Source organism: Microcebus murinus, chromosome 7 (assembly GCF_040939455.1).
Source record: "Microcebus murinus isolate Inina chromosome 7, M.murinus_Inina_mat1.0, whole genome shotgun sequence".
Taxonomy (NCBI): domain Eukaryota; kingdom Metazoa; phylum Chordata; class Mammalia; order Primates; family Cheirogaleidae; genus Microcebus; species Microcebus murinus.
In genome coordinates this window covers 46,325,747-46,397,835 of record NC_134110.1, presented here as the reverse complement: position 1 = coordinate 46,397,835, position 72,089 = coordinate 46,325,747, and the positions used below count along the sequence as shown (strand labels likewise).

Genomic DNA, 72,089 nt, shown 5'->3' with positions numbered 1-72,089 from the left:
GAACCTATCTAACCATGGCCCCTATATATGTTTGCCTTGGGGCTCATCGAGACCGTTCTCTTGCTGAAGCATGTGGCTATGCCCCTGACTTCTTTTGTGCCTCCTGGGGCTGTGAGACTACGGGCGATACCTAATGGAGCCCCTCCTCCTCCTGGGACTATATAACAGTCAAAAGAAAATCCCCTTCCCCATACCACCTCAACAGCGGTCCGGTCCCCTTTGAGAAAGAGTGTAGCAACCAATGGTGCAACCCCCTGTTAATTTCATTCACCGAAGCTAGAAAAAAGGCTTCTTGGGACCAGTCCAGGGGATTTGAATGGGGGCTCAGACTTTACATATCTGGGAGAGATATTGGTCTCACATTTAAAATCAAGTTAATTAAAAGCCTCCCCAGAGGTCCTACGGTCGCATTAGGCCCTAATAACAACCTACACCCACCACGGCCTCGCGGTCCCTCCAGGGGCCTACCTTCCTCCCCAACTGTGTCCCCTCCTCTGCTCAGCACCTCCCTATACCAACCTACCCTGCCCGAGGGGCCCCCTTCCTCGGCAGAACTAATTCTCTCCTTAGTCAACGCCTCTATCAGGACCATCCGAGAGGCCAATAATTCAGAATATCAGGAGTGTTGGGTATGCTACTCCCCCCGGCCTCCCTTCTATGAAGGCGTCGCTACTTTTGGTGAGCCATTATTTACTAATGACACCAGCAGACTCAGATGGGGTCTAGAGACCCATGATGGCCTGACGCTCAGCCAAGTCACAGGCCTAGGTCTTTGCCTTCTTAGCCCAAGAATGCTCCCTCCCGCACCCTTACAGAAAATATGCAGTCAATTACTGTCAACTCCACTTTTCAGTATATTCAGGCATCTAACACCTCCTATTTTGCTTGTTCTTCTGGCCTTACCCCGTATGTCGTCACTGCAACGTTTCTTGAGCATAGAGAATATTGTGTGTTAGTCATGCTTTTCCCCAGACTCACTGTACATCCTGCTGATGAATTGCTTAAATTTTGGGAGCGTGGCACCACAATGCCCCGAGAAAAGAGAGAGTCCATCACGGCCATAACACTCGCAGTTGTTCTAGGCCTTGGTGCCACAGGGGCTGGAACAGGCATAGCCTCTCTAGTCACCTCCAACCAGCAGTACCTGCAGCTCTCTGCAGCCATCGATAATAATCTCCGAGAGCTACAGCAGGGCCTAAAATATCTCAAAGAATCCCTCGCTTCACTTTCTGAGATAGTGTTGCAAAATAGAAGATGCCTAGACTTAGTGTTCCTCCAAGAGGGAGGCTTGTGCGCAACACTCAAAGAAGAATGTTGCTTTTACGCAGACAAAACAGGCCTGGTAGAAGATAGCATTGAGAGAGTTAGACAAAGCCTTGAAAATAGAAAGAAACAGAGGGAACAAAGTGAGGCATGGTATCAAAATTGGTTTTCCACATCCCCCTGGCTAACCACATTGCTTCCCAGTGTCTTAGGGCCGTTTGTAGGTTTTTTGTTGCTTCTCACTTTTGGGCCTTGGGCATTCAAAAAACTAACCAACTTTGTCAAGTCGCAGGTAGACGCAGCCACACAAAAATCGGTCTCCGTGTTTTACCAACGGCTAGAACTAAGAGGCTCCAGAGAAGACCTCCATGAAAAGTCTCCCAACACACCCACTGAAGGTCTAAATTTCTCAGACCTTGCCGCAGACATGGAACGCAGTTGGTTCCAAAAGCTGTGGAGATGCCCATGATGGGATTATCGCGATGCCGCGTACCAGGTGCACACCCCCACCAGCAGTTAGGGAACTCCATGACGGGAATATTGTAGGTCCATGCCCGGGGGCACACTTCATAATCAGAAGTGCCGGAGCTGGATGCCACCTACATAGCCTAAGACAGAGGCCTCACCGACATTTGGATCGCCCGATCTTATATTTGGGGTGCTGGTCGCGGAAGCCCATCGCATAGCCTAAGACAGGCTCTCCACCAACCTGTGTAAATCTCCCTCATATTAATAAAGATAGGGGGAGATGTTGGAGACTAAGACCCTCCACATTCCAACGACTTGTCCTGACTTGTCCTACGCACACGCACACGGAAAATAGCCTAAGATGAAAATAGCACCCAGCCCTCCAGCTATAGTTCTGAGAAGAATGCATTCCATGACGGGCTTGCTCCAGGGCATGCTACCTGCAATTGTTCCCAACCCCCTGCCAGGTTGGGATTGAGTGATCCATCACAAACAGCTTTCGGTGCCATTGAGATGCTGATTGGGGCTAATTAGCCCACACCCAAGCCTCATCATCCCCCCACTCTATTTTTCTGTTTCTACTTCCTTGTTTTCTGTATATAAAACCTACTAAGAATCCAAGTAAAGTAGACCTTGACAACCCTTTGCTTGGTCTCGTTCCTTTCTCTCGCCCATCTCTTTCAGGCACGGTCCCCCTCGCCCCCCGCGAGTAACAGAAGGTCCCGCGGGCCGGGACAGCCCAAAGACATGGATGGGTTCTAGTGCTGTTGACACCTCCTGCTGGCTTTGTAACACTGGATGATCCTCTCTGAGCATTGCTCCTTCATCTGTAAAATGAACCCAACACCTATCTCCTTTTTCCTGCCCTCATAGAACATCATGAGGACCTAATATGCTAAATGGATGTGCCAGTAGGAGTTAGATTTCAGACACATTTGGGTTTAAATCCTGGCTCTGCCACTTACTAGGTGTGCACACTTGGCTGAGTGGTTGACTTTCTTAACCCCACTCTGTCTCTTCATCTATGAAATGGAAACAATTATACCTATCTCCTAAAGGTTGCTAGGAGGATTAGTTGAGATCGTGTCAATAAAATGCTTGGCACATTACCAAACCCATAAATCATTATGCTCTTTTTATTAACTATTCCTTTTACTAAAGCTTGGGTAGGAATGTATTATGGTAATAAAATGAAGAAGCAATCCTGCCTCTAAAATTTACAACAAAGAGTCACCATAGAAGAGGGAAACCATATGTGTTTGTATTTGTCTCCCTGGCTCAGCCAGATGACTTGAAGAAGTTTTGAAATGTTAGAGTTCAGACCAGCAATATGGAAAGACAAAACACCACCCCAAATCGTGCCTGTGACATATGCAGAAAGCAGATAAGACTTATCACTTGCATTTTAAAAGGGAGGATTTATTAAACTAGATAAGGATCTAGAATTTATGATGAATTCTTTCTGTTTCTTATATTCAACCACTTTTATGCTTTTAATAATTCACACCTCTAAAGTTACATGGGGCATGTAACTCTCTTTTATCACCCAGCCTTTACTTTCAGAAAACACATAAAAGACTGCAAGGACTTGCAGACACCCAGAAACAATAGCAAGAAGCCAGAGAATTTGCCTAAAAATTGAAGCTGAGTCAAATAGGAAAAATCTTTGTAACCAAGAGCAACCAGACAGCGTCTATTGTGACTTTGCCACATAAGAAACCCTGTTATAACACCAAAGCCACCAGTCTCCAAAACTGTAGAGTTTCGCCAAAAACACACATGAAAAATCATTTCCTGTCTGTCACTGAACTGCCAAGTTGCTATAATACTATGTCTCTGGTGTGACTTTCAATATAGATAAACAATTTTGCTTTTTTTTCAAAGATAACACTACCAACAGTACTTTCCAGACTCAAGATCTGTTTACTTTCTTCTTTAATGTTTATTAAAATTTTATGTTCTTTTCATAGTCTATATGTGTGTTTTACACATGCATATGGATATGTATGTATGCATGTACACACACACACGTGTTAAATGGAAAATTGGAGGTCATGGAAATTCTAGACCATTAGAATTAGAAGAAAAGCTTAATGTTGACTTAGTTTAACCCTGTCCTTTAATGGATGCAAATATTAGTCCAAGAGAGGACAACGACTTGTGGAAGACCTCATAGTTACAAACAGGACTTGGATCACCAGATCTTTTTCTTTCTGTTATTTTTCACCTTTTCACTATGTCATGCTGCCTTTTAGCTCAGGGTAAAAACAATTAAAAAGGAAAAAACAAGAAAAAAGAAACTATCCAAAATGAAACCACTACAAAACAAACAGGGGACATATTTACTATATTGTATGTTCAAAACACTAAAGCTAGGTAGGGAGAGCACATGTCTTAGCTTGTCAAGAATACTTCAGGTTTGTACCTGTTGTACTGTTGTAATAATCAATAGCACCTCCATTCACTCTCAAAAATGTGCTGGTTTGGAAGATTATTTATTTAGTCACCTTAATTAAAGCACAGGTTTTATGTTGAATGTCAAAATCCACATTTTACTTGTAAAGAATCTGAAAATATATTCTAAGACTTGGCCTCACATAAGGAAATAGATAAAAACTGTCATGGGATTGGAGGATTTAAAAAGGTGGCAGGTGATACTATGTACTTGATAATGAGCAAGATCACATGGAATGAACAAAAAAGAGCTAGCCCTTGCCCCAAAGACCCAAGGTGTGTGTGTAACTTTGCAAGGTGTCTTCAATGGGGATTGTAGTATTGTAGTTCTGTTTTAATTTTTGTTTGTTTTTAACAAACAAAATGAAAGTACATGAAAGAGTAGTAAGCCCATGACGTAATTTAAAACACACAGTCTGGGAGTTGAGACTCAAGTTCATGTCTTAGCAAAGTGTGTCTTTAGATTAGTTGCTCGATTTCTCTGACCCTTATCATTTCTATTATCTATAAAATAAAGGGAAGGGATTAGACAATCTTTCTTTCCAGCTCCAATTTTAGACTCCCATAGACTTGTTAATGAATTCCCATACTTTTATCCTTTCATGGGAAAATGTATTACCTATTCATCTACAAATGAGACACAAGTTGTCAATGATGAAAGTATTTCCTCAGAAATTTCAGAAGAGAAATAAGTAACTTAACGAAGATTGAAGAAAGAAAATATAGTATATCGCCTCTCAGAGAAACGAAATGGAATTGCAGGGCAGTGTTCAGAACCCCTTTGCCTTTGTGACCATGAATATAAAATGAAACCAGTCAACTTAATTGTGAGGTTTTCCCCCTCGCAGTTGGGTGCATACAGAGAAAAGACAGGTGTTGGGCCCATCCAGGATTGGATTTTTGCCAGGTATGAAAGGTGATCATCCAAATTATGTTATTCTTGTCACACCCAGGTAAATCAGAGTTGAGAGGCCAGGGGGAAAAAGCACTTGGGGCATATGGCATCTGTCCAAGAATTGAATTTCCTACAAGCTCAAGTGCTAAAATGGCCTTCTGTAACCCTAAGACCAGTTTTACCTAGTAGCTGCTGAAATGACCTGTCCTGACTTTGACTAATTTCACCTACTACCATCACTCACCATCAGAACTTGCCAGCTCCCAGAAACTTCTCTAGGAACAATGAGCTTTCTTTCAAAACAATAGGTAACATTTCTCTTTCTAATAAAACCCTCAACCTTTTCTTCAGCTATACCAAAGACCACCCAGTCTGTGTGTATGCCCTGACTTGCACTTCTGTGATTCCCAAATAAAATGTTAAACACTGGGGGGGGAAAGAAGTATGTCTCTTCTTGGAATTTGCCTCTGGCATTAATTCAATATAACAATATAAAGTTGGAACAAAAAGGGTCCATCTCTCTATTCCAGTGTCCTAGTTAGGACAAATGTCACTGGAATATCTCCTGTTGTATTTTATCAGCTCAGTTGCAAACTTAGGCTCTGTCCACAAGTGTGGAATGGATAAAATGTGGCATGGCTAATGGGTTCAACTCTGCTTTCTCCACAGTTCTGACCATGGCGTAGCAACTCATGTTGACAATAAAGAAAGCTGAAACCATGGGATTAGATATGCTATAACTGTATTTGATGGCATGAATAGACCTTGCTTCATTGTTCCAGCCTTTATCACTGAATTTTAATGAGAAGTCCAAAGGTCAATTACTTTTTGATCGCTTTTATGGAGAGAAAACTGATATCTAGGGAAGGTTGATTGTATTATTCTTTCTGCACACACAGCAAATTGGTTTTCTATTTATAGAGAATGTTTTTAATTAGTGCTTGAATTGTGTATTAAAATTGGCATCTATAAATAGTTAACAGATGTGATATTTTATACCTTAAAATTCAAAACTTTTTCCCCCTCATTTGATGAATTCCAACCCATAGCTCTCTGTTTACATGTTTGCTATTTTGGTTCTGTGTAATTCTAGAAATAACTAGTTTCAGACAGTTATGGTTTAGTGAACGCAGGGAATTGCTTTAGCTAAAATTATTGTTGCTTGTTTCTTAAACTCCTACAGAATAAATCTACGGTCTTTGAAAAAGCAGAAGTTATTTCCAATGACACATACTATTTGCTGAAATTTACGGTAGATTGACTCATGCATCTTTGCATTGTACTTAGATTAAAATACTATAGCTTTGGTTGAGAAGTAGATGTGTCAGTGGCTTCGCTGTGGCTTAACAGTTTGTTTTGATAGGACAGAGAAAGTTTACCTAATTATAGGAGGCTCATTATTGGTTCTGAAGGAGGAAAAAAGTCATCTCAACATTGATTTATTCTGGAAATGAATCATGCAGTTGTATAACTTTTAGCACCACTGTCTGTCTCCATCTGTGATCTTTCTTTTTTTCTCTTTTAGTTAATGTGAAGTTTGTCATTTCAAATAATGTCTGATGTCTGGCTCTAGGCTATTTGTAGATTTATCCTACTCAACATGTGTCACTCATCTTTGTTTAGAATCTTCAACCTTCATCCTAGCAACCTCTTTTTATTTTATCCTTGCTTTTGCTTCATTGGTGGCTCTGTTACAGATTATAATGGGCTCTCGCAGTATGACTATGATTAACGGTGGGTATCATAAGTCCATAGATGTACAGTAAATTGAAATTCTTGACATGAATTTATCATCCAGATAAATATTGGCTGCATCTTCTTTCAACAGAGGCTTTGCCCATATTTTATACTGGCCAACTCATCCTTTTAGTAGTGCCTCTTAAAGAAACAACAGAAAGTTCAAATGTTTCACCCCACACATTTACTCTCTGAGTTGAAACTGGAGACATTAGAATTCTTCCAAATATGAAAAAAAAGATTCCTTGGATTTCCAAAGGATAATAATCTTTATCTGAGTCTTTCATGATTTTTATATGATATTTACTTTGTTTACCTACTTGCAAACAAACAAACAATGGATTCAACCATATTGTTGTCTATTTAGGAATCAAGTTCCTTTTCATTTAAACTTGATCCTGAGCTATAGAGTACCTTCCTATGGTCTCATGGGCTAGTCAGTGGGCCCAACATACATTGAACCACAAAATTTTCTATCTCATCATTAGACTTAGTATGTAGTTAACCAGCATGAATTTTCATGTTAAGAACTCAGCTAAGAATGTGATGTGGCCTTGGGAACAGCCTACCCTTGGGAAGCCCCTAAATGCTGACTTAACTCTCCTAAGTAATTCAGCACTCCTACCTTGAACTCTATCTCAAAATGTAATTTTTTTTTTGAATATAAACCAACAGATGTTGATGGGTGCCATCTCAAAAGAAATAATATATCACGATCTCAAAGGAGCAGCCACCTTGAAATAAAAGAGTATTTGTATCAGCGTACAAGGTAAACAATTTGGGTACATCTGGGATTTGGTGAAACTGGTTTACCACTTTGGCTCTCTTGCCACATGGGTAATGGATCAGGCAGCCAGAAAATCATGGATTTATTTCAACTGTGGAAGTTTAGGGCGCGACTCCAAGCCAAAAGTGTGGCCATGGCCAGCTGTCTCAAGCCTCTATGTGTACTCAGTAACCAATAGTATGTTACAGCATATGCTGTGTCAAATCTAGCCATTAGCCTTCCAGACCAAGTTAGCAGAGACTTTATTGCATTGGGCGCACCAGCAAGGAAGCTTCGATTGGGTTATAGAGGTCAGGAAGCAGAAAGGCAGAGAGACTAAAGATCAAAATGCAATTTGGACTTTTCAGTTTCAGGCTCTTAATAGTAGACTATCCATTTTTGTTTCCTTTTAGAGCTAACCTATATGTGTAATATGTCAGTGCAGGTTTCCCAAACCCTTTCCCCATGAGTTGGAATGATGAAGAGTTTCCTCTCTGAAAAATGTTTATGTGCAAGACTAGAATGTATTTATTCTTTTAAGAAAAACCCCAAAAAGAGTACTAGTTCATTTTCTGTACTAATGCTCTCTAGTTTTCTGCATTTTACTGTAAAGAAAAACAAAAAACTGATAAAACAAATGGCTTGGACTGTTTAATTTCAAGGGTGGGGTGTCATGCCAATTACAGTAAAAAACAATTAGGAAAAATACAGCTCTCAGCAATAATGCAAACAAATGGGAAGTCCAAATTGCCTTCTTTTATTAAAAAGGGAGAAAGAACTATCAGGAAAACAAGCTTATCTCATGGCTGTTAGAAAAATCTGATTTTCAAGATAAATTGTAGAGTTTGAACAAACTTATCTATCTTCATACATATACCCTCCTATACTACTATAGAACAAGAGCCATCATTCTATGTGATAACTCCCAATTTTCAGATGCTCCATCATCAAAGAAATAATTTTTTTAACTTAAAACTTATTTACTAAAACAGAAGAATAGCCTTATAGTATTTTTAAAGCTTGTTTTATTTTTTAAATTGGTTTTTAACAAAGAGAAATTCTCAAATTCAAAGACTAAGTATTATTGTACTCCAGGGATTATGTAAATTCCTAACAAACACTAGGTGCTGCTAAATTCCTGATGAATCACAGGGATTTTCTTTTAACGCTAATTATAGGAGGATGAGTTACTGTCCCTGAAGGAGAAACAATAAGTCATCTCACCTGATTTCACTTGGAAATGAACCACACCTTAACTTCTAACATTACTGTCTGTTTCCATTAGAGAATTCAATTATTTAAAAATTCAATTTCCCCTATTTTGGGGGGAAGACACATTGCTATGGCTGAACTAACTGCTGCCGGGACAGCCAGTGTGGCAGAGAGGCTGAAGTTCAGGTTCTGAAGCTGCCTGTGCTCATGGTCCAGGCCATCATTATGAGCCATGGGACCTTGGGCAAGTCACTTAACTTGTAAGTAAATATCTCCTGATAGTAGCAATGCCTACCTACCTGGCTTTTGGGGAGACTTGAGTTCATATATGCGAAGTACTTGCAAAAGTCAATGTTCCCTAGCACTTCATAGGTCTCAGCTATTTTATTTTTGATAAGATTGCCAAAAGTAAAACATTTGACTGCAAAGCTCTTGTAATTTATAACCTCTAAGAAATCCTACAGTAACCAAACAAAAAATAACTGATTTTTTTCTTATTATGTTCCTGAATGTCAAGGAAAAAAATATAATGTTCATTTGGCCTCTAAAACTTTGGTTTAATTATAAACCCACAGTTACTGAAATCACCTTGGGGCAGACTTAAAATGATATGATTTCTTCAGAAGTGGGTCAGTAAAGAGATTTTCTGTCCTAAGAGGACCTTGTAAGTCATCAGATAAAGACGTTGAGAAGCACAGCCACTTTTATAGTCTGTTTAAATGTCTAGATGGATATTTTTTCCTGGGGAAAAAAGTTTTACATTTTTTGGCTTGGTATTTTATTCTACTTTAATAAAGCTATTACCTTGTAAGACAACACAAAACTACATAAAAAGACTATCATTCTAAATATGACCCAAGTGCAAAAATGTATATTTCTGGAGATACAAGGCAGATAAATTAGTTCACATCCTGCTCATGGATACAAAGGAATCTTGCCTCTTGAAAGGATTTGAGTGGTTCTGCACTGAATTTACTGACATGTTTATAGAATGGTCACCAGGGGCAAAGTCATGTGTTCATCGTCTGTGTAGGTCAAGTGGCTATGATCTTCCCATCTCCTCTACACTGCTCCTATTCAGTTAACCAATTGATTTTTAAAATTTTTAATTTTTTATTTCAAATATTAAGGTGATAGAGATTTTTTTGATACATGGCTTGAGTCAGGGTTATAAATGTGCCCATCACCCGATGAGTGTTCATTGTATCCATTAGGTGGCTTTTTGCCCTTCCCTTCCTCCCTTTTCCCCTCTGCTTGATTTCCAATGACTTTTACTTTCTGTACTTGTGTGCTCATCAGTTAGTTCCAATTCATTAGAGAGTACATGTGTGTTTGTTTTTCCGTTCATGACATCTTTCACTTAGGATAATGGTCTCCAGTTCCTTCCAAATTGCTGCAAAAGGCATTAATTCATCCTTTTTATGGCTGAGTAGTACTCCATGGTATACATATACCACATTTTGTTAAGCCACTAATGAATTGATGGGCCCTTGCTTGGGTTGATTCCACATCTTTGCAATTGTGAATTGTGCTGCAATAAACATCCAAGTACAGGTGTCTTTTTGATAAAATGACCTCTTTTCCTTTGAGTAGATACCCAGTAGTGGGATTGCTGTATCGAATTGGTAGGTCTACTTTCAGTGCTTTGAGAAATCTCCATACTGTTTTTCATAGGGGTTGTTTTTCATGCATCTAAAAAATGTCAAGAAGTCTCACCAACGGCTAAAGTGCTAATACTCAGGCTAAGGATGAACTAGAGCAAAAGAGAAAACTAATTGCTTTTTATTATAAAAATTAATTAATCCTTACTTCCATCCTTTTCCTAAAGCTAACCGTTAAATGAAACACATGTCTCTTCCAGAGCAATTGACTGAAACTGGCTTCCGAGTTGAAGGAGCAAGACCCACACAATTAAAAAATGCTTCCATTTATTTTGGATATGAAGGGTCTATAATAAATAACATTTAAGAGCCTAATGAATCAGTTTTGAGAATTGAACTATAAATAAAAGCATGCGTAAGTAATGTACCCATAAGTAATGTGCCCATTTATTATTCTTCTTAGGTTATTGTCTTAGTTGATATTTGGATTAATACAATTTTTTTTTAGTGATAACAGTGAAAAAAAAAGCACTAAAGTTGCAAATTAGAAGATCTGAATTCAAGTTCCTATGATTTTCAAGGAATCTGGCTGAAGGCAATTCTCTTAATCTTTCTGAACCTCAGTTACTGTATTTATAAAGTGAGGTTTTTATGAGGAAGATGGAGATCATGCATCTAATTAAAATGTTATCAATATTTTAAAACAGAAATAAAAATATCCTGTTCAGGAAGCCAAGGTTTAAGCCTGGGGCTTGATCACAAACAAGAGTGCCTGGCACACTGATGGGGCCAAATAATTTTTATTCTATTCTCATTAGCACATGAATGAAACAATGAATGTGTAGTAGATAAAAGAGGGTGAAATTTAGCCCAGCACAAGGGAAAAAAACCAAAAACAACTAAAAGTGCATGCCATATTAATAGAGAATCAATAGAGACAGTGATATCACCCTCATTTGGGTGATGATGACATTATTTAAGTCGTCAATTTCTTAAGTGTAGTATATATACATTGATTAAGATGTTGAAGGTATATGACAAACAATAAAAGTAAAGATTCTGAATCTAGTGGCAGAGGCTGGAGACAGATGATCAGCTCAGCTTAGGTACAGGCTTTGGGGTTTGAATCTTAGTCCTGCACTTTAATTGCTATGTGGATTTTAGGCAAGTCATTCAGATACTCTATGCCTCAGTTTTCTTGCATATAAAATGGGAAACATTACAGTTTTATTATGGTATATAAGCATCAAAAGAGATTGCCAAAGTACTCAGCAAAATAAATGACCTATCTGGGGGAACTTTGTCAGACCCTGAGCACCTAGTGATAGAAAAATGGCAAAATTGCTATAATTATTCCCAGCTACAAAATTATCAAAACTATTGAAATTTCTCATTCTTAAGTAAAATTCATTTGGCTTGGTGATTACAAAACATTCTAGCCAGTATGGTCCTAGCAACATTCCATAGTTTTAACCAGAGCTTGGGAAACACATGTGTTTTTTATAGGAGATCAGATGCTAGCCAAATTATAGAGAATAGTAGCAACACCAAGTCTTTGCACATATCAATTTCTCACAAAGATCACATTAATGTCACTGAGGGAATGTCACTGGGTAAGATTATTACAAGTCCTGTTGTCCAGATAGGTATTTTAAATTAAAAATGATAGCTTCCATTATACAAGACATTAATTATCTCATTTAATTTTTAAAGCTAACACAGCTATGTCTATTAAGCTTAATTTCTAAGATCTGAATTCAATATCTGGTTGTGGCATTTATTAGCTATACAAATGTGTTACATTTCTTAAAGTTTTCAAATCTCAATTTCCTCATGGAGTAGATGAGATTCTCAGATGTAAATAACATTTGCGGAACAAATTGTAAATAGTGAATCAAGCCAGTGCTATCTCCCCAGGTTACTTGGTGATGTTGTTTTTGTGCCATTCTATCTTTAGGAGAGAAAGAAAAATAAGTGTTATTATTAATACATTCTAATTGAAAAATATGTTGCTGTTGGCAATATTTATCCTAAGGGACAAGAGAGTATTTTATTTTAGAAGTTATCAGGCAAATTTAGTGGAAGGCAAATAAGCAAGAAAGCTAAAATCTCTGCAAAATGAAAACAGAACAACAATATTTCGGAACTTCTTTGGCAGCCCAAGAGAAGAAGAGTGAGAATAGCTGGGAACCAAGAAGAGAAAGAAAAAAGATAACATTCTAGGGGCAAATGTTGAGAAGGAAATGCCTGAGAGAAGATGGCAAAGAGAAAATCCTAGTATGATACTAGCTAGAAAACTTTGACAAAGAGGAATGCTTCCCCACTAGGTTTTAAGTGGTTTGATGTGTTCCTAAATAATCAGCCTCTGCTATCCCCAGCACTTTAATAGAAAAGAGCTACATTAAACTGCCTTGTACTGATGCTTCATGGAAACCGATGAAGAGGACTCTGTCCTACCTATGGGTGAAAGCAGGGTGGAGAGTCCAAATGAGCTGCGGGAAGACAGAGACAAGATGCTTACAGAGATGAGTAGCCACACTCAAGTGGGGTGAATAGGGACTGCGAGCATGAGTCTTCAGGAATTCTCAGCAATGTTAGTGAGGGCAATAGGACTGCAAAGTTTGTAAGGGCCATTTTATTTAAGTATGAAAGAGCACTAGGGCCCTTCAAAGCAGGAAAACTTGAGGATCCTTAGGTGGTTGGCATCTGGGTTCCATACTTCCTGACACCCACGGTATGAAGAATTGCGTTTGAGTTATTGAGCAATAGTTCTAAACAAGAGCAATCAGAGTTTAAACCCTGACTTCACTACATTTCTCTGACGCCGGATGTCAGTTACTAAACCGGTTCCCCATTTGTAAAGTGCAGATAACACCTGCCTCTCAGGATTGCAGGCAATAAAAAAGTGACATAAGCCTAGTATGACAGCTTGCACACAGTTGATCTGACAAAATGACCTTTATTCTTTCCTCCAGTCTTGATTTAGTTCATTGTCTTGAAGTAGTTTACAGTAGTCCCTCCTTATCCACGGGGGATCCTTTGCAAGATTCCTAGTGTATACCTGAAACTGCAAATAGTACTGAACCCTATATATACTGGATTTTTTTCCTATATAGACATACCTATGATAAAGTTTACTTATAAATTAGGCATGGTAAGAGATTAACATAAAATAATAAAAAAAATAGAATACTTAAAACAACATGCCAGCATCACTGCTCTTGCACTTCGGGGCCATTATAAAGTAAAATGAGAGTTACTTGAATACGAGCTCTATAATACCATGACAATCTATCTGACCACTGAAATAATTACTTAGTGACTAGTGTAGTGTAAGTAGAGAGTATATTCTGGACAAAGAGGGGGTCCACATCCAGGCAAGACAGAGTGTGATGGTATGAGATTTTATCATGCTGCTCAGACAGCACCCAATTTAAAACTTGTGAATTGTTTATTTCTGGAATTTTCCATGTAATATTTTCAGACCACGGTTGACTGTGGGTAGCTGAAATACTTGAAAGTGAAACCGCAGATAAGGGGGGACTACTGTTTTGTAAGAGCACAACTTGTGAATGTCATTATTCATCAAGGAAATTCTTTCATATCATATTATATATTATAGACTAGTCATAATATATATTTCTATTTAGAAAATATTTCTATTTTAAAAGATATGTGATGCATATGGGAAGCATGTAACAAACAAGGAATCATGCCACAGACCTGGGATTGGTTTGAAAAATAGAGCACAAAACCAATATTGAGTTGAGCTCAGTAATATGATCCTAAAACGTAAACTTACCTGTGTATCCTCATGACTCCCAGAATCACCCACAGCAATCTTGCTGGGAGTCCCTAGATTTTAGTTTCTATTTTCTATGATGTATTCTTGCCTTAACAGGTTTAAAAAAATTTGCAACAAAATGGTCATTTATAAACAAAATTGTTCCTTGGGGTTGTAAAAATTGTGACATGTCCTTAAGAATGGATTAATAAAATGTGGTATATGTATACCATGGAGTACTATTCAGCTCTAAGAAACAATGGTGATATAGCACACCTTATATTTTCCTGGTTAGAGCTGGAACCCATACTACTAAGTGAAGTATCCCAAGAATGGAAAAACAAGCACCAGTTATATTCTCCAGCAAACTGGTATTAACTGAGTATCACCTAAGTGGACACATAGGTGTTACAGTAATAGGGTATTGGGCAGGTGGGAGGGGGGAGGGGGGCGGGTATATACATACATAGTGAGTGAGATGTGCACCATCTGGGGGATGGTCACGATGGAGACTCAGACTTTTGGGGGGAGGGGGGGAAATGGGCATTTATTGAAACCTTAAAATCTGTACCCCCATAATATGCCAAAATAAAAAAAATAATAAAAAAAAAAGTAATTATATGAGCAAAAGACTTCAGTATCTATGCATGTTATGAAGTAGATAGAAATCAAAGTCATTTATGGGAACTTACAAAAAGAAGGATATTTTCCTGATGACTAAGTTTAGACCTTCTCAAAAGCATTTCATGAAAATATGTCTTGAGAATTATATATGATGTAAATGACCAAGATCCATGATATGAAGTCTCTAAAATATAAACAGACCATTAGAAAAAGGAACATATTTATTAGGTTCATGCTTCCCAGCAGAGCTAAAATAAATATTTATCTCCATACAGCAGAAAATATTTTCCCAGGAATTGGTTATAGTCTGTGTTTTATCAGCTCAATGAATGTCTGATAGCCTCTCTTAACTTCTCTGTGTTGCATGTCAAACAAAGACAGTAGGCCAACCGCATACTGTTCAGTCTGTGTGGAAACCCTACTGATTGAGGCTTCTCAGAATCCAGGGGTAAGAAGAATGGGAAGTAGCAATTACCCTGAAGATCACTCATCCCTGACCTCTGTGGACAGCAAGAAGAGAGGCAAGGATGCTTTTTAGTAACTTAACCTCTATCTGCCTTTTTCTTGGGCACCCATGTACGACGAACCTTTATTTGACCTATCTCTGCAAGAAGAGCATGAGCCTCAGTCTCCACATTTGTAAAATATAGAGCTAAGATGTACAACAAGTAAATAATCATCCCAGAAGCAAAATTTGTGATGACATTGAAAGTTGGTCCCAGGCCTTTAAAATGTCAGATCACAACTACTGTTTAACATAGTTTCTATTAAACATATTCAATTTAATCATCTATTTGTGATAGAGAGCATAAAGCAATTTAAAAGGGATCATGTATTAATATTTGAGCTGACTACAAAGAATCAAAAATGCCTTGTCAAAAAGAAAAAGAAGGGCTATTAAGTTTCAATTTCCCTTGTGTACTGCCAAAAGCATCAAAGAATCTCCCAGTTATAAAATCTGAGCATGCATTCTCTTTGCAGAGTTGACAAGTTAGCAAATCCTATTAGCTCTTTCTTTAAAATACCTTGACCATTTTTTCTTCTCACTTTCTAATTTTTGAGATCTCATCCACTCCATTGGCTTTCATTACAATCAATATGTAAATGACTTTCTAGTCTACACCTCTGGCTGGTATTCTTTTTGAGCTTTGAGATATCTCTCCTTGAATATTCCAGAAGAATGTTGAACTCAACATATCCAAAATTCAATTCATCACCTTTTCCTCACAATTTGCATTTTTCATTTCAGTAAATGACACCACATCCAATTGTTCAAGGCAGGAACCTGGGAATCACCCTGATTCTCTCCTCTCCCTTGCTTTCCATTTCCAAAGAATCAATAGGTCTTGTCTCTTCTACTTTTGTTAATATCTCTTGAATCTATTTGCTTCCCTATAACCCCACTGTCACTGATAATGTCCAGGGCACTTTTTTATAAAGTCAGGCAGTGCGAGTTGCTAACTCAATATCCATTCTTCCTTCCAAAATCTTGATTTGCTTAATTAAAATATTTAATATTTTAGTGTCCCTTATGCTATCATAGGACATAATTCTGACCAATGGGACATAAGTAGATTTTACCCCAACAAGTTTCCTGGAAGATTCTTTAAAGTGTTGATTGACTTAGCTGTCTTGTTTTGTCAAGCCCTTGATCCATCACTTTTCCCTTCATCCTTCTTAGAATGTAGGCGCAATGTCTGAAATTGTAGCAGCTCTTTTACGACTGTCAGGAGAAAAGTCACATGCAAAAAATGATGTCACTAGAAAGTAGAATTCTTGGTTGCTGGTGATAGCATAGAGCTACTATGTCAAGATTCTCTGCCTCTGTATTTCTTATTACCTGAAAAAACAAGCACTCACAAACCAAAACAATAAACAAACAAACAGAACACCTCTTATTTAATTCAACCAATAAGCCACTATTGCTGTGTTTCTATTACATGAAGCCAATGAAGTTCTACCTCTGACACATCTCTCATATTCTGCTTTTCCCTTCTAATAGTGACATCTCTCTCTCTTAAAAGCCTTCATGGGCTATCATTTCCCTTATTTTTCAAACTTCTGAGCACTATGAACAAAGCCTTTTAGGATCAAGTCCTTACCTGTAGCTCTAGCCTCAATGAACTACTTTCAGTTCCTCATACATATCATTCTAACTCTTTTTTTTTTTTTTTGGCTTCCTCAATGGCTTTATTTTATTTGTTTCTAGTTCCTTCCCTTATGTACACGTATCAATGGTTAGGTTGGCTCTTTTTAATTTTTTTTTTTTATTTCAGCCTATTATGGGGGTATGAATATATAGGTTGCATATATTTATTGCCTTTGTCCCACCCAGGTCAGAGCATCAAGCATGTCCATGCCCCAGACAATGTGCACCACACCCATTAGGTGTGTATATACCCATTCCCTCCTTCCTCGCCCCATCTGCCTGACACCTGATGAATGTTACTACTATATGTGCGCTTAAGTATTAATCAGTTAATACCAATTTGATGGTGAGTACATGTGGTGCTTGTTTTCTATTCTCGTGACACTTCGTAGAATGGGCTTCAGCTCTATCTAGAATAATCCAAGAGGTTCTAGATCACCATTGTTTTTTGTGGCTGAGTGGAACTCCATAGTATACATATACCACATCTTATTAATCCATTCATGTATTGATGGACACTTGGGTGGTTTCCACATCTTTGCAATTGTGAATTGTGCTGCTATAAACATTCTAGTGCAGATGTCTTTTTTATAGAATGTCTTTTGTTCTTTTGGGTAGATGCCTAGTAATGGGATTGCTGGATCAAATGGTAGTTCTACTTGTAGCTCTTTGAGGTATCTCCATATTGCTTTCCACAGAGGTTGTACTAGTTTGCAGTGTCACCAGCAGTGTATAAGTATTCCTATCTCTCCATATCCACGCCAACATTTATTGTTTTGGGACTTTTTGATAAAGGCCATTCTCACTAGAGATAAGTGATATCTCATTGTGGTTTTGATTTGTATTTCCCTAGTGATTAGAGATATTGAGCATTTTTTCATATGTTTGTTGGCCATTTGTTTATCTTATTTTGAAAAGTTTCTGTTCATGTCCTTTGCCCACTTTTTGATAGGGTTGTTTGATTTTTCCTTGCTTATTTTCCTGAGTTCTGCATGGATTCTAGTTATTCAGCCCTTTATTGAATGTGTAATATGCAAATATTTTCTCCCATTCTATAGGTTGTCTATTTGCTCTCATGATAGTTTCCTTGGCTGTGCAGAAGCTTTTTAATTTGATCAGCCACCAGTGAGTGGTAAGCCTCTTGTGGACAGGGCACCAGGCTCCCAGCTCCCTTAGGGCACCTCCAGCCCCACAGACTGGAGCTGATAGGGAGGTGCCATATTGCTCCATTCTCTCCTTCCCCTCCCTACCTGCTGCTACTGAGAGAGACAATTTTGCCAACACCCAGAGGCATCTGCAGGGAATGGGACCTTTCCTTTTGGGACCCTACAGAGGACTGGGGGTGGTACTCAGACGTGAGCTTCCTACTCACCAGCCCTCCCAGGTGCTGCTTGCCTGGTGATTCCAGCAGAGCAGGGCAAATCCTGAGGCAGAGAGACAGTGATTCAGCTTGGGCACCCCCATGGGTGACTTGAGACCAGCACTCTTCTCCCTGGCAGGGTCAGGGATTGATATGGGGGCCCAGGGGACAGGCCTGCAGACCAGATCCTGTACACCCAGGAATTGATCACATTATAACTCTTAACAATCACTTTACACTATTCTGTCTATGTGAAATACCTTCTTTTCCTTCTTCTCCCATTCTTCTTGGCTAACTCTGATAGGTTTTCCAAAATTCTGCGTGGGAAACATCTGAAGGAAACCTTTCTTGATCCACCAATCCTAGGTCAGGTGCCTCTCCTCTGGGTCCCCATGACAACTACGTGTCTGGCATTTATCCCCACCAGAATATTTTCCACACTAGTGACAACTACTGTTATACTTCTGTGTCCCCTCAACTAGATGAAGATAAATTTCTTAAGGAGAGTACTATGTCTCATCCACTGTTGCAACTCCAGAGCTTGTCCCAATAAATGATAAATAATATTACATAGTTGTTGAATAAGTGGATGAATGAATGAATTTTCATTATACATATCTATTGGTCAAGCTCAAAATCCCATCATTATGTGCCTGTATAATTATTTATTCTAATTCATCCAATATTATTCAAGACATTGCTATATATATATAATTAATCACAGAACAACAATAATGAAAATCAAGAACTTGCCTCTAGCTCTGTTAGGGCTAGAAGAGGGTATCGATTCCTTAGTAAGTTAAAAAAAAAAAAAAAAAGTTTAGAGACCCCTGTGCTGTTTAATATAATTACTTCTTGTAATTAACTTTATAATTAGATATATTTAAATTTAAAAAATTAGTCATATCTACATTAATATTGTTTTATCTGGTTGTTTTCTATTCATCACTTTGGCTGCAAAAAGCCCCACCTAAAGGCCTTAAATGAGGGCACACAGAATTGGAACCAATCTTAAGATTGCTGAATTACTGAATCTACCATGACTTCTCTCTAAAATAGAGGCAAAACACAGTTTGTCTAATTGACTATTTCTAGGTTTATAAACACTACTTGAGAATTATAAACATTCCAAGAGTTTTGGAATGCAATTTTCATGATAGGTTTTCTTACAGTTTTATGGAGGTATAAATTATATATCATGCAATTAACCAATTTTAAGTGAAAAGCTGGAGTTTTTAGTACATGTGTATGTTTTGCAGTCATTACTATACTCCAGTTTTGTAATACAGCCATCACCTCCAAAAGTACCATTGTGTCCTTTTGTAGCCAATCCCTGCTCCTTCTGCCCAAGGCACCCACATATCTGCTATCTATGTGTAGAGTGTTGCCTTTTCTAGAAATTTCCTATAAAGGGAATCATGTATTATATAGGCACTTTTTTTTTTTCACTTCATATAATTTGGAGAGGAGATGTCATCCATGCTGGCATCCATCTATCAGTAGTTTGTTCATTTTATTATTGAACCGTGTTCCATTGTACGGACACACCACGTTATGTTTATCCACTCACTGCTTGATGGATGTTTGCCTTTTGTCCAATTTTTGGCTATTATGAATGATGCTCTTATGAACATCCATGTACAGGTATTTATGTGGACATATGTTTAGATTTTTCTCAGGTAGCTATCTATGAGTTTAATTGTTGAGTTATGCTTTAAATTTATATTTAACTTTTTAAGAAGCTGCCAAACTATTCTCCAAAGTGACTGTACCATTTTATATCCCTACCATAAATGAATGAGGGTTCCAGTTTACCACATCCTAGCCAACACTAAGTATCATCACATTTATTGTTATTATTACAGCTAGTCTTGCTTATACATAGTAGTATCTCATTGGAATTAAATGAGTAAAAGTGTTGAGCATCTTTTCACACACACACACATATATGTTATATTAGCTATTTATCATTTTTATCGAATAGCTATTCAAGTATTCTGTCCATTTCTTATTTGGTCATTTGTATTATTATTTAGTTGGGTACAAGTCCTTTATTGGATATATGGTTTGCAAATATTTTCTTCCAGACTGTGAATATTTTCTTCCTGTCTGTTTACGTTTCTTTTCTTAATGGTGCTTTTTTTTTTTTAAGCACAAATCTTTTAAATTTTAGACTTGTATAATTTATCAGTCTTGTTATAGATTGTGCTTTTGGTGTAATGTCTGAAAAAGCCTAACTCAAAGTCACTATGATCCTCTTTTATGTTTTCTTCTATAAGTTTTATAGTTTTATCTCTTACACACAAGTCTTTGGCCCATTTTGAGTAAATTTTTGTGTATAGTGTGAGACATGGCTGTTCGTGCCCAAAGTCGTGGCATCTTTTCAATAATAAATGCTTCTAACCTTATCTGCTTTAGTCACTTTTGAGAGCCCTAAAATGGTTATTTTTTGATAATTTTGTCTAGCTTTATGGATGCTTTGATCTCTTCACATAGCCATAGCTGAAACTTCCTTCCCATGACTGATTTTTAAGTGGAAGAATATGCATATTCTCAGCACACCTACCCAGAGGAGTTGCTTTAAATTATATTATAAAGTAATTTTTGGAATATCTGAGTCCATACGGCAGATTGAATCTACATGTTTGTCCTTGCGCCATCCAGAATGCCAGTAAAATAGTAGCAAGGGAATAAAGAATAATAATCTACACTGCCAGAAAGAAAAGAAGAGAAAAAGCAACAGCATGGTGTTTTGGAAGCTAATGAAAGTATTAGACAAGTGGTTTCTATCTTAACAGAACAGAGAAATGTGAAAACTATCACTGAAAATAACAGAAAAGTGTAAGTTCATAATCAGAAATTCAGGAGTCTCAGGAAATGAAGGCATTAGATGCCATGTAGTTAGAATGGTGGCAAAATGAGGCTGAAAAGGAGTATTGGGAAAGTCTTTAAAATGAGGAATTATGGTTCAAGATTTCCAAACACATTGTCTGCTACTAGAAGACTACACCTAATATACCTGGGTACAAGACTGAGATCTTAGCCCAGGAGAAGGTTAAATGAGAAAGATTTTAGACTTGTGGATATCAGCCCTAGCTGAGATGTTGATAAACCACAGAAGATTAAGAGAAAGCAAAAACAAACAAACAGTATGACCCTTAAATCCCTTTCTTAATCAGAATGCTAGTGTGAGATGTATATATGCCCCTAGACAAAGTATTGGAGTATGCTGAATAAATCTGTCTTAAGGAAAGACATACAGATAATGAGAATTAGGGGCTCTCCACAAATCAGGCAAGTCATTTACCTATTTTCCCTACAATACAGTAGTTACTGTCATTAGTCGAATAACTGCACTTGTACATACAGAGTTTCCAAAGAACATTTTAGCAGCTCCTAACTATGAATGGACTAGTATAGGATATCCAGACATTTTATTAAAGATAGTAACAAGAAATATGTAAATTAAATCAAACAGATATAAAAGGAATGTAGACTAAATATTGATAGCAATAATCTAAGAAATAAGAGATTTTTGAAACTTTAATTGATACATTTAGAGAGCTAAGATCATAAATCACTGAAGCAAAGGCAAATGCTATAAAGAAGGACATATATATTTATATAATAAGTACTCAATGAATATTTATTGAATGATTTGAGTCTTTATAATTATAAAGGATGTGTACGTAAAAATAATTTACAATATTTCAGTATAAAACATAATCAACCAGAGTTGAAAGGAATGGGTGGAGAAATATTCCAGAAATTAGATTAGTTTAAAAGATCAACATTCTCATGATAGATGGTCCTAAGAAGAAGATAGAAAGAAAGAGAGAGACAGAGATGGGGACAGAAAGGTGAATGTGAGGAAATTATCAAGAACTAACACAATAAAATTTATAGTACTGATGGACAGTTATTTCCAGACTTAAAGGACCTACAGATAATCCAACATAGTAAATGAAAAAAGGCCGGCATTAAGGCTACATTACGGAAATTTCAGAACATGCGGTATGAAGAGAAACTTTTAAAAGCTTCCAGAATGACATAAAAATTCTCAAAAGCAACACTGGAATATAGAAGAAAATAAAACAACATCTTTCACACCCCAGTGTGAAAATTACTTTCATCCTGGGATTTTATACCCAACCAAAACGGCACATAATTTGAAGGCAGAATTGCTTTATTTTCAGGCATGCAATGTCTCAAAAATTTATCTGCAGTTCACTCTCTTTTAGAAAACTACTAGAAGACATATTACACCAAAGTGATAGATGAAACCAAGAAAAAAAAAAAGATGTAGATGTCAGAAAAGTGGTTGTAATACAGATTCCTAGACAATGGTAAACAGAAGTCTTGGCATAACAGCTTGACAACAAGTCTTCCAATCTAAATGGGGCAATGAACTTAGGGGTTCCAGAAAAGATATTTCTAAGAAAAGCAATGGAAGTTAATTGAGCATATTACATTTCCACAGAACTGAAAAACCTCAAAGAATTGGTATTTATTATCATATTAATACAAAGAAAGTTATGCAAAAGAAAGCAACACAATTATTAAGACTAGGGATAGCACAATTAGTACAAGAAACAAAATGTATTTATAATGCATCATGTGACTGTTGTGACTTATGGTTACAGATTCATTGTAATATAATTATTAAATATTGTATTAAAATTATAATATTATTAAGTTACTAGAATAGAAAGAAGAGAAAATGTGTATGGAGTTGGATGTAGGACTAGAGATGAGAGAGAAATCTCCATCTTCCATACTAAAAAATCAATGAGTATCTACATTGATAAAAATAAAATCTAGAATACCAATGTAGGTTTGTTATTTAAAAATATGGAGGAGATAAATGAAGAAGCACTAAAATGATTTAAATAGTTTTCTTATAGGAATAAGAATCAAGAGAGGAGAGTGAATAGCAATAGGCTTCTGTTTTTGTCTCATTAGCTTGTTAAAACCATTTTGTTTTCTAAAACTATGCTTTTATAAATGAGAAATTTGAATGTAAAAAAATAATTGTGTGTGTTTGCATGTCGCTTTCTAAATATGTGTTATTTTAAAAGCCATTCTACTAATTTCCATTACTTAAAAACTGTATTAAATTAAAATAAATCACAAGAGAGAACTTTAATCCAATAAAGTACTTATGTGAATGGACAAAGACAAAACCAAGTCTAAAGTTGAGTTATATAAATTTGTGAAAAAATCCCTTCTGGAGATGGAGTTGTCCTTGTTTTGCTAGTCTGTTTTAACTAGTAAAACACTTCTGCTTTGGATATGCTTGTTTCATATTCTGGATTTTATTTTCCTTCCAGAAATCATGAAGCTGGATGCATCATAATTAAAATGCACAAGAACAGATGTTACTGGGTCTCTGTCAGGCACTGAGCAAATGTTTTGACGTGCCATTTTTTCCAGTAACTGGATGAATATCGTAAGAATGGTGTATTAGTATCTTAGGGCTGCCATGACAAATTACCATAAACTTGGTGGCTTAAAACAAGAGAAATTTATTACCTCACAGTTCTGAAGGCCAAAAGTACAAAATCAAGGTATATGTAGTACTGAACTCACTCTGAAGGCTCTGGGGGAGAATTCTTCCTTGCCTTTTATAGTTTCTGGTGGCTGCAAGGCCATTCCATAGCGCGTGGCTACATAACTCTAATTTCTGCCTCAGTCTTCGCATAGTCTTCCCCTCTTGTCTCTGTCTCTCCTTTGGGTGTTTCTTAAAAAGACATTTGCCATTGGATTTAGGGCCCACCCAGACAATCTTGGAGATTTCACCTTGAGGCCCTTTAACTTAATTACATTAGCAAAGACCCTTTTACTCAATAAGGTCACATTCACAGTTTTGAGGAACTAGGATGTAGACTTGTATTTTGGGAGCCACCATTCAATCCACTAAAATGGGTAGAAGAATAGAATACCAAGGGGCAAATATCACTTGTTATTCACTTCACAATGCAGATCTTGAGCACGGGTGAACGTCTAGAACTTGAGATTTCCTTTGGGGAGCCAAAGGTATGGAGATTATAGATGAAAGTAGAATGTTGAATGATAAGTTCAAAAATATAAATGCTGATAGAGCCTACATTTTGGACCAGAAGGAAAAAGGGGAGGGGCTTGCAAAAAAAATCAGAGTGGTAGCAAAGTTTAATGGAAGCCAAAGAATGAGAAAGTTTAGACATATCACTGATGCCAACTAATTCACAGAAGCATAAGATGAAGGCTGAGACTAAGCTTGGGGGGTTAATAGGCAATAATTTATAATTAGAAGCTATGAATGAAATAGACCATCTAATGGAGAGATTCATGATTCACAATTGCAAAGTTGTGGAAACAACCCAAGTGCCCATCAAAACGTGAGTGGATTAATAAAATGTGGTATATGTATGCCAGGGAGTTCTACTCAGGCACAAAAAACAGTGGTGCCCTAGTACCTCTTGTGTTATCCTGGATGGAGCTGGAGCCCATTCTGCTAAGTGAAGTATCATAAGAATGGAAAAACAAGCACCACATGTACTCACCATCAAATTGTTATTAACTGATCAACACTAAGTGCACATATAATAGTAACATTCATTGGGTGTCGGACACATGGGAAGTGGGGAGGAGGGCATGGGTATACATATGCCTAATGGGTGTAGCGCATACTCTCTGGGAAATGGACATGCTTGAAGCTCTGACTCGGGGCGGGGGGTGGGTGGCAAAGGCAATATATATAACCTAAACATTTGTACCCCCATAATATGCTGAAATAGATAAATAAAATATGTGATGAATACTCTGTAGCAACTTAAGTTTTGATGTAATATTTTACACAAATGATATAGGAAGATATTTATATGAATTATTGAGTAAAAACAAAAAGAGGTTGGAAAGAAGAGAAATAGAATGTGCCAAGGAAAAATACTAAGGACTATCATTTGCTTCAAATTGTACTCAGTGAATTTCTATGTATAAATGTACTGATTCTATTTTCATTGTGTGCCAGGGAACCCTTGAAAGGAAGGCAAAGAAGTGAAATAGATTTAGAATAGTCTAAACAATTTAAAGAGCACCAATTTTCAAAGAACTATAGAATTCAGAAAGAACATTGAATATCTAGTCCAAACTTACTTTATCTGCTTTGTGGCAATTGAAGTTGAGTGATTTGCTCTATGTCACATATCTGGCTATGACAGATGTAAAATTTGAGACTTCTAACATCATTCGATTAATTCTCACTATTTCTCTATCACTGGTAACCTGACAAATGCATCTGCTTTGGACATTTTAAGCATGTGTGAAAATTAATGCATCCCCGAAGCTTGAAAATATTCACCTCAATTGAAACCAAATAGTATTTTTAAAGCAGGAATTTTTGGAAATAATTTGTATGTGATATTTTTGTTGGTCACTTTTTCAATGAATGACCTTATGCAGACTGCTTAATTTTTGAGCCTCGGCTACGTTGTTTGCAAAATGAAAAGGATTGCTATATAATCCACATGGCTATTTTGAGGCTTAAAGGAGATAAATTTGAGACTATCCCTCAGCCTATACATAATGACTATTCAATCCATGTCAGTTTCTTTCCCTCCCTCTGCCTGTATTGCTTATGCTTTTTTTTTTGCCAGTTAAATTATGTTTATTATATAAAGAGTTCTATAACTTGATATGAAAAACAAAGCAACTTCAACAAGTATCACAAGGGCAAAGGACATGAACAGTTGATCAAAGATCAGTTTAGTCATACTTTACACCCATTGCTATGGGTATGATTGTGCTCTTCCCACCTCAAAATTCATAGTCCTGACCCCCAGTATCTTACAGAAGATTTCTGTTGTTTAAACCACTCAGTTTGTGGTACTTTTTAATGGCAGCCTCAGGGAACTAATATATCTATATTTCTTGGATTATTACTTATAATGGCATCTTTTAGGGATAATTCTTTAGCGATCAGTTCTTATCAATATTTGTAAGATCCTTCTTTTCCAGTTTCAAGGAAAGTAGATCCAAAATCCCTTTCACTCAAGTCTTGACATGCCTTTTCAAGAATTGAGAAGATTAAGGAGCCTCTCCAATGTACGGGATTCTGGTTCTAGTCTCCCAATATCTTACTAAGCCTAGGCTATTCATACAAATTATGGGTTGGTAGAATAGATAGATGATAGATATAGATAGATAGATAGATCTCACTGTCTATATCAGATATATACAATCTATATCTAAATCTATGCTGCTTTTGAAGGATCGTAATACCACAAGCTTGTTCCTACCATTTATCAAAACCTTGCTAGAAATACCATTTTAATAAAATTGTCATGACATACTCACTCATGCAATTCTATTTACCATAATTTGACCATCATTCATGTATTGTTAGGCAATTGATGCCTCTCCCCTTTTCGACACATCTCGTCAAATAAAGCCTTGCCCACATTTTAAAATAGTCCCCTGAGATAGTGTACCAGACAGGCAATTACTAGGCCAAAGGTTATGAACATTTTAACATTCTTCATACCTATCGCCAAATTGTTCTGCAGAAAAGCTTGTTATTCTTTCCTTTCAGGTGTAATCACAAGGTCCATTCATGGTCGCAAGATAAGGAAATAAGGTCATGGAGAGCATTGGAAGCATTAGTGTTCACCTGGCACAAGCAGATAACGAATATCACCTTACCAAAAGCTCAAAGCCATGCATGGTGTTTGCATAACAGTGGCTAACTGAAGGCCTCTCTGGTTCACAACCTTTCTGGAACCCAGCGTTTAAATGCAATATAGCCTATTAAATTGTCAGGTCAAGTACTGAGCAGAAGGCCTCTCTCTCCTCTTTGCTCTCGGGGATGTTTCTACTGACCTGGACACTTGAGTGCTTAGGTCAGAGATAATTTTCAATAAACTGTTGTCACTTGAAAATAAACAGACTGAACAGTGTATGGCCTGTGTGGAATACTGAGAAAATAAACAATCTAGGATATGCTTCATTCTTGTCTTCATAGCGCTTTTTGGAATGTGTACTCCAGCTACTTCCCTTTCTTCCCCAAAGCAGGAGGTTTTATTTAAAATAAAGCTGTTTATTTGCTTCGGGGAGGCCCTTTTTCTGAGGAACCACTGCAATGAAGGGCTTTGGAGCCCTGCTTCGGAGATACCAATTTAGCCTCCTGGTACTATTTCTTTTGCAAATTCAGAGTCTAGGTTTGGACATCGATAGTCGTTCTACCACTGAAGTCTGTGCCACACACACCATTTCACCAGGACCCAAAGGTGAGGAAAGAAACTAAAATTTTCATGTATAATAAATATGATCTCTTTCCACAGCTCTAAAGTTCACCCTAGCTTTCAATGGCTTTCTTCTCTCTCCTCCCTAGCTTCCTCCCACCTCCCTTCTATTTTGGAAACTCAAAAGGATTTTCCAAATCTAGTCTGTTACTTATTTAAAGCTTTCCCTTGATGTTAGGTAAGAGAACGTTGGGAGTGGGAGATGCAGGGTGGGAATCTGGCGGAATGCCAGGGCAGGGGGAAACTCCCTCGACCATTCTGCCCCAGGGGAGACACACAATCTAGGCATTGGTCTTCAGGAATCCTTTCTTTAAAAGCATCTATATTCTTGGGCTGTTTTTATTCCACTCCTGTCTCATGCTGAGCCTGGTAAAATTATTTAAACAAAAGATTAAAGTAAAAATTATGTATTAATTGATAATATAGAAATTATATATATAATTAAAATTGTACATTTCGTAAATTAACGAGATCCTCGGTCCCAGTGTAGAGGATGGGAAAAATTTTTTTCAAGGATTGGAGGTAGTATATAATGAACATTGCTTTATTTAAGAGTGGAATCTTTGGGGCCAAGTGCCTTTGGCTGAAGAAGGATGGAATATTCCAAAATATTTTCAAGTAGAGCCAAGGTCCGAATATGCTTTAAACAGCTAGTTGATAAAAAAGTCTGTTTTCCTTGTTTCAGTTCTCACCCTTTTGTTCTGAAAGTGGTCACTGCACTATAGATTGGTGCTATCTTATTAGTAATTCATGTTGTTTCCCCAGGCTATGGGGTGGGAGAATTGCAGCTGCTTAAAATTTTAAGTAGAAAAAGAGAGTCTTTCCCCCCAGCAAAAAAAAAAAAAAAAAAATCAGGAATGCATTGCCCTATGCTTGTCAGTGATTTAAATGTGTATTGCTTAAAGTGCATTTTTCTTAATCAGTGAATTAATTTTCCTCTAAGGTTGCAATCCAAGGTTTAACCTTTGATACAGTAAAATAAATGCTGGGAGGAGCAATGAGACCTTAGAGCTTCCAAATAATTTCTTGGGTGAATAAATGAATAATGTGAGGGCAAATGTTCAGAAAAGAAAGTTTCAATTAGAAATAAAGTATTTACTTAAAACCATTACTGGACTTTCCATAGAGTGTAGGAAACTTTGTAATATTCCTGGGGTGTCATGGGAGGTGCTGAAAATTAAAGCAATGGGAGAATCCATTTGAGAATAGCACTGTTAAAACAATTTTCCTTGTAGAGAAACTACAACTTTAAAACTGGAAAAATGGACAGAGTGATGTTAAAATAATTTCTAAAATATAACACATTCCAACTCAACAATTTCATTTATTCCAATTCAGCCAACATACATTGAATACCCGTTAAGTGACAAGCACTATTGTAGGCACAACAGTTACATTAAATAATAAACATTAGTGTTAGAAGTAACAGAGAGATAAATGATTTAGGAGGGGAAACCAAGGGCCAAGGAGATCTTCTGAGATGGGAATTACTGAATTGAGTGTTAGGTATGATTCTTTTAGGCAGCTGAGGAAGGAGCACATTTCAGGGAGTGGGTAGAGCTTGTCAGAAAAAAGAAGAGAAAATGTGTAGAATGTGCTTGGTAAAGAATCCCATTAATTCTTGCTTTTGAGAGTTTACAAAGAATAGATAAAAATCTTAAATCCTTCCAAGAAAAAGGCAAGGAGTATACTTGTAAACATTTTTTAAACCACTTCATTTTATCACTTCAATCCATACACAATTAAGATTTGTTGAAAAACAGGTTATTACCACAAGTCTCCCTACCCTTCTTTTTTTTTTTTTTTTTTTTTTTTACCTAATGCAGACTTCTCTCTTCCTATTAGAAACCCTAAGATTTCAAACAATGGAAACCTCTTTAACTTTCTTCCTGAGCATGTTTAGACATTATGGGCTGATTACAAGCCAGAGTGTGGCAGAATGAAGAAGTACAAGTTCCTTGGGAGAGGGACTTGGGAAGAAGTGCTCTAGAACCATGAGTTCTAGAACTCAGTCTGTTATGGACTCAGGTGCGATGTCCTCTTTCCTCAGGGCCTGGAAACTATGTATCAAATGGATTCTAAGTTTTCTTCTTAGCAAAAAGATTCTATGTTTGTGGAAGGTACTGAACACCTGCTAAGTTCCAAGCATCATGTTAGATGCTAAGGGTTTGAAGCTAATATGAGAAACCTGTCCTAGGACTTGTATCTACATATCAAGTTTGGTATTAGACGGTGCCTAGTTCACTTGTTTGTTTCTTTGCAAATTGCCTACACATGCAAATGAACATACTCTTCACTGCCTTTCCTCTGCTCTAAGCACTATGTTACATGTTGTAAATACAAGACATGGCACCGTCTCTCAAGATACGAAGTGCCATCTACTTTACCTCATTCCTTCATGAACACTGTGACAGCCCCACCCCACCCCCAAATAAAGTAGATTTGTATATTTAGCTCTACAAAATGAAAAACAAGTCTAAGTAAACATTTAAAATGTCTGGGTTATTGCTTTTGTTCAATTATATTTTTTTCCTAAAATCAAGCTGGTCTGTATTTTTCTCTGTGGCTGTTCATCTCATTACCATGTTTACTAGCACTGTAGCTAGTGCTCAGAAATTTCTAGATACTCTGGGAAACACAGACAATAAAAGGACTTTGCCCTAAGTTCATTTGGGAGAATGGGAACTAAATAAATTATTTTGAATTGCAGGTGAAAAAGCAATAATGCTAACTAATCATAGAATGTATTGACCAATATGCAGACATTACTTCCCAAGCATGACTTAGTGGAAAGACAGCAGAGCCAATCTATTTATCTTCAGCATGTTATTGTGTCTATTCTGCTTCAGCTTCTTGATTTGCAAAATGTGCCTTCATCACAGACCTGTTTTAAGAATAATATGAGAGGCTGGGTGCAGTGGCTCATACCTGTAATCCCAGCTCTCTGGGAGGTCGAGGTGGGCAGATTGTTTGAGCTCAGGAGTTTGAGACCAGCCTGAGCAAGAGTGAGACCCCATCTCTACTAAAAAAATAGAAATAAATTAGCTGGACAACTAAAATATATAGAAAAAATTAGCCAAGCATGGTGGTGCATGCCTGTAATCCCAGCTATTCAGGAGGCTGAGGCAGGAGAATTGCTTGAGCCTAGGAGTTTGAGGTTGCTGTGAGCTAGGCTGACTCCATGGCACTCTAGCTCGGGCAATAGAGTGAGACTCTGTCTCAAAAAAATAAATAAATAAATAAATAATATGAGATAATCAACGTCAGCTTTAAGCTGTGTAGACATCACAGATATTTAATAAATTCTATTTTATCTTTCTCTTTTTATCTACCTAAGTCTGTTGAGTAACAATTTTGGGAATAAGTTATGGAAACTTCGTGGATGCAAGCCATCATTATTTTTCTCTTTATGTCTTAAATTTATAGTTTTATGATGCTTAAAGGTAAGAAAATGTCCTCTCTCTCTCCTCCTCCTCCCAACTCCCCTCACCAATCTTAGTTTTTCTTTAAACAATTTATGTGAAATTCTGACCTCTAGTGGTTTTACTTGAAAACAACAATGACAAAATATGTACAACTATTATGCTACCTGTAAAAATTAAAAAGAAAAATAAAGAAATGAGCACAGAGAAAGCCCGCAAAAAGAAATTTTAATAAGAAATGTTAAAAATAATTTAAAAACCAATAAGAAATACCTGGCTGATGTTTTACAATTTTCAAGAAACTTTAACATGCATTGTCTCATTTAATTCCCATTACTTCTCTGTGTGGTAGCAATTTCTTTAAACTTAGACCCAAGAAAACAATCCCAGTGAGGCCAAGGAGAGTGCCTGAGGTCTTTCAGTAGGTGGTGACATGCAACTTGAACTTTATCCTGGGCCTTCTGGCTCCAAGTCCAGTGTCATTTCATGACATCCACTAGCTCACACTACTTATATGTCAGGTTTGAAAACACAGTCCATCAGCCACTTTTTGATGATAAAAATGCATAGGAAAATGCCTAAGAACATGACATTGTGCAATATCACAGCTTAACATTGTGTTAGGTACTAAAATATGCTGAAATTGATAGCACATCTCCTCTTTGATAAGTAGCTCCATTAATTCATTAATTTGTTTGGAAATTAATGCTATTTCATCCTATTGCTTACTTTGGCTTTCATTAGCTTTTTGGTAGGGGCTCCTTTCTTTCAGTGACATTTTTTTTGTGTGTGGCCTACAAGGCCCTTTTCAATCTGGCCTCCCTATCTTCTCCCACACCGTTTCAAGGAGCTTTTCAACTAGTAGTTTTCTCTGAACTCGCTAGTCTTGTCTTGCCTTCCTGACTCAGGATCTTGGCTCTTTCTGTACCTTCTGCCTGGTTCAACCTTACTCTAGATGTCCCTGAGGACAGTTCCATCTCCTTATTAAGGTCTTAGCTCGAATACCATTTGTGTGTCGAGGTCCCGCCTAATTACCCTGTACTTCCTGCCATAGTTCCCAAGACATTTTACTATTTTCACAGAACTCACTACTAAATGAAAATCTCACGTATATTTATACATTTACGGTCAATCCTAACATGCAGACTTCATGAACAGACAGCGATACATGTCCACCTTGCTGGGTGTGTTTTTCTAAGCCTAGAAGAGTCCCTGACACATAGTGGGTGCTCAATAAATATCTTTGACTAAATAAATTAACCCAAACTTTCCAAGAACTACCCCACCCCAATATGTTAGTTTGTGACTTTGATCTGTTAATATAACTCCTTTAAAATATCCTCTAAGTATGTCTTGCAGTTCCTAAAGAGTGTCGTATATGTTCCCCAAAAAAAAAGAACTGCTCCTAGGGGCTGTTGTCATTGTGCCCCTTCTCCAATGGCCAAAGAACCTCCCCGCCTGTGGCCACTCTTTTCTCCTAATTACGACAGGGCCACTGCTTCCCAGGTGCCCTGTCTCACCCAGCCTGGCCTCTAACTCACTGGCACCTCATTCAGTAAGGAAGGCTTCCCACTGCTTTTGAGAACAGTGCGACTCCCACAGGTAACCACCGTGACTCCTCCACACATGTGGTCTGTGATGAAATCACAAGGCAGAGAAAGGCTCTCTCCCTTTCAGCATGACTCTAACGACAGCATCCATCAGACACCAGAAGCAGGGTTACTAACACCCATTGAATAGTTGCCATTCCCCAGACACCGTGTGAGCACTTTATAACTGAATGTGAATTAAATTATATCAATGGACTTTGAGAAAGAAAACATTATAATTCCCCTTACACAGATGAAGAAACTGAGGTATGACTTATTAAGTCACTAGCCCAAGGCCATAGAGTTGAGTGGGCAGGTTGGAACTCAATTCAGTTCTAGCTGGACTCTGTATTCCAATCAACCTGCTAAACTCTCTAACCAGCTGGAGGGGCCGCTAAGCAGTGTTGGCTGTACCAAAGTATTTTATGGGGCCAGATGAAATAGATACTTCAGCCTTTGCCTAAAGCTCCCCATGGTCCCCATGGAACTTTACATGGATAGACAAGGGCACACATCTTAGTGTCAGACAATATGAGCTGTGCACAGTGGCCTCTCCTCTTTGGTGAGACAGGCCATGCCATGAGGGAAGCCTTGGAGAGCTCACTCCTATCCTCTGGGATAATTTCTTTTTCAGCAAACCTCTTACCCACTGGAAAATGGTCTTCTATTTGGGCATCTTCTATTTTACTGGACATAGATCTGAATCTCAGCAATTAACACAACTTGAGTTAGTTCCCAAGATACTTCTCAGCCACCAACATAAATAAGCTTTTTGATGACTTCTCCAAACAGATGGCCACTTATGCCCAAGAATATCTGGATCTTTTTCACATTGAAATCAGAAGTCTTATTACCTGTCAGGTCACTCTCAGAGATAATTTTGTTTGACCCCAGTCATTTTTACTTTTGTGAAAACTGAGGCCCAGGGAGGTAAAAATAACTTGTCTTAGGTCACACAGCTGCCACTTGGTAGCAGAGTTAGAACTAGAACTCAGACTCCAGATTTCTGGACTGGTCATCATTCCATTCCACCATGTTACATCATTGTCCCTCACCTTGTACCATTCCCATTAGGCACAGAATGATCCTTCCATTTTATAAATTAACATTAGAAAAGGAATTCTGTGTGGTCATTTGGTTATATATTAATCACTAGTGGGGACCATTGTAATAGCCACTTGCAGGCTGATATTTTATGGGCTTTGGAGATCACATGTATCATTTCAAACTTGAGCTCTGCCACTTACCTAGCTATGTGACCTTAAGCCTCAAGGTTCTTATCTTTAAAATGGAGTTCATATTGTGCATCTCAAACTCTTATTTTGAAAATTAAAACACATTTAGCATTTAGCTTAGGTATCATTATTTCTTTCGTCAGCTTCCATTGTTGTTTACTAGTCACCATACGCTTTCTCTCTGTCCACCTCCCTAAAGAAAGGCTCATAGATTGTAAAGTGGGATCCCCAAATAGAAATCTGCCAGGGAAGGGCCACTCCTGCTAGTTCCTACAATTCCTTGCCTGTTTTCAGTCCCACTCCAAAGTCAACTTTTATTCATTAAGATCTCACAAACTTCATTCATATCGCCTCCCTTCTGCAGTTCTCCAAAGGAACCCGGTGTTCCTTACTAGTAAAATAGAAATAATAACAAAATGAATACCTCCAGGGTTATTAATAGGGGTGAAATGAGTTAAGACCACAAAGCTAAGCCTTAGCTTTCTCAGGGTAACATGGGGATGATAATAGTGTGACTGCTTCATAGGGTTGTCTTGAGAAAAATTAGTTAAGCCACATAATGCACTTAGGACGACTCTTGATACAGTCTCAGGGATTCTACAAACACAAGGAAACCATAGGTCGGCACACCCAACAGAGGGTGAGACTGTTCTCTGGTTTTTCTTTTTTTCCATTTTCTTCCTTTCAAAGAACCATTTCCCTTTTGCTACTTGTCTGTGCCCTAGGCAGGCTGCTCTGTGGCCTTAGTTAATTGGTGATACAGGCCAGGCACAAATGATCTGTGTCTTACTTTTCTTGTTTATGTTTATGAAATTCTACTTGTAGAAATTTGGTAACTCTGTTAGAATGGTTTGATTAGGCTTCCCCATATATTTTCATGATATTCTACACATAACCAGTTTGTCTTCTTTTACATCACATTCGATTTGCAATAGCCTATAATTTTAGAAAATTCTGTAAATTAAATTTTATAGCTTTCTCTGCTCTTTTATAAAAGATTGCAAATATGCACAATAAAAATCTGACACTCAGAGACTCAAGTAAAGTAGCATCTAAATAATTCAATTTTTTTCAAATTATTTATTGTGATTATTCTTGATTTGAAAACTCTGGAAGCATCGTTTTAGGTCTCTTGTGACCACTTGGCAATACTTGTATCTGTTAAACAAATTATATGAACATAAGTCTTTAGCATTTATAAAAAGTTCACCCATTATTTCATTTTCACTCCGCTGACATATAAGGATCATTATGTCTATTTCAATAAGAAGGAATTTAAGGCACCACACAGGTCTTGTATATGATTTGTCTGCACAGCTGTAAGTAAGTATTCTGAAGAGGAAGCCTGTGCCCATTCTCACTCCCTAACTATGAAGAAGGAAACCCTAATCAACTCACTTGATAAGAGGAGCTGGGATCCATTAAATGAGATAACATCATCTCAGGAACAATCAGCCATATCTTCATAAGGTAGGCTGGAGTACTGAAGATACAAAACTCTTTGAAGAGATGACTCTTTTTGTTCCCTGCATTCAAGAACTTCTAGATTTTTTTTTTTTTTTTCCTACCTTTTATTTTTTATTTATTTATTTTTTTTTATTTTGGCATATTATGGGGGTACAGATTTTAAGGTTTCAATAAATGCCCATTTCCCCCCCTCCCCCCAAAAGTCTGAGTCTCCATCATGACCATCCCCCAGATGGTGCACATCTCACTCATTATGTATGTATATACCCGCCCCCCTCCCCCCTCCCACCTCCCCAATACCCTATTACTGTAGCACCTATGTGTCCACTTAGGTGCTACTCAGTTAATACCAGTTTTCTGGAGAATATATCTGGTGCTTGTTTTTCCATTCTTGGGATACTTCACTTAGTAGTATGGGTTCCAGCTCTAACCAGGAAAATATAAGATGTGCTATATCACCATTGTTTCTTAGAGCTGAATAGTACTCCATGGTATACATATACCACATTTTATTAATCCATTCTTTGATTGATGGGCACTTGGGCTGTTTCCACAGCCTTGCAATTATGAATTGTGCTGCTATAAACATTCGAGTGCAGGTGTCTTTTTTGTAGAGTGTCACTGGATCATTTGGGTAGATGCCCAGCAATGGGATTGCTGGATCAAATGGTAGATTCAGTTGTATCGCTTTAAGGTATCTCCATATTGCTTTCCACAGAGGTTGAACTAGTTTGCAGTCCCACCAGCAGTGTAGGAGTGTTCCTCTCTCTCCGCAACCACGCCAGCATTTATTGTTTGGAGACTTTTTGATAAAGGCCATTCTCACTGGGGTTAAGTGATATCTCATTGTGGTTTTGATTTGCATTTCCCTGATGATTAGAGATGTTGAGCATTTCTTCATATGTTTGTTGGCCATTCTTCTGTCTTCTTTAGAAAAATTTCTGTTCAAGTCTTTTGCCCACTTTTTAATGGGGTTATTTGATTTTTTCTTCCTAATTTTCGTGAGTTCTAAGTATATTCTAGTTATCAGTCCCTTCAATACACAGAAATCAGAGGCATTCATATACGCCAACAACAATCTAATTGAGAACCAAATCAAAGACTCAATTCCCTTCACAATAGCAACAAAGAAATTAAAGTACCTAGGAATATATTTAACCAAAGAGGTAAAAGATCTCTACAGGGAGAACTATGAAACACTGAGGAAGGAAATAGCAGAGGATGTAAACAGATGGAAATCCATACCATGCTCGTGGATCGGCAGACTCAATATCATCAAAATGTCTATACTACCCAAACTGATCTACAGATTCAATGCAATACCTATTAAAATCCCATCAGCATTCTTCACAGATATAGAAGAACTTCTAGATTTTGAGGGTCATTTATTTGATGCTACCCAGGAATGACATTCCAGTATTGGGTACAGGCAAAAATAGATTCAGTTGTGTTGTTCTGCCTGGCCTGAGATGAACCAGTATTTAGAAAAAGATTTTGCCATTCAGATCCAAAATCTGCAACAAAGTTCTCTCTCTCTCATCAGACCACATACTGGGTGACCAAATGACAGGACAACCAAAAGGATGGGGCCCATATGTCCCAGGGAAGCTGGGAGATGCAGCTCCAGACCAAAGGGGAAGTCCCCAGAGAAACAGGGAGACTTTGATACACCAAAAATGAGGGTCTCTGGAACCAATTTATTAGAGTCACCCTAGCACTATTCTTATCGCTTGAAGAGGAAGGCTGAACAATGCCACCAATGATTTTGCATCAGACAATGCTGGACCATAAACACAGACCAAATCACTGAAATAAAGCTCACTTAGAGTGCACGCAGGCGGGGGATACGACCTGCTTTCCCTGATTATAGTACACTTAAGATGAAATTTTATTTTTTAAATTAAAATATGCTCAAAATTTTGTTTGACCTGTGTACAGAATGTGTTTTCCTTATCTCCTCATGATCAGGGGGACTATTTTATTCTAATGGGACCAATGTGAGATTTTCTTCTTCTCCCTCTTCCTGATTCTCTAATGTTTTAACCCTGAATAGATTATTGTCTGCAAAACTAAAATGTCCAGCACTCGAAGCTGCCAAGATGTCCTTGCATCTGCCTACAAGCCTTTATTAATGGGAACATAATTTCCCAAAATGCATCATATCCCTGCCTGTTTTCCTATATCCTTTCTTGTCTTACTTTTAGGAATATATACATATGAGTAGAGAGTGAGGGGTTAAAGGCACAGTGTTCTGTTATATCAAAAAACATCCCCAAAGCAACAAATTGACTCAATATTCAGAATATTGACTCAATATTCTGCTTAGTAGAGATCCTGAGTCCTGGAGAAGAGAACTAAGTGTTATCCTACCTCCTTTTAGGTGCATGGTATTGATCTTTTAATAAGGTGGAGCATAGAATTATTTTTGCTATTTTAGCTTCAACATAAGGAAAAACTGATTATACTTGTCCGATAACCTAATTTTTAATGTGCGTTAGTTTTTCTTCTTTTTTCCTCTTCAGTTTTCATAGTCATTTTGCAGAAGTTCTGGGACAGTTTGTATGTGATCCAACCAACTAAACGATAGTTTAAGTCAAGAAACAAGTGGAAGTCTTTGAGTAGAATGACATTATTAGATTTGATTTGTTTTTAAGCAGATAAATCTTTTGGCAGGCTTGAAGATAGACTGAAGGATGTGAGAATATCTTGGTGGGACATAAATTAAAATCTAGGGATGCTGGTATAAAAGATGGGGGTGCATTAAAGAGGTACTTCAAAAGCAAAATTGATATATTATTATATATAATATAATGAGTTCTAGACTGTATTTGAGTTGCCTACAGACATCCAAATGGCAAAGTCTAATAAGCAGTTGGAAATAGGTATCATAAATACTAATTAGACATTATTTTTCTAGAAAAGCAAATCCCATGCCCTATAGCCTTGACTTACAGCTTTTATATTTTATCTCATTTAGTGATAGCCATCAGAAAAGATACTACCATTCTTCCAGATATGTGAGATGTTCATAGATTGGGATGTTAGCATATATACTAGCGCAGTCATTACTTACATTTAATAACAATACTACCCTTAATTTAAATTCATTTCTTCCTCACTTTGTATTGAAAGAAATTTTATATAGAATAAAGTATGTTATATCTGTAGAGTGCTGTAAACCTTTCAATGTCAGAAGCACAAATCTTCTCTGGAAGTAAAAACACTTGTCAATCAGTATGTGCAAATCTACATGCCAAGGCATGAACTAAAAGAGGCTTCCTTTCCCTTTGTTCTCTTCTTTGTACGCCTCTAATTCCTAATGACTAGAAGTTCTGCCTGGCCTCTGGGATAATACTGGCACAATGTGATATTTTCGGAGTCCTCAATACATTCCAGGCACCTTTCTGAGTTCCACCTGTGCACAATCACACTTACTCCTCACAACAGCTCTGTGAGGGAGGCATTTCACTATTCTGACTTACTGATGAGCAAAACTGAGGCTTAAGGAATTTTTGTGAGTTGCTAAAGCCCCACAAACCATAGTGATGGAGCCAGGACCTGAACTAAGCACTTTGATCCCAGATTCCATGCTCTGAACAACTGCACTGCATTGCAGAAGCATGCCACTTAGTCCAGGATTGATGGGATTTCTTTGTTTTTGTTTCTATGGACTTGGCTGAGAATGAATTTTAATAATGAATGTTATGTGAAGGCAGAAGAAAACCCACCTAACAAATCTTAATGTTGCATTTTTCATTAAGTATAATTTTAGTCCCCCCACTGCCAACCCTTACTCAGACATGCGGTGACTGTAAAAGATTGTAGCCTCCTAGTAGTAATTCTTTTTAAGCCATGTAATTCTGAAAACAAAGAATAGGTGCTTTGTAATTCAAATAGGAGAGATGGTAGGATTTTTGAAATCCTCAGTTTTCTTCTTTGCTAGGTTGTACAGTAACTGGCTGAAGGGAAAATGAAGTTCATGGGTCCCTGGAATTGATGGGGCACAGTTCACAGGTGGATTGGAATCCTGGTCACATACATCAATGACCTGACTAGTAGGCACCCAGTCAATAGTAGCTATTATCGTTATTAACATTGACATTATTGTTTGATAAATTAATTTCCTTACATAATATATTTCCTTGCATTTGTTTAGCATGTTAATACTGAAAAAGAACTTTCATTCTATTTCCTTATTTGATTTTTTTATCTTGTCATTTGAGGACAGAGCAATATAGATGAGTAAAAGCCAAGTTTCCTGACTCCTATGTCACTGATCTTTCCAAAGTCTCAGTGTGTTGGATGCCAACAAAACACACTGCAATTTCCCTTTAGTAACTTACTCATTTTGTAAGACTGTGTTCAGTGTCTTCCCCCACCCCATCAAACTGTTAGGCATAGATTATGTCTTATCCAAGATGGTGCTATATCCCTAAGACCCAACACAGCTTTGCAGCTAGTAGAAATGCAATAAATATTTGCTCAATGAGTGAATAAGTGAGCAAATTATGAGTCTTTGAACAACACTTGAGAGCAAAATGTAGAATATCTGCTCTTATCACAAGGAAATTAAACTCTAATTAAATAGTTGACATTAATACAAACAGTTAAATAACAATGTATTATTTAAATAATACTTCAAGGTAGCAATAAGAAAGTAGTAACAAGGAACCAGATGGTGAATTACCAAGGAATAATTTTATCAATAAATTCAGAGAAATTAGAATTTAACTTAAGACAAGATCATGGGCAGGATTTATAAAGGAAAAAAGAGCCACAGTTCTTTTTAGAGTATGTATTATTTATGTTTTAAATTGCAAGAGTATTTCATGCTTGTTATAACATGTAACAGTGTAAAGATGTACAACATGGAAAGATGTACAACAAGAAAAAGCAAATGGTCTCTTTTTTCCCTGTCATCCTCCTCTTTCTGGTCCCATTTATCCCATGTAACCATCATTAACAGCTTGGTATTAACACCTTTCTCTACATTTATTTTTATTTATTTCTTCTTCTAAATGGTATTATACATATACAGATATATTACTCATAGCATGGTTAGAGACATCCTATACATATGTAGTATGGAACTCACTCTATATCCAGAAAGCCTTTGCTACTCACTATTTTTAGTATCAGCATAATATTGTATTCTAATATAACTTTAATCATAATGTAATGTATTGTATTTTTAATCAGTCCCATGATGATACATTTTCATGTTGCTTATAGTTTTTGTTTTTGTCACTACAAACATTGTTGTATATATATTTGTTCTTATTATCATTCCTCTAACATAAATTCCTTAAGGTAAGTTAGGGTATACGTGCTTTTTATTTAATCATTATTGACAAATTATTTTCAAGAAATAATTTACATTGCCAAGAGCAATGAATGATAATATTTAGTTCTCTCCATTTATAGCACCTTCAGATGCAAATATGATGGTGAAATATAATGTAGACATTTACATGTATATATTTTTCTAATAGTTCTGAGCATTTTCATCTATTATTTATTATTTAAATTTTTAGGCCATCTTTATTTTGTTTATTTTCTTTTGTTTGCAAAGCAATTTGCAAAAGCACTTTACATATTAAAAGGATTAATCAATTTTTATATCTTATTTCCCATCTGTCATTTATTTGTTTATAAACTTTGTATATTTATATAGTATCTTTTACCATATAAAAACTTTCCGTTTCTCATATGGTCATATATGTCTATCTTTTCTTTTATGACTTTTGGATTCTTCTCTAAGCAGACAAAGTTCAAATGGAAAGAACATGTATGTGCCTTTCAATGGAGGCAGGAACCGAAAGACATTTTGATGAATGATGAATAAACAGGTTGGACATGAATAGAAGGTTATATAAGTCAACGTCAGAAAATAACATGGGAAAGTTCCATTGATGTCAGTCTGTAAAAGTTCACCTACTAATTAGTTTGGGCTTGGCCTATAAACACAGAAGAATTGTTGAAACATTTTTAATGGTGCAGTGGCTTGATCAAAATGTGATTTTATAAAGATTAATTTGCAAGATGGTTTAGAAAAGTGGTTCAGATGCAATAAAACCAATAATCCAAAAACTATTTGTTGAACAGACACTAGTCTAGGCACTTCAGATACATCAATGAATAAAACACAATGAAGACCATTTAGGACTCACCTATGAGGAAAGGGTTACAGCATAAGGACAGGAAGAGGCAGACTATGTAAGGATGGGAAGAAATATAAAAAATTAATGTGAGAAAAATTAAGAATCAAGATGAAAGAAAGGGGCCGAGCGTGGTGGCTCATGCCTGTAATCCTAGCACTCTGGGAGGCCAAGGCGGGAGGATTGCTCGAGGTCAGGAGTTTGAAACCAGCCTGAGCAAGAGTGAGACCCGTCTCTACTATAAATAGAAAGAAATTAATTGGACAACTAATATATATAGAAGAAATTAGCCAGGCATGGTGGTGCATGCCTGTAGTCCCAGCTACTCAGGAGGTTAAGGCAGGAGGATTGCTTGAGCCCAGGAGTTTGAGGTTGCTGTGAGCTAAGCTGACACCACGGCACTCACTCTAGCCTGGGCAACAAAGCGAGACTCTGTCTCAAAAATAAAAAAAAAAAAAACAACAACAAAAAAAAACTGATGAAAGTAAGGAAGGGAGAACAATCAAAGCAGATTTGGGTATTGAGTCTGAGAAATTAGAGCACACAGTAATACTGTGAGACAAAGGTAAATTAGAAGAGGAAACAAAAACACGGGAGTTTGTGTAGCAGCAGAGGCAGTGGTGTGTGTTTGCCTAGGCTGCCTTGCTAGAGTCTAGGGCACCACCACAGACCTCCCAGCAGGCTGGAGTCAATTCATTAATCAGCCATTACTGAGAAAGACATTTCAATCAATTACAAATTCATTTGACTGCATTGTCATTAAGCTCACATTTATCTATTTTGTCTTTAAGGATGTTACTCCTTTTATTTTGAAAACATTTATTGAGCAAGCACCTACCTACTGCATGTCAGATTCTGTGCCAGGTGCTAGGAACACAAAAGAAACAATATGTCATCCCAGCCCTGTCTCATCATCTAAGACACAATGTGGTAGGGTGCTGTAAGACTGAGGGGATTACCCTTTGGGGAGGGAGTTTAATTCTGCATGTTGAAGAGGGAGATGGAGGCAGGAAAGTCTGTACCGAGACGACTCCCTGGTAGAGAAGGTAACACATGAGCTGGACCTGCAAGGTACATGGAGTTCAACAGAAGACAAAATCCATATGAACTTTCAGTGGTGAGGACATTTTAGCACAAGCCTGCCCTAATATAGTGACAAATTTGTATTGAAGCTGATTTTCTTTGCACTTACCTTGAGAGGTAAGTTTATTCTGGTGGAGTTCAGTCTAAGAGATCCCATCTACTTTTTCCTGACAAAGAATAGGAGAGAGTTTGGGATGTGGACAAGTAGTGTTAGGTGTTTCTTCCATTGTGCTCCTATAACAGTGACCCTTTGAGCATTTATCACAGTAATTTTCTTCTTTCCTGTCCATCTTTCCCTGAGACTTTGACTTCCTCCTGAGAAGGAACTTTATTCTCTCAATCAGCGTGATCACTGTTTAGTAGTCTTATTAGTAAAGAAACTTGTGTGTGAAAGTGAAAGAAACCATCACAAAGCAAACTTTCACTGGTTAATGAAGCAAACAGTGGAGAGAAGGGGAATTAATAGACTCAAGTAACAGGAAGGGATTCAAGCTGAGTTAGATCCAGGTGCTCCAGAGATGTGTTCTGGACTCAGTCTGCACACCTCCATTCTGCTTTCCTCTATAATGACTTCATTGTAAAGCAAGTTCTCTCTTCATGGTATCAAAACAGACTCTCTGAGACTCCTGCAGAAAGAACAAGCCTCCTATTTTTGAAAGTTCTAACTAAAAATCCTCAAATTGAGACTTATGGGCTCTTGTTGGGTCACATGTCAACTGCTGAATCAATTACTGTGGATAAGTTTTAAACCATATGGATTGAGAATGAATGAGTGTGATTTCCTATTTTAAAAAATTATGGAGCTATTAACAAAGGCACAGAGAGTGGATACCCCCCCAAAAAAATGAAAGAAAAAAAGATGTTCACTATACATGGAATATTTATAGATCAGTGAGAACACACTCAATGCAAAGGGCTCTTTGATAAATTTTCCCATCCATAATCTCATTTAATCTTCAAGTAGCTTCATGAGAAAAGGGTCATTATCCCTATTTTCAGGATAGGAAATTAAAGCAGGGAGGTTAATTATTTAGTATAAGATTTAATTTAAGTTTAAATAATTTATTAAATAGTTTGACAAATTATTTAATATAATTATTAAAATCCAATTATTTATTAAATTCAATTATCTAATATATTAAACTATAAGTATAAATTATTTAGTATAAAATTAAAGACCTGTTATGTGGCAAATTTGGAATTTGAGCCTAAGTCCATGTGATTATAAAATTCTTGTTCTGCCCATTGTCTCAAGTTTTCAGAGGGAACTTGAATGAGTGTCCTGTCCGATAATAGACATGTGGTTCCCGAAGGTAGAGTCCCTTGGTAAATTGTGTCTTTGTAAAGAGTTGTTATCTTTCATAGAGGATTCTCCCTGAGACAGCTTTTCGTCTAACAGGCAGGCAGGCAGTTTCCTATGGACTAAGATGCAATTGGTTCTTTTGAAACCATATCTCTACTTTAAGCCCAGAATAAACAATAATTTTTAATTCTCTAAATCTTAAACTCTTTAAATATTTTCTCCCTAGGAAAAGTGTTAATTGTTTTACATGAATGATCTTATTTCATGCACATTTATCATAGCTGCAAGATAATTTTATGATATAATCTCAGAAAGATCTCTTAAAAAATTTTGGCCTCACTGCCATGTAAATATTTTTTTTATTCTGTTCCTGAGAAGCATACTGCTGTTTATTGTTCTTGAGGAAGGCTGGCCAAAATCTCGGCCTCCCTTTTCTACACATAAGCTGCCTCACAACAATGAAGATAGCAAACCTGTAATGTCTACAAATCATTCTTCATTTAGAATTCGTGCTTACTTGCTCTTTTTGCTTTTATTAAAAGAAATACAAAAAAATCTTTCCTTCTGTGCCTCAGGTGAGAGAAAAGAGTGTGAAGAAATGTCACCATGGGCCCATCATCTCTCTAAATAGTCTGCCAACACTACTTTTGGGAATGGCATACTCTGCTTATGAAGGCCTGTTTTAAATTACACATCACTTGCTCTTGCTGGCTTCCATTAACCAAGTGACCATCGCCAGTTCTAGGGCATAGGATCACTTAGACAGTTGAAGAGTAGCACCTTCAGGCAATGGCAGAAGTAGTGTAGTGAATACTGGACATTATGTGGCACTTCATTTGATAAGGAATAAAGGGAACAATTTGATTGGTTTCTTCCTCTTGCATTTTCCATTGCAAAGTTATTAAAGTGAATCAAGGTAGCATGCGTCTCAGAGTGAGCTAACAACCCACAGTATGGGAGACTCTTGAACAGGTAGTTGTTTACAATACAGGTGAGAAAGAAACTTTGAGAATGTTGATGTCACACCTAAGTTCACAAAGCCAGTAAGCGATTTAATAAGGACTTGAATTCAGAAGACATAAAATTGGAACCCATGGGGTTTATTAATATATCATCCTACCTTTCCAGAAACTACTGCCTTCTATGAATGACCAGTGGAAATTTATGTTCTTCTAACCATTCTTTGCAAGGCAGCTTCTTGATCTGTTGGTAGTTCTTTCAGAAGAGAAAATGGAATTACTTGTCATGATTTGTTTTCAAAGAATTTAGGCTTACTCCTGTGAATTTCTGCTTCTAAGTATTCACTCTCTGTTTTATTAGCTCATATATAGCAAAACAATATGGGCTCAAGATAAACAAGACAGCAGAACTCTATGAAAGTGATTTTAGCAAATACTTGTATCCCATTAAAAAGTGAGATTAATTTAATGACAACGTTTACATAGGAGACTGTTCTTGCCTTTTAGAGTCACTTGCTGAATTATTTAAGGAAGATATGTCATGTCAGTAATTTACTTTTTTAAAAAAGAATAGCAAAAATAAATAGATAAAGCAACTACAGCATGCTAATTGGTAAATCCCAGTAATGGATGTATGTGTGTATCTGTCTTTAACTGTGTAAAAAGTTTTCATAATAAAGAGTAAGAAGACACATTGTCAAGTAAAAAAGTAAGTAATGATTATAGGATAGAGACTGAGGTAGTGAATACAAACAAATAATCACTTTTGCACTCCCCTTCCATTCTCATTAAAGTAAGAACAGAGGAGGCACCAAACTAAACACTCTCCCCCCATTGTCTCCTTTAATCTGCAACAATCCTATGAGGTAGGGGTTATTTTCTCCTTTTTGTGGATGAGGAAACTGAGACTCAGAGAAAGAAAATGACTTGTTCCGGGGTACTTTTAACCAAGGCAGTGCAGTCTTTTGCCGTAGGAAGAGCTGCGCAGAAGTGACTAAATTGAAAGAATTCGAGACAAGTGGGGTGGGGTGAGGAGGTAGGTGAAGGCACAAGGGAATGATGAAACGAGGAAATGGGGAGAAGGCAAACAATAGCAGGTCCCATGGAGCCCGGACATTCCAGTAAAGTGATGAGGTTGTGACTGGGGAAGGAAAAGTCCTCAGGAGCGGTGCATTGTATGATTGAACTAGTATATCTGGGGTATATGAGATGTCTGGGGATTAGTCAGTATGACTATTGAAATTTCCAAGAATGAGGATGCAATTGGCATATATGGAAAGAAGATGTAGGTGGAGGTGGGAAGGATAGATTTTAGGCAGTAGCTCTTGCCTGCTTAACAAAGCACACTGTACGCCCTGCCCCATTCAATTCTAAGACTGATCAGGAGAAAGATTACTAACAACTTCCTCCCAGTCTATACAATTACTTCCACAATGGAAAAAGAGAGCTTCCAAGAATTTGTTGTTGTTGTTGTTAGCATTTCCAAAACCAATTGTCTAATATTTAATAGTCACTTCCTTTGAGTACAGGGTACCAAACTGGATTCAAACTAGAATTCCATTTTAAAAGACTTTTTGCTTGTTAGGGAAAAAAATGTCCTATCTAAGAAAATGTGGTCAACTGTGTGCTCTGCTGGAATTCTGATGGTGGCTTGCGGGGGCAGGCAAAGCAAATCATTTTTGTAAAATTGAAATTGGTTGGTTTCAATTTATAGATTTTCATTTAATTTCAAATGCAAGTGGTTATTTTTAAATGAAGTAAAGAAGTCTAAATTGTCCTACTAATCCAATAAAATATTGCCAAGAGGATAAAAGCAGACAACTGTGAGCCACGTGGGGGATCCTATCCAAAGCTTGCTTTTATATCTCCCTTCTGTTCTCGTTAAAACATGTCCCAAAGATCAAATGAACCCAGAACCGAAGCTGAAGGCAAAAGCATAAGTTGTTTATTTCCTTTCTGCCAGCAGCCCACTTGCCACCAGGCTGGGATGCAGTCGCACGGGTCACAAGAATAATAATCCTGTTTTCACCCTCCCAGATCTCCATCAGGAGCCACCAGGGAGCAGCAGATGACTAAGTCACTGGCCTGGTTGCCTCCAGTTAGACACTTGCTTGCAAATGAATGGAGAAGCTCACAAGAAGGGAAAGAAGGAAGGGAAACAGTGATGGCACCGATAATTCACGTCTGTGTGGCTTTTTGATTCACAAAGTGCTTCTCGTGCATGCTTGTTTTTGATCTTGCCTTTTAGTGAGCAGGACATGCATCATTAGTTCCATATAAGCAATGCAAATGCCAGAAATGTTAAGACAGGAATTTGTTCCAAATCACACAACTTGTTCAAAACGTGGGCTTTGAAGACAAATGCTCTGGTTTGAATCCTGGCTTTATCTCTTACAAGCTGTGTGACGCTGGATGAGTTACTTAACCTCTCTGTGACCCCACTTCCTCATCTGTAAAATGGAGCTAAGAATAGTAGTATCCATCTGAAAGGTTGTTGTGGAAATCAAATGATAGATTGCATGTCAAGTACTAAGAACACTTTTGGCACGGAGTACTCAATAAACACTATTCTTACATTTGTAAGATGTTTTATGGTTCGCACAAAGTATATCCAGTGCAACTACATTTATTAAGGCCCAGGGCCAGCACTGTGCTAAATTCTAGGGATGCTATAATAAATCTTATGTTCCCAGCCATCCCTCAGCTGAGAAAGGGATGTAAGTAAGGGATAAGCAGAGATATACCGACATATTCAGTATAAAAGTAGAGCTTTAAACAACAAAGGTAACTAGAAGGAGAAATTAGCCAAGCATAGGAGTGTTAGAAAGGGAAGAAAAATATCTTTATAACTTTGCCTTTCTTAAAAACCTCTGGGGGAAAAAAAGGTGTTATTAATATTTTGTCTATTCTACGAATGAATATAAAAGGGCTCAGAAAAGTTAAATGGCTTCCCAAGGTCCCTCAGCTAGTGAGTGGCAAAGCCAGGTCTCAATTATGTTAAACTACCCCTAGGATACATTTCCTGTGAATTAAGTCATTGAGATTATAAGAAAGTTGTCCTGTTTTCCTCACTATCTTTCCTGTTTAAAAGGAAACAAAAACTGTCATTCTTTCAGCATCCACCCTTCTCAACCTGAAAAATTTGGCAAACTACAAATTCTCTAAAATCCACCATTTGCTAAGAGTGCTAGGCCAAAAGAAACTACTGCATACTTCTAGAGATCCGAAGGAACAGAAGCATGCGAGTTGTTGTTAGGTTAGTCTGTGTGGATGGTCACTGGTTCCCCGGTTCCTAGTGGCAAGAATGAATACTGGTACCCAGTCAAGCCGAAGACAGAGTGATCACAAACATTGAGTAATTGTATACAGTTTATCACTTAAAAGAAAGAAAGAAGCTACACAAAATGAAAATACATTCCAGGGAGAGTGAAACGGGTCAGTCTCCACTAGTGGAGAAAGATGCCAAAGCCTGATCCCACGCTGCCTTTTGTAAGCCCACTAGCTTGCCCCACCTTTTCCCTGGTAGGATTGGTTGCCGTTTCCCGCCTTTGGGGGTGATTGACAGGTTGTGGTTATATATCAGATCACATGACAGGTAACATAACAGGGTAGGTTATGTAACAGTTTTCCTTTCTGTGCATGCGTCTTCCCCAAAATCCTTCAGGAAGCTCCACTCATGTTATGTTAATTAGATGGTAATGAGCTCTAGGTCAGGTAAAGGTTACTAGGACCACTTTATTATGTATAATCCCACCAGGAGACAGTGCCTAGCCACAATTTGGTTCCCTTTCTCCACCTTTAGCCACTTCCTTGCCACCTGTTTACCTCCACCAGACCTAACATTGTTGAATCCTTGTTCTGTCACTAGCAAGCTCTGTGACAGTTGGTGAGCAACTTAACCACGTAGTCTCACTTTTTTTCCCCATTCATAGAGAAATAATAGTGTTTATCCCCTACAATTGCTATGATAACTACATGTCAAGTCCTTTGCCCCTGCTTGGTACACATTATAATTGCTCAATACACATTCACTGTAAACATTAGCTAGAAAAATGCCATCTAGTCCACCTACTTTCCCCCTCTGGTCTGACAACAAAAATCATCTGTGCATTCTTTTTTGAAAGTTTTTCCTGGGAGGAGTCTATAGCTTCCCTTGTGAAGCATCCCTGTGTTTGACCAATCTCACAACCTGGAAATCTAACTCTTCATACCTTGCTTGTGCTTTCATTCAAAATTGCAACATACTGCTCTCAGGGAAGAAAGAGAGAAAGAAGAGAGAGAGGGAGAGATAGAAAGAAGTCTCTGATCATATTTTTTTATGGATAAATCAATGAACATCACAACGTTCTCTCACCCAAAGTGACCAATCCCAAAAACTTCCTTTTTGTATTTAGAAGTTTTTGTTTCTTGTTGTCTCCTCTAGTGATGGGCATGTCTCTTTTGTCCTGAGATTGCTGTGGTGATAATGTAGGTATCTGGTCATAATATTGTGTGTATTATATTGTTTGTTTTCAAAGCACATTCACATGCTTACCTTGTTGATCCTAAAACATTTGAGTGAAGTAGGGAGAGCAGATACTATCCCCACATTAAAGATGAGGAAACTGAAGTATAAAGGAAAGAATAGTAGTAGCCATCATTGCTAAACACTGATTGTGTCCCAGGTCTTCTTTGCAAGTTATCTTATTGGAACTTCCTAAAAGCCCACTCTAATAGGTGTTGCAAGTTCAACTTGCAGGAGAGGAAAGTGAGACTCAGAGAAGGAAGTTGTGCATTCAAGTTTCTCCAGTTAGCAAGGTGTGGAACTGAGAATCATGCCTAGATCTGTCTTGGTCCAAAGTCAATAAGCTCAATCACTGGCCTATCAGAGATTTGTTCAATCCATCAGTAATTAACATGATTTTAAAATGCAGGACTCCTGATTCACAGTCCAGGGCATCATTCATGAAACCATTCATTCAGTCCTTCTGGATTGTTCAAAGTGCTGGAGCAATACCCACCCATGACTAAGACAATTGCTGCTCACACAGAACTGCTATGCAGCTGTTCCTCCTCCCTAGTCTCCTGTTCTTGACTTCCTAGTCCATGCCTACAGTTTTGGGGTTCCCAAGCATGCAGTCAGAGAGTAATAAATATATATATATAATATAACATTTATAAGTGTTATATATATCATGCCTCCAGAATTAATCAGATTCTACAAGAAGAATAAAGATTTGTCAGGCCAGACAAAATTCTTAGGGGTTCAACAGCAAGGATATTTCTTCAAACATAGAGTTGGATGTGGAGAAAAATAAAAAAATATCATGGAAGATTCTTCTTTTTACCTAAGTGTCCAGTCCATGTGGATTTACATACATACACATAGCTGAACTGTGAGTAAGCACTGAGCTGAGGGACAGATTCTGCCCATGTTCACCTTACCCGGAGGAGAATGTGCTTATATTCCTATCTGAGCTGCTCCACTCTCTCTCTCATTTTCTGTTTTAAAAGGAGATGATGGTGAAAAAGGAGATCCAGGAGAGGAAGGAAAGCATGGAAAAGTGGGGCGCATGGGGCCAAAAGGTAAGTAAAATGATGTGAAACTGACACTATAATGCCAGAATTGCTCTTCTCTCTCTTTTGGCTTTTGCCCTAGAAATGAGCAGCTTTCTTAACGCCCTCTTCCCCAAAGATGCATGAGATGTATTTCAGACATGAATTAACTCATCATATGAGAGCACCTATGAGATCACCTGTCAACAGGACTTGGACACGTTTCTCACACTGCATCCTTAGGGCTGGCTGGGGTGGGGCACTCTGGGAGCCCCAGGGAAAAGCAGTCCGGAATATCTGCGCAAACTGAGTTTTAGAAACACAGCTGTGTTCATAGCTGTGTCTCCCCTCTGAAACCACTGCTAAGCAACATTTTCTTTTGGCTGGCCTAGTGCTTAAGGAGGAAGATAAAAAGAAACAAAAAGAGCTGCCTGATTCCTTGATATATTCACCTTTCCCCAAATGCTCTCTATTTTTTTAACTCCTATACGAAGGAATAACAGAGTGGGGCGAATGGTGGCCATATGGGAGAAGTGGGATCAAACATTATGAGAATAACACAAAGGCTCATAGGGAACGTTTTCATTCACAAGGCCTAAAGTAAGCCTCACCAAACCATCACTTCTGAGTTGTGATGTGTGAGTGTGTGCCTTCTGAACACTCAAAATATTCCCTGCCAACTGGTGCAAGATGGTTTCCCTAGGCCACTTAATTTAAAATCTTGAATATTTCAAAGGGAAGAGAGAGTCACAGACTCACAATTTGAGAAGTGTTGACTTATTCTATAAATATATTTGTCAATTACAAAATGACTCTCAAAAGAATAAACATTTAAAATTGGAAAATATTGTTTAGATCATGGTATTTTTTACAAAAAAAATTTTTTTAAAGAATTCAGTGATTCCTGATCATAGTTTTTTGGATGAAAACTCAGAGAAACCATCTCTCATATCTCTTTGATCACTGAGTTTTATGATTGCACATTTCCTCCCCTGTTTAAAGTGGATATGAATGTCAAATCCTGCTTTTAAAAAGAGAGGAAATAGAATCCCTAAACAATACCAAAATGGATCTAGAGAAGAACAAAATCAGAACTGAGTGTAAGGATGCTTCCACTCAACCCTTATCTAACCTCTATTTTAAATATCCTCTGCCATGGTCATTCTAGAAATACTGTATTAGTAATTATTTTAATATCATCATATCCAGGATTGCCATACATGCCCAAATTTTAATGTTAGCACATATATTATAACTCTTCTAAAATAGATAATATAGCATGGGATATATATTAGATATCACAGGTAGAAGACTACACTTTTTGGTATTTCCTTTAAGTGAATATCACACGTTTTCCACATTTTTCAAGGGAATATAAAACTTTATGATATAAAGATGACATGTTTTGCTTTTCAGGAATTAAAGGAGAGCTGGGAGATATAGGAGACCAGGGCAATATTGGCAAGACTGGGCCCATTGGCAAGAAGGGTGAGTTGCATTTTACTACTTTCCAGTAGTAATTTAAAGCAAATTAATCATACTCTTAAAATATTTTTAAGGTATTGTATCATTAAAGTTATTCCATTTCTTTCTTTAAAAATAGGAGTTCTTTCTGTCTTCATAGCTTGGCTCTTTCTTTCATATATGAGAAATACATCTTATGGCTCAAAGAAAGAAATGCCTTGAGAAAAATTAAACAAGATATCAGGAATAGAATCAAGCATTAACTTCTGGTAGTCTCTATATTGAATTATGCCCTGGGATCACCTGATTGGCTACAGATCCTTGATACAGTCAAAATGATACATGATCATTCATAAAACACAAAGTAGGCAGAGGGCAATATAATTTTCTTTCTTAATCTGAGCAGAATAAGTGAAAGCTCTGTCCTGTGATATATTAACAGGACAGGAACTTGAAACTTATATGGGTATACTTATTTGTTTTCAGTCATGTCTACTGTTGTACATAATTGCAGCCTCAATTTGTAAAATAGAGGGAGTCCCCTCTATACTGTTTACACACTCCTTCCCTGCCTCTTCTCATAGAGCCCCACAATAGTAGCAGGTTCTAATTGCTCCTACTATCTAGTAATTCATACAAGCATTGTTTCGCCTGGTTTAAAGATACAAAGCTGAATGATAATCAAAATTTTACTGTAAGGGACTCATAGACTATTCAGGAAGGTAGAACTTTCTCAAAAATAATTATAGTAATGAATAATATGACTACTCCAGGAATCATATGGGAGAGTAAGACAAGATTGATATGAGGAGGAACAGATGTAGGTCTTGAGGAATAATAATATTATGTTACAGGGGAAAGGCATTAGAGGAAGATACAAGGGATGCTTATGCAATGATACAGATTGGGGGAGGCTCAGTAGCATGGGTAATATAATTTTTGTAGCCTTGATGTGTCCTCTATATTTTCATAAATGTTTGTTTGAGCAGCTTCATAATTAAACATGCGCCTCACCCGGTCAGCAGTATGTTCTTGCAGGCAGGTTGGTAGACTGTGGCCCTGCTATTCTCATCCTCCGGCTTAGTACTCCCTCTCTCCCCACTCTTCCAACTCATTCCTTTGAGGTGTTTCCTCCAGCCTGCATTTGAAGACAGGAATGAAGGGCAGTGCCACTGAAAAGAAATTGCTACAGGTATTTTGATCTGATGGCTTATATTGTATATTCACCTGTAGTTAAAATCCTCATAGCTGGGGAAGAGCTATATAACCTTAGAGTTCATGAGTCCTGCTGCAGTATACGTCTGTGGTGGTTTTACTGTGAAGCTAATGAAGTTTCAGCTTTAGAGTCCCAAGCCCCTGATACAAGCCTTAGCAATGGCTTCACATGGCCATATATATCTTGGTAACATTTGTAAAGTAAGACAGTTAACCTCCTTTGGTTAGGATAGTGTTCCTCAAAATTTTTTAAAATTACTGCCTCCTCAACAAGACTTTTTAGACATACTTTTCCTAATTGCCCTTCCCCATGAAAATTTACCACTACCCATGGATTATATGTTTATGTACTGTCTGTATATTTGTGCTTCCTATATTTAAGAGAAGAGTACAATTTTTCACTCCCTAAGAACATGACTTTTGCATCCTTGAGTGATATCAACGATGATATCAACCCATTGAGAAAGCATGGGTTAGGACTACTCTCTCCTATTGTACTCTCTTGAGTACAATATTGATACAAGAGAGAGACAGACTACTCTCTCTCTCTCTCGTATCAAGTGGTTTGGGAGTGAATACAAGAATCTTGGAAACTAGCTAAGAGGATCTTGAGGATGTTGAGATCCTAGCTAAGAGGATCTTTTATTAACTAAATAAAAATATTTAGTTTGGAATTATTGAGATATAGTTATATAACTTGAAGTTATTTCCATGTACAGTTGTTGCTAGCAATTCCAATGTGGGAATAGCTTCCAAGACTACTCCTACCACTTACTGTGCACATCTATTCAAAGTCATGATGCAAAAGTGCTGGGCCAGAAGTCAGATAATGATATGAATGTATCCTGGGACATTTAGCACAAGAAATGTGTGGATTGTGGGGGGAAAATAAAAAAACAACAATGATTGAAATATATAAGACCAGAACTAGTCTGTGAAACTTTCCCAAATCTAACAGCTTACCTATGAAAAAGACTTTACAAAGGTAAATTCTCAAATTTTATACTATTTTTTTTTTTTTTTTTTTGAGGCAGAGACTCACTTTGTTGCCTGGGCTAGAGTGCTGTGGCATCAGCTCAGCTCACAGCAACCTCAAACTCCTGGGCTCAAGAGATCCAGATGCTCCTGCCTCAGCCTCCCAAGTAGCTGGGACTACAGGCATGTGTCACCATGTCCGGCTAATTTTTTATATTTTTTAGTAGAGACAGGGTCTTGCTTTTGATCAAGTTGGTCTTGAACTCCTGAGCTCAAATGGTCCAACCGCCTTAGCCTCCCAGAGTGCTAGGTTTACAGACGTGAACCACTGCGCCCTGCCAAATTTTATACTATTCTTAATTAGTTATGCATCTCCAATAACAAGTTGTAAAGGTGAAAGAAACTTCTGACACTATTTATATAAAAATAAAATTCATATTTCTGCTACAGGCCATGAGGGATTTATTTGCACACAAATCAATAAGAAAAATAGGCCAAAAGAGACAAAAAAGTTCAAAAGACTTGAACAGATACTTCACAAAAGAAGATATTCAAATGATCAATAAATATATGAAAAAGTGCCAACCTTATCAACGTAATACCAATTTGACTAAATTATGACAGCACTGCTTGCTCGCCAAAATGGCTAACGTCAAGATAACTGACAATACCTAGTGTTGACAAGGATGCAGAACAGCTGAAACTCTTGTACACTGCTTCACTATAGCAATGGAAATAAATATACTCTTAATAGTTCTACATGCAAAAAAGATTAATTTCATGGACATAGTATTGGGCAAAAAAAATCCATATAGAAAAAAACCCTACATGGCAAATGGTTCCATTTATGGAAAGTTCAACATGAAAAATTTATAGCATGAAAACTTAGAACATGGTTATATGTCAGGATGGTGACCTTTTGTAAGGAGGACTGTAAATAGGGAGATGGCAAAAAGGGGGCTTTTGAGGACTTAATCTTGATGGTAATTACATGGGAATTTCATTCTGTAAAAAGTCATCAAGCAGGACCTTTACATTGGCATACTTTTGTGTTTTACTTCACTAAGTTTTTAATAAAATCATTTCTGATTACACATGTTCGAGGAAACACTGTTATCTGACCATATTATCCCTCTGTCATCTCTTAAAAATGATATTATAAATTTGTGATCAAATAAAGAAGCAACAAATGCAGCCAAACATATGCAACCAATAATTATGAAAAAGGAATTACATAGGCACAATTCATTCATTCATTAAAATGCCATGATTTTTTAGTGAATTTTGTAATGTGGTTTTTGACTACTTTTAAAATTTAGTGATTTTTTTATGATAAATATTCACTTTTGCAATCACTTTTCCATGTGTAATTTTGTATTATTTTTCTTAAAGAGGTCCCCTGGAATTGCATAAGCTTCAACTAGAATGCATCATGGATCTGCCCCAACTGTATCAACTCCATTTAACCACTGGATAAAAGGGATGTAAAGTGGGATGTTGGACTTTGATATTTCTGAGATACAGCCATGTTAAATGAGGTTAAGATTGTATGTATTGCCCTGGAGATAGCAGAAGTGGAGGGGGAGGGTAAGTCACTAGCATGGTCAAGTCCAGAATTGCAGAACTTCATTTTTCAATGAATCATTCTAGTTTTAGCACTTTCCTAGATTTAGATCTGTCAAATCTAGATGACATTCCAACTAGAAGAGTTAGAATTAGTGATTTTGAACCAAGTCTTAATCCTTTCAGAAAATAAGACTAAGTGATGTGGGAGAGTGGTAAATGGCAAAGACAAGAAAGGCTCAAGGGTTTCTTAGTATGATTGGCTGAGCCTCAAGGTAGATGAACTTCCAGCAATGTTGAAAAAGCAGCAGTCTGGAAATGAAAGGGTTAACTAGCCTAATTTCCTTCATGCCAATTCCTACTTTAAGATTCAGGTACATAGCACCTGAATTCAGGTATATAGCATACCTCTATCATGGTACTCGTTGTCATGGCTAATTAGCTTGTCTGTTTCCCCTGTGGACTATGAACTTCTTGGGGGAACAAATGAACAGAAGGTTTACTGGGTCTGTTTGTTTAAATAAATACAAACTTAATGGAGGATGTTAATTTTTAAGCATTTTATTCTTATGCCCTTTATGTAGTAGATACTTTCTAAATGTTTGTTGCATTAAGAATGGAAAAATGAATGGTAAAAACATATTATTTCCTACAGTGTTCCTAAAAGTCCCACTCTCCCTTAATATCTGTTTCTACCATTGGCTACTAAGATTTTCTTCTCCAGAGATATGCCATCAAAATTTATGAGAATATCCTAGAATGTATTTTTTAAAAAGGAGATGCATTGTTCCAGCTCACTTAGATTAATTTTGTTTTTAATCTGTGCTCTGAAATTTATTGTCCTCATTTTGATGAGGGCCCTTCTAAATTTTTTACAGACTCTGATGACTCTCAACATTCTAGGTTAACCTTAATATTGTCACTTGCATGGATAGGGTAGCTTTCTGGATGTCAGTATTTCACTTTAGGATTAAGAAATAAGAATGATTTAGTATAGATAAATTCCATCTCATAGCAAAATAAATGTTTTTAGTTAAGGTCAATAATCCTTTTACACTGAAAGAGTTATGAATTTTTTGTTTGTTTGTTTGAATGCGACCTCTAATTCTTCAACCTTAAGACAGTTATTATAGACATGTTCCTACTCATGGGCCAAAATCGGTTCTTGTGGATGGCTTTAAATCATAACTTATTTGAGGAAAACAGATATTCTAAGCCAGAACCTTCTGTGAACTGGCTAAGTACTTGGCATGCATTCCTTTACCATAACTCAGATTTAGGAAGCAGAAGCTTATATTGGTTGAGCATCCTCTGTGAGTCAAGCCCAGTGCAAATCCCATTATAAGATAACATTACTGTACCTAATTTATTCTCCTTAGTGACCTTATAATTTGAGGTGCTATTATTTCCACTTTAAAAGTGAAGAAGTGGAAGCTTAAAGAAATTAAATAACCTGTCCACATGCAGCTAGTAAGTGACAGAGCCAGGATTCAAGCCCCATTATTTTGGGGCTTCTATAGTGTTTCACTCTACTACACTGCTTTGGTGTTCCCATCTGTCACAAAAGGAAAGGAATTCATGTCAAAATACTGGAAAGTAGTCACAGTGTTTGCATCTCCTCAGGGAAAAAGCCACATACGAATTCAAGAAGCTGTTTCCTGCGTAAGGGATACTGCTCAATGAAGCCTTCCCTACTCTGCTCCACAACCGTCTTTTCCTTTGCAAAATTCCTACCAGGCTTTCTGTTTATTTCACTCTGCTAGTACATTCTCTTTACTCTCTTATGTGTGCTTTGCTTTTCTTAAAAGCCCATCGTTTTCCAAAAGCACTCGATTTATGCTTCTTTTATGTCCATTATGGGGTTCAGCTCAAAACTAGGATCATAGCAGAACTGGAATCAACATCTAATCCATATTGAATTGAAAAGGATTCACATACAAAGAAAATATATTTTTAAAAAATTAAAATATTTACTCCATATTCATATGATCTTTTAAGTCCATAAGTTTTGGTGGTGGTAAGAATTGCTATTCTCTTCCACTTTTGATAATATTTTTCAAACACTATGCTTTCCTTCATTAAATTATTGGTTAACTCATTTGGGAAGCACCAAGAACTGGAAACTCAGAAAAGATTGAGTTTCAATGCCAACATTGCCATTTAATTGCTGGGTATCCTTGAGCAAGTTGTTTTGCCTCTCGGAGCCTCAATTTCTTTGGTTGTGGAATAACGATAATAACTCACTCATAGGGTTTAATATGTTAATATGTGTGAAGTATCCAGAACAGTACTTGGCAACTAATTGGCACTTAGTAAATATATGTTCTCTCCCCTTTTGTTAATATTATATATTCTGTGTATCTGTTCTTACCTTCCCCACTTACATATAAGGGAAATAAGGAATCTGCAGGATACAACTAAAGTGAGAGCAGATCACTCTTCCTCAGCAGGGTGCTTGATGTACGCTCATGCTTTTATCCCAACCCTACCCTCAGCTGTATGTGCCCCTCTTCTTGCTCCCCACTTCAGCTGCTGGGGCTTTTCATCGCCAAGCTCAAATGCTAAGGCTTCCTTTATTCTTCCAGCTGAAGCACTACCTCTTCTGGCTTCCTCTCAGAGTATGTTATTTCTATTTAATGTGACCTTCACAACATTCATCACATCCTATTGCCATAGATTTCACCATTGTCTCATTTTATTCAAGTACAAGTTCTGAGGCTTTTCCCTGCACTCTGCATTCTAGAGTTCAAGGACCCCCTCCATCTGTGTAAGGAGCACTGTAAAGAAAAGTGTTGGCATGGGTCAGTATAGAAAGTCTCAGCAAGTCCTTGGGCCCCCAGCAGGCATGCCTTCATCTGGACAATCAACAGTCACTATGAAAGGGACTCTTAAACAAAAGCACTCATGAGACAGTGACGAGAAGGGAACAGCTGGATGTCCTCAGCGCATGCAATATAAGGCACCCTACAGGTTTTAGAGTGGCTTCCACTTTTTTCCTGTTGCTGGTGAAACATGAGGTTAGGCAGAATGTCAATGCTGACTCCACTCCCCTTCACATTGTCCCCTTGGATCATATCACCAATTTCCTGGCAACATCAAACGCATATGAGGATAAGCCCCATACTCCTAGCCTGGGTGACCATCCTGTATCCATCATTCATGAGTTCGTTCTTCGTCTTTTTCCAGATCACCATTGCAGCATAAACTCAATTTTACTTCTATCAGAGTCTTCTCTTTTGATTCTCAAAAAACTAGGCCAGGCATTTCTTTTTGCAAATCAAAAGCTTTTGCTTTCAATTATGGTATCTGGTATAAGCTTCGAGAGCTGATTTTGAAGTAAAAAAAAAGATTATCATTTTTTTCTTTCTCTCTGCTTTAAAAGTCCTACTTCTCCGAGAATTATTTTGTAGATTCCTCTAAATGAGAAAGTGGTCACATACAAAGACGAGCGGAAAGGAAAATTACCAAGGTTGATATTTCAGTATAATATATTTGACATGTCTTTATATTATAGATATTTGCATACATGACTTCTTTTCTAAAAATTGTAAACTCCTTGAAGTCAAAGTTTTCATCGTGTCTGTCTGTATATCCTCTCAAAGTACCTAGCCTTTTGTCTTTCATAGAGTAAGTAAATAGTAAATATTTTTTAAATTCAATTGTAAAGGCACAATACATATTTTTTGAAAACCCAAGGGCAAAAAGCCACATGAAAATAACTTGGGGCATAATAAATACACAGACACTACAATGTGCTAATTGATCTTGGCTTACAAAACAATGGTATTTTTTTTTTAAATTAAAAACATGTTGGGAATTATTTAGCCTTGTGCAAAAGGCCACATTATAAAAAACATTTTAGTGAGTTAGGTAACACAATTTCAAAATGTTCCTTACACACCCTGCTGGAATTCCACATTCAATCTAAATCAATTATGACTCATTTAATTAATTGTGCCTGTGCAGCCAACTCAAAATCAAATTATTTGTAAAAACCAAGTGATATTAGTTGAAGATATTACAAATGAAATTTAAAATCTTCTCTGCTTTCAGGTGTGAAATAATTCACCCTTTATTTCTTTTTTTTTTCCTGTTGCTATTGTTTTTATTCAGGCGACAAAGGGGAAAAGGGTTTGCTTGGAATACCAGGAGGAAAAGGCAAAGCAGGTATGATATGCTCATTTTTCTCTTTGATTGCTAGCATCATTCCAAATGTATTCATCTCAAAAATTAGTGTGTTTTAGATAAAAACAAGATTCCTTTCAGTGTGTTTAACCTTATTTTGGGTGGCTCTATAGAGGAAAGGAAAGAACTTTCCTCTCTACCCACTGGTGACTTTCCAAGCCCTGGGGAAGGGGATGACGGCACATTCCAGCCCTGCCATGCTTGCTGTTAGAAGCAAACCCAGCACATCAGGAAGCAGCCACCATTCCCCTGGGCCAAGAGGAAAATCCAGCAATAGGACCTGCATCAGAGTGCCATGCCTCACATTCCTCTAGCATCTCAACCAAATACTGGCCAGTGAAGTGCCAATAGCAACCTGGGCTGATCCAGATAGACCCCCTGGTTATAGGACATGCTTTCTATGGCCAGGGAGATTCTTCCAGAACATTATAAAAGGGTTTTATTTCCAGCACTTTCTGCAGGGAGAGGAGATAGATTGTTCTTGAGTAATTTCAGTTGTTTGTATCCACAGGGGTGTAGTGAAGACAAATTCTGAGAACTGCTTTACATTCCTTATATTTAACTGTGAATATGGATAAATAAAGCCATATTTTTTCCCTCTGGCTAATAAAGTTATTTTTAGTTTTCACACTATTAAAGAAAAAAATCAAATGAAAATGTTGACATGAGTAGCCATTAAATAGAAAAAGGGAAGCATTTGAATTTAACATCATTTTCTTTATAATTCCTTCTTTATCACAGTGATATATGTAGATAGTTGAAAAAGTAGGTGATCAAAAAAGAATGAATGACAAAATCATAGTTAATCCACAAACTGAACAACTGGCTCTTAAAATTGTAAATTGGATCTATTTCCAGAATTTAATCGTAGTCCTTGAAACACACAACCTATACTTTAAATGAATAATCAGAATTAGCATTTGATTTAATCATTAAAGTTTTCTTCTGTCTTGGGAGAGTTGTATGAACTAGTGGATAATGCAGAAACAGCAGAGAGGAATGGCTGGAAATATGTTTTAAGAAAGCTGTAAAAATGTTATTCTGAGATTAGGCAGACGTATTCTGTATTCCAATAAAAATGCCAAGTGGTCCACAATGTGTGTGCAGTGGTTTGTCATATTTATTCTTCTTTTAAAAGAATCTAGCTAAGAATTGTTTTTTAACCCATTCAAAATACTTAAACATATATTTTCTGTATTTCTAAAAATAATTTAAATTGGAAGCCTTGTTTTAAGTAAAAGGTTTAACATATACTCATTGACAGAGAAACAGAGCCAGACTAGAAAATGATAGTAAATATTGGAAAGAGAGCAAATGTTCCTTTCAATTGGTCCGCATGTACTTCAACATGACTTCACAGTTTTTGTCATTTAAAAGGTACCGTCTGTGATTGTGGAAGATACCGGAAAGTTGTTGGGCAACTGGATATTAGCGTTGCTCGTCTGAAGACATCTATGAAGTTCGTCAAGAATGGTGAGCATATTCTCTTTTGCTTTGTGCTGTATATCTATGGATTAGTTTCTTTCAACACTGTAATTTCAATACTCCTAGCAGGAAATACGTTGTGTTGGGCAAAGGTCCGTTAAGGTAGTGTCTCCAGTTTAAAAGCCTCTCAAAAATGCCTATTATCCACGCAGACTACAGAACACTTCAAGTCCACTACACATAGATATTCCTACATATGTGCATTGCTTATGGGTAGAAAAAGGTATTTTCCTAAGAAAGAGGAATGAGAAAAAGAGCAGAGTTTGGCAATGTGTGCCTTAAGAATAAAAAGAGACAGCAAGAGTCAAACAGAACTAGCATCTCAGAAAATAGAATTAATAGTACCAACAATTGCTACTTTCTTGTGTATGTGGAATAGTGCATAACTACTAGTATTATCTCCCTGAGTTTTCATAATAATTGGTATGATGTGCATACAATGATTAAACTGAAGCTTAGAATACCTTGCCTATAGATACAAACCTAATGAGCAGTGGAGCAGGGATTTGAATACAGGTTTCTCTGACTCCTCTACTCACAGGACAAACCAGTATGAATGTTATGTGTTTCTGTAAGTTTTGCAGTTTCCTATATTAGTCATTTTTGTTCATTTCCCCATAATAGTTATCAGTAAAAGCCCTTAAAATGGGAAGAGTTTATGTATTATCTGAGACAGTATTAATAAGGGAACTATTGCAGTTACTGTTTCAATTGGTTTCATTTTGTTATATTTTCATTTATTGCAGTCCAGACATATTTGTTGTACATTGTTGGAAGCCCATAGATACCATCTTGTATTCTTCCTCATCTTGCAATACTAAAGGCAAAGGAAATATTTGATATTAACTAACCACCCTAATCATTATGTAACTCTGATTATAACCCATACTATACTGAAAATTCTGTCCCTGATATGACTTAGACTGTCATGAATAAACCAGACCATAAATGTAGAACATAGAGCAATAGTTCTTAACATTTTAGTAGTCATAGACTTCTTTGTGAATTAAAGTTTTGGGCCCCAAAATGTGTATGTATTTATTCCCCAGAAGCCCAAAACATACATGCCATGTTATGAGTGCAGGGTGATTTTTAGTCCCCAGTTCTGTCCTAAAATTTGCTCAGTAGCTCATTCTCCCTCTTGTACCTGGCATGAGGTATGGACAATCTCAATCCATGTACATGTTCAAAGCCCAGGAATTTGTCCCCAAATAGGGAAACTTCTGTATTATTCCTATGCCATTTCAATAAGCATTTACCATCCCCTGAAATATTTCAAGCACTGAGGCTGAAGAGTGTCAAAGACATGATCATTGTCCTCAAGACATTCACAGTTGAGTTGGAGAGACACACAAGCAAATAATTAGACTAGAAAGTGTTGAATGCTATTAAGGAAAAAGTGGAAGGGGCAACAGAAACACAGGAAACAGCACACAAGAACTGCCATGACTGTCCAGGGATGCTTGAAAGACTTCTTGTAGGAGAAAGTGTTTCCCCTGAGATCTAAACGATGAGTAGGGTTTTGCCAGGCAGAGAAGCAGTGATAAGACTTCCCTGGCATGAAAGGTGTGGAAGTAATAGAGAGAAGAGCATGCTCATGGGACTACAAGTGTGCCTAAAACACAAACTATGTTGGGAAAAATAGCATAAGATGGGCTATATGGCCATTCATGTAGCAAGTCTTTGTCAACATGCTCTTTGCTAGACAGCTGTGGGACGTTGAGGAAGAAGAAAGCAGAGGACAAATAGTAGAAGTTATCATTTGATAACTAGAAAGAGGAAGAAAAAATTAAACGAGTGACTACCTCATAATAGGGCCTTGCAAAATAATTCTTGAACATCAAGTAAATGAATTTGAATCCGGCGATATTATATATTTGCCTTTCTCTTGTTGAAATACATAATGATACTCTTCCTTTCTCCCCTGCGAAGTCATAGCAGGGATTAGGGAAACTGAGGAGAAGTTCTACTACATCGTGCAGGAGGAGAAGAACTACCGGGAATCCCTGACCCACTGCAGGATTCGGGGTGGAATGTTGGCCATGCCCAAGGATGAAGCTGCCAACACACTCATTGCCGACTATGTGGCCAAGAGTGGCTTCTTCCGGGTGTTCATTGGGGTGAACGACCTCGAAAGGGAGGGACAGTATGTGTTCACAGACAACACTCCACTGCAGAACTACAGCAACTGGAGCGAGGGGGAACCCAGCGACCCCTACGGTCATGAGGACTGTGTAGAAATGCTGAGCTCCGGAAGATGGAATGACACAGAGTGCCATCTTACCATGTACTTTGTCTGTGAGTTTGTTAAGAAGAAAAAGTAACTTCCCTCATGCTACACATTTGTTATTTCCCTGTGACTACTGTTATAGCTGTTTGTATCCATCCCTTTCTTCTTAATTACACTAAATTTGTTCTGACTCAAGACAGGTGGGAAATGCCAGGCTGAGGTTTGGAATCTCTATCACCTTGCTGTTTTGTGATGATTTTGACATTTTATACATGATATGTTACTGACCCAGTAGCTCACCAGGTTACATGGATCCCCAAAGAGTTCGAATCACTCATTATGCAGGAGGTGGTTGTCTATGTCTCAAATGAAATGTTCCCTTGGTGTTTGCTCCGCCACTTCTCCCTAGAGGCCTAAACCACTATCTAGCCCAGTGGATAATTGCACATTTGGTTGGTGATGATTAGGTTGGTTGGTGATGTTTAGGCCAACCTGCCTCTTCCCAAAGCCAAGCATATATATGAGGGCCTTCTGTGGGTAATGTCAAGATCTTTGAACCCAACATGCCCAGTTCTTTAACCAGTCACCCACCATGGCCACAGCCATACTTGCAAGTTCTCCTTGTTTGCACAGACATAGAAATGCTTTAACCCCACACCTCTCTTTCAGGAACTTCTAGCTTTGTGTCTGTTTCAAACCATGTGGAATCATAGGGACTCCTTTTGTGCTTCTCATCAACAGCTTCACTAAAGTATAATAAGCAGGTGTCTTATACCCCTTTCTGTAGCCTCAAACCTTAATGTTAGGCCCCTAAATATTAATACTCTGATTTAAGGAAAGGGAATTCTAGAAATCAAAAGAAAAAAAAAAGAGGGAATTTGTTCCCAAACAATATTATAATATTTATAGTCCTCCTGCTAAATTACCCCCTGCTATTAACATGACTCCATTTTTCTTTGATTTAGGTTTACCTATATCAACTTTCTTCCCCTTAGGCATTGGGAATGAGGGAAGATCTTTATGAAGCCTTCAGAAAACCCTAGAAGCTTCAAGGTGTTACCAGCACCAAATCTGCAGGCCCTTTCCTCCTTGCCTTTAATATATCACTCCTGGTGAAACTTCATGGGAAGACTTTTACTCACTGTAAATTTATGTGGTAAAAAAAAAAACAACAAACAAAACCATACCAGAGATGTCCTTTCTAATACTCTGACACCACAGAAATGAATCAGGCATGGAATTTGGAACATGCTTACAACTCACATTTACTGAGCTGGCAAAATTCTACCTTGAACTGCAAATCAAACCTCAGAGCAGCTTTCACTTGGAACTTTAAAAATAAGCAATTGAAAGAAACTCTAGATTGTCACCTTATAAACTGCTGCTCCAGATATGGTTTGTGACATATGATTAGACGGTTTAAAATGCTGGCAAATGGTTAGTGAAATAAGAGAAACAGATCAACAACATATGTTCACCTTAAACCATCTGTCCATGATTTCACCCATGACTAACTGATTATGAGGTAGGATTTAATTAGGTTGTTTCTGTGTGTTCAACAAGGGTCACAAATTCAGATCTTACAGGGACCAGACAAATTATATAAATAAATGAAGTGGAACAGGCGGGGACCCTTACTACACTGAACACAGCTTGCCCTGCTAAAGGAGCCAGCTGCTCCCCAGTGGCTGCTGCTGTTGCCATGGAGGACCCAATCTTGCCACAGGTTCTGATATTTCAACAGAAGTCAGAAATCTGGAACTTTATAAAATATCTTCATATTTTTATATGTTGGCAACTAATTAATTTTTAACCCAGATTTTAAGTCATACAAAAGACTTCCAGCCAAAATTATGATCATTCCATTTCTCACCTCTGGAGAAAAGTTATGAAACGTTATATAAACATATAGAATGTCATTAGGATATGATGACATTCATGTCAACGTGTCCCATTAATACCTTATTCAATTCAGCTCAATAATAGGAATTTGTCAAATGTTTAACATTTATCAGTTATTAAACCAGTTATTTAGACTCTTTTGAAAAAGTAGTATAGGATGTTTTGAAGGCAGGGAATCTTGTAATAAAAATTACAAAGCAGAACATCATATCAAAGCCAGTATCTTTTAGTAAAATGCCAGCCAAGATAATGAAAAACAAGAATTTAGAAACACCTGCAGGAAAAGAAAGTGATAAGAAGAGAGGAAGGAAGAAAAGCACAGCAAACATTGCTTAGGGACAGTTCCTCTTGGGATCCATGTTCTGAGTCCTTCTAAACCTCCAAAGTATGAGTATGTATTGTGTGTACTTTAAGTGCCATTATTATTTTCTATTAATGTTATAATAAAAACAACAGTTCTCTCAATAACTCATCTTTGCTATTATACTTTCAAGAGAAGATAACAGAGCTTTAAAGAATAGGATGTATCCTGCAACCTTGCCTGGAAGAAATTTTGAAGGCATCATACACTTAGAATTACTGTGAAAACTCTTATTTGTGATGTACTTATGTTTTGTAAAACACCTTTGAGAATCATTTCTAATGTGATAAACTGTGGAGTACAAAGAGCAGACATTTTTTCTGCCATTTTCCCAGTGATAATACTGAGGCCCAATTAAGTTAAGCAGTTTACCAAACTCAGCTCATTGGAAAGAAAAGTAGGCTCCCAGCCTGCTGAATCGCACTGCCAATCCACTGTCCTCTCCAGCCTCTGCCCATTGCTCTGACATTGAATAGAAGTTCATCCAAAATGGCCTTGTGATAGCAGGGGCTCAAACAATTTCTCCCTATTACATTCCAAAGTCAAAGATGAGGTTAATTTACAGAGATGCTAAGGATTCAGAAACTGGCCTTTCAGATTTTGGGTTCAGTGGTTTATTTTTTAATTCATGAATGTCTACATATGGCCTTAGTTTTGTGGAGGTGACATAGCACACCCTCAGTACAATTTTGCTGGTAACTACAGACTTAGGGAAATCAAATCAGATATATGAAAATAAAGATTTGCTCAAAATATTATAGAAATGAGCAGATAATTATTTCCCCCATAAAAGAATTCACTAGAAAAGTGAGTCATTGCACAACACAGTGGAAAGTTATATACCTTTGTTATAGAGAGATATGACAGACATGGATTGCACTTTGTAAGACTTATCCATAAAAACAACGGGCATTAAAAAATGCATCTTGTCCTGTTTATATCTGGGTTACCCAAATATGGGTTGCTCTAAATGTCATTAATCAAGTAATTTCTAGCTCTCTGGATTGCATACTTTGAGGCAAAAAGATATCTATGGCAGAGGAAAAATAAACCAAATAGCATCACTCACAGCATCATCAACACATTGAGACTACATTTTTGTAGGTATTAATCAATGATAGGAAAATGCCGGTGTGATTCCATGTGGGGGTGACGCCAGTTTGACTACATCACTTAGAAATTAAAAATATGATACAGTGTCATGACTGCCTGAATGACATGCCAATTGTGCCCTTACTAGATATTAGGGGAATATTATAAGTGCTCTAAACCTTGTTTTACTAATCTGTATGTGCCTCCCCACATAGTGTTGTGACAAATAAAGGAGGTAATGTTATGAGTTATTTAGCAGAGTACTGGTTAGACACATTGTATGTGTGTAATAAAACTTAGCTATCACTACCAGCTATGTGTAAACCAGCTACATGTTGAAAAGAAACAAACTATATTTTAAAATATATAAAAATCATTTTATTAACTTATCAACACCTAAGTGGACATACAGGAATAAGATTTATCGGGCGTTGGGCAGGTGGGAGGGGGCAGGAGGGCATGGGTATATACATACATAATGAGTGCAATGTGCACCATCTGGGCCATGGACAGGCTTGAAGCTCTGACTCCAGGGGGCAACACATGTAACCTAAAAATTTGTACCTTCATAATAAACTGAAATAAAAATAAATAAATAAAGCCACTCTCATAAAAGTGAGAAATTGAAAAAAAATCAATTATGGAACTATATATCACATATATACTATATAGACAGCATATCTACTATACATACAGCACATATACGTATATACTGAATGTATGTGTGTATGTATACACAGCAAGGTAAATCGTCTTATCCTTATTTATGGATACAATTTTTATTTTCAGGGAGGTAAATAAGTTTGCAAAAGTTACACTGCTTGTTAGAATTAGAGCTGAGGTTCATCACTAGATATGATTAATTATAAAACCACCTATACTTTTTTTTTAGGATACAGTTCATCTGAACCTATGGTTATGACATTCAAATCAACTATTTTTTAAACTTAAAAATGAAATCATTAATTTGTATTGCCTCAAGGTTGTAAGACTTTCATAATATAGCTAAGTCCTTTAAAATTTGAGGGGAAAAATCTGCCATGTTCTTTCAAATAGGATTGAAGGAAAGGAATTATTTGCCACAGATATTGTACACATGAATCTTTTTATAAATATAGGACTTCATTTTAATGTCCCCCTAACACATGGTCATGCAGTCTGCATTTGAACATTTTTGGTAATTTGATAAGTAGAAAGTTTTTCCTTATACTGATCTAAAATACACTTTTCTCTAATTTCCACACATTGTCCTTGCCCTGCCTTCTGCTTTTTATAACTTGAGAGATCTGACCCTGGGACAAGCTGGAGCAGCAATAAGCAGGCTTTTAAAGAAAGGGAAAAAAAGGAATAAAAAGAACTGTCCTCACTATGGATGCCAAAGTGGATTACCTAGTGCTATACATTTCTTAAAACCAAGATGGTATGCTCCATATCCAATGAATTCAAATTTTGTTGGTCAGACATGAGGCAGAGGTGTACAGTATAAAAGATATCCAAAGTCAAATGAGACATCTCAAACATAAATAATCTATTTATTAGGAAGAGGTATATGGTATACATGGTTCAACCCCCACAGGAGGCTGTTAAGTGGTAGATGGTTGAAAAGGCCCCACGGAGAGTGTTCAGCACTTGTGTCCAAAGCCACTGGGAGAATGGAGCAAAAATCGGAGTCCACATGCATGAAGTCTGCAGGGTGAATGATTAGGAAGGATATAGCTTAGGTGAACAGTAGAGGTCATTAACTCATTAATTCATCAAAAATGTGTATGAAGTATCTAACATGTTTTAGGGGGTGCCATGCTAAGCTTAGGCTGGAGACACAATGGAAAAGAAGACAGATCAGATGTCCAGCCTTATACGTAGGATTCCCTTCATGCTCATTGGATATCAAGTGTACAATGTTGAGGCTCAAGATTAATTCCATTGTCAGGATTATATAAACCTATGCTATTTTTACACCTATCGTGTATCTTCAAAGATACATGGGAATAAATTGGCCAAAAGAATTTTTGTAGAACTGCATCACCCTTTCTTGAAGAATGACAGTGACACATGTGTTCAAATACATTAACATGCCCTTTTTGGCTTACTCATTTGGATGCGGACAAGAAGTCCCCATGTCAATATAAATACTCACCCATACCATTTCCTCACAAGTCAGAATGGGTTCTTGTGGTTGTGCATGAATAAGCATTGACAAATGGCAAATGTGCCTTTGTCTTATTTTTTTCCAGGTGACCTATACCTGACATTCAGTGAAACTCAGATTCATCATAGATTGTCACTTTCATCATGAAATAAGGAGGGAGAGGGAGGCAGGGAGAAAAGAGTCAGACATTTTACAATGTATTAAAATGTGAGTACAGAAATCCCAAATTAATTATTGTGTTGGAGATTGCAGTTTGGAGATAATGCAGATTGATTCAAATAATTTTAAAGCTACACAAACCTTTGACATATGTGTTTTTCAGTTTGGAACCCTTAAACCAATTCATTTGTCAATAGTTGATCCTTGCTTTTGGGGTAAACCTGGTTGGCAAGCCTTTGGGAGAGGCATTGGAGATGCAGACTGTCTACAAGCCACCTCTTGAGATGTTAATAGAATGCTAGTCTCTGGAAGGGCACTCACGAGCTCTGTTATAATCTGTAGAAAAGCAAAGGTACACAAGCATTTTCCAAGCCTTGAGGAAATGAACTAGGGAAAAATGTAATTACAAAGCACATTCAATTTCAATCCAATAAGATGTAGGTGAATATTTTTACTAGGAAGTCTATGTACTGTAAACTTGTGTGTGACTCTTCCCTAGTAGATCACAACTTCCCATGGTTATTTCCTGAATCAACTCAGAGAACGTGATTCTAGAGAAAGCTTACCAGGAGAAGCAGATGCATTTTAGAAGTGGATACTTTCTGGAAATGGTTATGTTTAAAAATATTTTCCCTAAATCTAGTTTCCTTCTTTTCAAAAGGCCTTGTCAGAAACAACTTATGCTACTATGTAAGATAAAACACCTGTCCCTCAATAAGCCATATTCTATATGCCTAAAGACCAAATTCTGGGACTTGACATTCTTCAGTGCCTGCAACTTTGCAATCTCACTTTATCTGAGACTGTGTTCTAAGATCTACGCATTTCTAATTTATGCTCTTTTAGGCACTTTCCATGTGCCCTCCTGGCCATAGAGCACCATAGCAATTATGAGCAGAAAGAGGGATTTGACAGAATAGAAATGCGTGAGGTTGCTTAGGGTAAGGATGTTAAGCCAGGAAAGCAGATAGCCCAGGACTGAGATCTGAATTATCCTAATGTTTAAAGCTTAGGGAGAAGAAATAGGGAGGTCATCTTTAGGAAGACTAGTAAGAGTGCTCATAGAAGTAGTAATAGAATCAGAAACATTTGAGGAAGAGGGAAACAGCTGTATTGAATGTCTCTGAGAATTCAAATAAAAACAGTGATTAAAAAGTATCTTATTGGGTTTGTTAGTAGCATTATGAGAAAAGAAGACAGTGTAGAGTTGAGTTGAAGGAGAAATGAGCTGCAGAGAAGTAGGGATAGTGTATATTGAAAATATTTTCAAGAAGTTTGTCTGTAAAGGAAAATAAAACAACACGGTCAAGACACAATAAGGACATACCTTGACCATTATGCTAACCTGAAGGTTTTAGCTTAATTCTCAAATCAACCCTATGTGACACAAAAACTATTGTTATCTCCATTTTACTTATGAGCACATTGAAGCTCAGAGACTAAGTAGCATCCCTAAGGTCACCCGCTGAGATTTCAACATAGCTGTTTATTCCAATACTTGTATTGTTAATCATTGCATTCTGCCGCGTCACCATACGATAAAGGGCATATGTGGAAAGTCCAAAGTTTCTGCCATGGCTTTGCTACTAGCATTCTATGCAATTTCTCACAACTCACTTAACTTTTCTGAGCTTCCCATCTGTGTGTACAACACATCTATTTATGGACATATGGGGAAAAAGAAAAACTGTACAAAAACATGACTATTGTGCACCACCTCCATTGGTTATGAATAGGCTTGACACTTAGAAACATTTCATCCATTCCTCAAAAGGATAAAAAAATAGATATTTCAAGAATTCTGAAGACTATTTTTTTTTTTTTTGGTTCCTCAGAAGGCAAGGAAAAATACAGCCTCACATAAAGGAAAGGATTCTAATAGAGATAGAGTGTTCCAGGGGGAACTGGTTGAAAACACTTAAAGTCAAACATGATAAAGTTCCTGAAAAGAACATTGAAAAGCAATGGCTCTGACAGAGAGAGGGACAAATGACACATTGGAGTCTCCTGGGCTGAAGGGATGTGATCCTGGGGCGGCGTGTGAAGGGAAGATGGGGTGCACAGGGTCCTCTTTTAGGGCACTGGGAGCTTTGTGGAGGGAGGCATGGTCTCGTGGGGCCCCAGTGGTAAGGACAGTGAGTCCTTGGTTTGGGATTCTAAAAGTACTCAGGTCCCTGTGATGTAGAAATATTACTCCAGACTGTAAAAAGACTCCACATCAGTTTTAAATAACTTTCATCCTTCTCTCTCATTACTATGATGTATGTAACAGGATGTGCTGCTCTTCTTTAATTTTAAGAATGAAATAGTACCTAATCCATGATGCCAATCATTTTTTAGCTTTTGTAGTTATACAGTCACAGAAATCTAGCCTCTAATCCTATCTCTTAATCTTATAGTCCTACAGACTAAAGCCACAACTTCATAATATAATATATTATGAAACATAGACATTCAATGAATGAATATGCACTCTTTGTAATAGGATCTCTGCCTACATTTTCAGCCCTGCCACTGGCTACTTCCCTCCAGATACATACCTCCAAGTTGACATATATCCTAGCAGTTGCCACAACAGGTTCATCTCTCTAATTCGTGTGTATTGCCTTTGTGTATATTTTCCCTGTTGTCTGCTGTGTCCGTCCGTTTAGGCTGCTATAACTGAATGCCATAGACTGGGTGGCTTATAAACAACAGAAATTTATTTCTCACAGTTCTTGAGGCTGGGAAATCGAAGATCAAGGGGCCAGCAGATTCCGTGTCTGCTGAGGGCCCACTTCCTGCTTCACAGATGGCTGTCTTCTAGCTGTGTCCACACTTGGTAGAAGGTGTGAGAAAAAAGGAGCTCGTCAAGGTCACTTTTATAAGGGCACCAATCTCATCCATGAGGGTTCTGCCTTGGTAACCTAATCACCTCCCAAGTGCCTCACCTCCTAATACTCTAGCATTGAGGGTGAGGATTTAAAC

The 72,089-nt window shown here is 37.4% G+C and overlaps 1 protein-coding gene across 1 annotated transcript; it reads left to right on the top strand.

Moving 5' to 3' along the window:
- Positions 1–27,318: 27,318 nt before the first annotated feature.
- Positions 27,319–67,126, top strand: COLEC10 (collectin subfamily member 10). Its single transcript, XM_012753820.2, has 6 exons — positions 27,319–27,576; positions 50,301–50,372; positions 51,759–51,830; positions 59,673–59,726; positions 61,122–61,217; positions 63,162–67,126. Exons 1-6 carry the CDS (start codon positions 27,429–27,431, stop codon positions 63,551–63,553), a joined length of 834 nt encoding a protein of 277 aa, XP_012609274.1. The 5' UTR covers positions 27,319–27,428; the 3' UTR covers positions 63,554–67,126.
- The last annotated feature ends 4,963 nt before the right edge of the window (positions 67,127–72,089 follow it).

Coding starts and splice junctions, on each gene's coding strand:
- COLEC10 (XM_012753820.2), top strand. CDS start 27,429: ATGAAGGGCTTTGGAGCCCTGCTTCGGAGATACCAATTTAGCCTCCTG. Junction 27,577..50,300: donor CATTTCACCAGGACCCAAAG/GTGAGGAAAGAA, acceptor CTGTTTTAAAAG/GAGATGATGGTGAAAAAGGA. Junction 61,218..63,161: donor TATGAAGTTCGTCAAGAATG/GTGAGCATATTC, acceptor TCCCCTGCGAAG/TCATAGCAGGGATTAGGGAA.